We start from the raw sequence: 72,089 nt of genomic DNA on the forward strand, positions 1-72,089 counted from the left end.
CTATGACACCATTAACTTGGCAGGGCGGACTCTGTTGGGATGGACTCCGGACTAGCGCCTGGTGCCGACTCTGAAGAAACTCTTATAAGGACTTGTGTCAACCCACGCATGGCCTGCACTTTCTACAGGATATAGCGACTTGCACCTCGGACCCAAATTAAACAACAACAACAGCAATAACAAACTCGACGACACAACCGGCAAGCCGAAATATTTAGAAGGAGCAACTCTACACCACGCTCAACGCTTCAAGCGGCTGAAAGGAGATTCTACGGTCACCTACTGAAAAAGTAAAAGGGCCCACTGTCCCAACGGTGAAGGCGACTTGAAGTGGAAAAAAGTTAATACCGTAGAATTTAAGAGCCCTGGCGGCCAAGAATCAAAGACATCTTCGAATTAGAGTTCCAAAAAGGGGGTTATGAGAAAATATGGCCAATTCGGAACTAAGTGACACCCCCTATGACGAAAAAGGGTGACGGATTCCCCAACCAAGCCGAAATGGAAGTCTTGCCACCTCATCCGAAATACAAGGGTAGAGGAACAAAAGCTAGTCAAGAAAGAAAATGAAGGCTTCTATCATCGTCGCAAAAAACATTTCCATAGATGTCATAATGGAGACAGGAAAATTGCCGGCCCTTATTGCACACCACCTCCTAAAAGACAGCCGAAGAGGAGCTGAAGAAAAAACACATCGCTAGTGTAGCCCCTAGTTCACAAAACGGAGTGCACTCAAGCCGCCGGATGGGGAACAAGCAATTGACAAAAGGAGGCGAGTTGAAAACGACGAGGACGCAGCGAAAAGAAGGAGATAACCCAGCGGACCAAACACCGTCGAAAAAAGTAGTAAACTCAACAACAACGTTCGACACAAACCAACATAGGAGTGTAACTGCTCACAATCTGATGAGACAGATGGAGCAAGAAAGAAGAGTTGATTTATTGCTTCTCAGCGAGCAGTACCGAGATAAGAGCTCATCATCCTGGTATAGCGATATATCTGGCACTCCTGCTATTTGGGTGGAATATACGGTTACCTTGCAAATGCGTGCCCATGGTCGAAGAGACGGTTTGGGTTGGGTGTGTTGTGTGGAAATGATGTTTTTCAACATTTTTTTTCAGAATAGGCTCATCGCCTTTGAGAACGAGATTAGAAACACGTAATGCAGAATTCTAGTCGGAAGAGACGTTAACCGCAGGACCCTTGAATGGAGCATGCCTCAACCAGATTCTCGAGGCACACAGATTTTTAAGCTGACCGACAGGATATGACTTATTATCTTAAACAGCGATAGAACTCCGGCATTACGACGCCCTGATAACAACAGTACTCTCCCGGACGTAACTCTTTCTATTCTATCCTTAATTTCAACGTCCTACGATGGAAGGTACAGGAAGATTTCACGCCCAGTGATCATCATTACATTTTCTTCGAAGTGGCAAACAGTTTCGCCAAATGTTCTGACGTCCGACAAACACCTATCAGGTGAAGCATCAGAGGAACCGACTTTGAAAAATTTTTCAAAGCTCTCTCAAGAGGGGTAAATTAGTGGTAAGTGGTATCACCGCAGCTTGCTCTGCATCGACCATCTCTCAGGAAACTGCGTCCCAGGAATTACCTGTATACTGGTGGACTGAAACTGCAAACCTGCGAAGGAATTGCCGCAGATTCCGCTGGATTGCTCAGCGAGTAAGAATTCAAAACGAGAATACTCACCAGCACAATATGGTTCTAAAGCAGGGCCATCCACAATTGATGCGTCAAAGAAGGTGGTCCAAGCGGTGAAACCGGCTGAGGCACACAGTCGCCACACAGGTGACCCCAGACGTAAGAAACGCAATTCTGCAAGGTGGTGGCACATGCTCGATGCACTGGAAAATCGTTTTCATACACTAGGCTTCCTATTACAGATATTGAGAGGTTGTTTAAAGAACCGCGTCCTGCTCTGCGAAATCCGGGAAAGACAGAACGAAATGAAGTTCATATTCGCCCCCAATTTTTAGAACCTCTTATACAATAGTCTCCTACGACTCGAGCTGCCTGATGAGTAGCATCTGGTCAGATACGCGGACGATGTTGCGGCACTGGTTACCACACACACGCTTGAGCAAGCTCAGTGCACACTGGGAATGGGGATGCGGCGAGTAAGCAGTTGAATGACTTAACATAGATTCTCCCTACCTCTGGAAAAAATCGAAGTCGTTGTCCTGACCAACGAGAGCCTTCCCACAGTCTTCCCTATTCAGGTTGGTGTAACCATGGTCTAGTCAATGTCGGTGGTGAAATGCCTCGGTATCATGATAGATACAAAGCTGTAAAAAATGGCAGATAGACAGCCAATAAAATTGAAATATATCGAAAGTCTTTATTAATTCGAATTCCAACGCATTCACGAAGGACATATAAAACATTTATTGTTGCCAAGCGTTGAAAAGGAAGGTTACAACATATATCTGACTAAAGGTGTACTATTTTTCGAGACAGGAAAATATTCCTAAGATTATTTCAAGTTGCTTCACTATCAAGTAAAAGCTATTTACAAACGGAATATTCAGAATGACCAAAAATGTGAAAAGGAGCCTCCCAGGACACAACGTCTACATACAGCATATAGAAGAGTGCTATGTATGTCAGCGTAGTCCGTAGGCAATGCAATTGCCGCCCCTCCTTAATGACCAAGCTCTTCGTTTGAGATAGAATCAGACCAGTGCACTCCTGTCGTTCACTTTCTAAATCCAAAGCCATTTGGCCAAAGCGCATGACCCGGTGAGAGGGTTGAGAAAGTAAAAAGATGTCATCAACGTAGTCGAAGTTTTTGAAGAATGATGACACCATCCATTGAAACAAGCCAGCATGAAGAACGTCACGGGTAACAAGGAGAAATAATATCGGTGACAGGATGCAACTCCGGCGGACTCCACTTTGGACCTCAAAATCCTAACAGTCTGCATTACATGTTACGGTGGCTAGCCATTTCATCCACAAGAGGAAGAGTTTCACCGGATATGATACGGTTACGAAACGTGGTGTGGTACTTCTTCAGTTATTCATCATCATGGATGAGAAGTCGACCGTTGACATCTATCGCAGGGCCATCGAAAGATTTGCAACTACATGCGAACTCGCTCGTGCTGCTGCATATAGTTCTGAAATCATTGCGATCTCCGCTTCTCTGATCAGCGCAATAGTATTTTCACTCTTTTCATGGCGTACACTACGCTGAACTTCTCAGGATTTCGCCCGGAGTCGGAGTTCGAGCGCGTCACGCCCGTCATCACTCGCAACGATCAGCAGAGCCTTCAACCCCTTCTATTCATTGATCCGCTTCCACGACTCTGCAGTCAGCCAGATCTTATGACGCCCTTTCGGGACGTGGCCGACGACCCGTGCTGCACCCGAGAAAAGAGCATTTTTGATAACCGCCCAATGCTCATCGATATTCTCAGGTCGGTTACTCAGTATATCTGCCATCTGATCAGCAAGATAGCTCTCCGACTGTCGAGCAAAGACTGTATCATACAAGCGGTCGATGTTGAACTTGCAGTTGGAAGTCTGTCAGAAACTGTCTCCCAGGTCAAGATACCGCGCTTTGCGGTAGCGGTCAGAAGCAACCCGACACTGGATTCGCGTATTCTAGCAGTTGACTTTCCAGAGTACAAAAGCACATTGCCGTTAATGTGGCAATAGAGAGGAGAGTACTCTCTCTCTCTGTCTCTCTACTTCGCTTAGGCTTAGAATATCCAGCTTATGTCGCTAGAATTCCCGGGCAAGTTGGAGAAATCGAGTGTTCTGATAATCCTCGCTACCGTTGTCGAGAAGAAAGCGCGAATTTTCCAAATCCAGGGCCATTCGATGACGAGCTGGTGAAGTGGGGACCTAAACTTCGAGCACTGTTTCAAACTGATCCGAATGACATTAATATGGTCGGCACAGGATTATCCTGAGCGGAATCCAACCTTGTCTCTGTTGATCAGGTATTAAAGGTGTTACTCAATGCATAGTAGATTTTAGGTTGATGTCAGATTTTCAAGATTTACGAATAAGTGGAATTAAAAATTCTACGGAAACTATAGAGACCTCACTTAAAAGTTTTGCATGAAGACCGGCTTTAGTCCGCTTGAAGTGCTCCTCCCATCTTTTCAGCAGCCATCAAAAGAAGCCTCAGCTCCTAACATTTAGCAATCTGCCTCGACGTTTCCGCAGTCAGTCAGGTCTTGTGATGTCTTTTTAAAACATTGCCGGCAATTTCATCCGTAACAGAGGTAAAGAGGATGGCGCCTCAATCCTCGAAAATATTCTCAGGCGGATTGTTTAAAGTTTGCGTCACTTGTGTAGCCAGAAAGTTTTCACACTGCTAGGCGGCTGCCAAATTGAAGAGGCAGCCCATAATAAATTTGGGAGGGCTGACGTTCATTCTCTTTGGAGCAGATGCAATAATGACATGCAAGCGAAGGGAAGCCACTTTGTTACGCGCTTTCAGAAAACAACTCTTAAATTTACTGCTAACCGAAATTTAGCTGATTGGAACAGATGCCAGTTAATCGAAACACAACCCGAATAATGTGCCCCCATAGATGCAACAATGAAAGCTCCAAAGATCGTCAAACTTTGTAACATTGTTATTACGGTAATTAAGACCATTTCTTCTTATCATATCATCCGGTATCCGGTCTAGGCCTGCCCCAATAAGAAACTCCAGACGTCCTGGTTTTGCGCCGAGATTCACCAATTCGATATCCCTAAAAGCTGTCTGGCGTCCTGACCCACGCCATCGCTTCATCTTAGGCAGGGTCTGCCTCGTCTTCTTTTTCTAGCATAGATATTGCTCTTATAGACTTTCCGGGCTGGAACATCCTCATCCATACGGATTAGGTGACCCGCCGGGCGCCGCTGGGCGTTGTTACTCATAGAAAGCATCCTTCTTTCTATAAAGGAAATTTTCGTTGGTTTTTAACCTGGAACGGAATTTTACACATAAGATAGTCGTCTGCAATGGCTTGGCAGATTTGTGTCTACTACCACTAGACTTACCAGAGTATAAAAGCATAGTGCCAGAAGACGGAAAGACATACTTTGCAGGGTCCAGCATTCTAGGTTCCGATTCACATAGTCTGGGTTACTAGCCCAGAAAGCGCTATCCCTTTTAGTCGCCTTTTATCGCAAACGGAGAATACTTTGAGCATCTTTTCAAATATCAGTTCAAAGGGCGCCTACGCAATATGAGGCGGATGTGGAGGCTACAGAAGTTTCAAATAGCCACCGTAGTGATTTCAGTGATTGTATGAGTTTCGGACAACTTACATAAAGCACTAAAGATTCTCGATCTAATAACCAAATTATGCATTGAAATGGCTGAAACCATCGTTTCGGCGTCTGCTATAGTTCAAAGAATCTTCCCCCGAACCAGCTCTATTTTAAAATTATTCTGTTTTCAGTTTCACAGTTTTATCTCTGTAAACAACGCTAGAAATGCATTTGCGGCAAGCAAAGATATAGCAATACACTTCTTTACAATCGCAAAGACTTTGCAGTGAAACGTATTATCTCTGTGGACTATAGATAGACCCTTCTACACCAAAATTTATGAACAATTCCTTCACTGATATAAAAATAGCTAATAACTTCGGACCGCCCTTACTCAAATAATCTTTATAATATCAAATCTTTCAAAGGATACTGTTACAAATTATATTACCATAAAAGGAAACTCCCCTAATTCTGCAGGCACACCATTCACTATTTTCAAGTTTTGAGGGTTCGAAATCCCGAAATTTAGGAGGACAACAAAAATGATAATAGAAATATATCGCAACATGTTAGTACAAATTTCTCCGAGAACTATTGAATTCTGATTTTGCACTGATTAAGTTGAGTAAATCGACCTCTTTAAATATCAAAATAAGTTGATTCTAAGCCGGATAATCACCAACTCTGCCAACAAATTGTATGAAAAAATGGTACTAGGTTGATAAAGGTTACTACAAAACCACTACCTTGTGTGGTTTGATGCATTTAACATCATTTAGACTGAAATTGCATTTCCGGATTCGAAGCGGAAGCCACAAGCAACTTATATTTATGACTTCAGACGAGATTTAATATTTTATGGTAATGTTATCGAGATTCCCTAATAAATTAATTAGTAACTGTCCTTCAGTCAAGGCTCATACGTAGTTGCCGTCAACCACCTGGGCGTCTACCTGCTTTTTTATTTTAATATGCAACCGCGCATACCTGTACGCACTACGAGCTTCGGCTAGCCGTAAACTTGGCTATACGCACTATGCAGTTATAGTACGTGGTCAACAACGGATAGCAATGTGGAGACCACGTGCCTCCTTCCAACGTGCTACTACCTAATCTACTACTAGCACTGAGGAAGGAGGCACGCGGTCTCCGAAACAATTGTATGCGGGAGAAAAATAAAAATATTTACAGTATAAGGAAAAACACCTAGTTCTTTTCTTAACTTATATACCAACTGTAAAAAAACATGGGCATTAATTTCAACTTAGCTAAATTAGTTTTTGAAGATTTATATCTAAATCAGCAAAAAGAAGAAACATTTAATTACATTTTAAACACTTATTTGTACATCCTGAAAGAAGAAGAATTTTTTATTAGTTTCTGGCAAGTTTTTTCAATAACGGGAAATAGCAATTACCTAGATCTGAATTCAATCTAGTGTCTACCGGCTGTTTGCTAATGAATAAGCTTTCGTAGGCGTCCAGCTGGTTAATTTTTCTTACCAGCTTTAATAATTTCAGATCCTCGATTCCACCATGTGGTAGGTATGGTCAAAGGGTAGCGTAGGTCCTGGAAAACGCCTGTTGAACCCACACCAACAGCTTTACTACCAAGCCCCATCTCCACCTCAACATGGCGATCACTGAAAGTTCTTTCTTCATGAAATACTGCAGGCGGAGAAGGATGAAGGCGACTCTCCCACGCCTAAAAACGGAACAAAATGTACCAACTGTCCTCCAAGTCGGGGGTTGGGTAGGGCTGGCAACCCTACACGAAAAACCAAAGTTACACAGCCACGGAAGGAGCCTCGGATAGGATGGATTTCAAAACGACGAACCCGGAAACGACAACGGAATAATGATTTGCCCAATTTTGGGTGGGTTTGATTTCATAGAACGTACGCACCCTGAACAGAGATGGAGCTGCCAAGCAACTAGCCGATACCCTGTCCCAATATAGGGTTGATGTAACAGCGTTACAGGAGATGCGTTGAACAGAGTCCGGTTTCCTGGAAAAGAGTCACTACACCGTATATTATTACGGCCATCCAGTAAACCATGTGCTCGGAGTAGGTTTCTTAGTCAGCCAGAAAATGAAACCTGCTGTTATCGGCTTTTAAAATATAAGCGAAATGCTATGCACTCTGCGTTTACGAGGCAAATTTACAAATATAACCCTCATAAACGTTTACGCCCCTACAGAGGCGACTGCAGAGTTAGAGAAGGATACCGTCTACGAGGCAGTCGAGCGGACCCTCGAAGTCTATTCCAAGTATGATATCAAAATCATATTTGGAGATTTCAACAGTCAAGTAGGGACGGAGCCCGTATTCAGGCGATACGTCGGCCCAATAGCTCACATGAAGGGGTCGAAATAGACTCGAACCACTATCTCGATGGCATAGTGCGCGAGCTCGAAATTACGACGCAATTTACCCCTCTGACAATCAGGTGAGAGCGAATACGGAAGCATTCACAACACAGCCCTCCGTAACACCTATAAAGGGGAAATGGATGCCGCAATAACCGCAGCTAACAAATGTCCTGGAGATGAAGCATGAGCAAATGATCTTCACAACCACCTGAAGAACGTTATCATCGATACGGCCACAAAGTTACTTCGCCCCAGCCGCAATAAAAATCGGAACGACTGGTTTGACGATGAAGATAAGCCAACAACGGAAAAATACCGCATACCCAGTAATGTTGCATTCTCTACGAACGCGGGCACCCGCAGAGACTTATCACGAACCCCGTCGAGCGGAGAGGCGACTTCACGGACGAAAAAAGGAAGCCTGGCAAACCGTGCAAGTTTTACCAACAAGTCAGCAGAATGAAGCCATATACACTTAATCACGCAGTGCTGCTGAGTACCATCTATAAGATACTCTCCTCTATCTTGCTAGGCCGGATAGCCCCATACGCCTAGAACATCACTGGCCCATACCGAAGAGGCTTCACTTCAGGCCTATGACAGCATAGCCAGGTTAAAACTGTACACGACCATGAGAGAATTCAGCTGACTGACTGACCCTGACCAATGTGCGAGGCCAGATGAGAGCAGGAGGATCACTCTAGAGACCATTCAACATCAACAACGGTGTAACGCATATGCGTCCTCTTTAACCTAGACCTGGAGGAAGTGATTCGCGATGCAGATATAAATCCAAGTCCGCCCAACTAATGGCCTACGGTGACGAAATTGACATCATGGGAAGAGCAACTCGAGATGTACAGCCTCCATTCATCTAGATCGATCAGGCGGCGCGAGATCTTGGTCTGTACATTAATAAAGGCAAGGCGAAGTACATGGTGGCAACGTCAGCGCCAAAACCAAAACCGAAAGAACGAACAACATCGAATCGCACTAGTCAAACGAAAACAATGAAAATAGGAGACTACAACTTTGAGACTGTTGAAAATTTCTCCTATCCACGGTCGAAGATCACAACCTATAACAGCTTTGACGATAAAATCCGCGTACAGTTGTTGGCTGCCAACAGAGCCTATTTCAGTTTGCAAAAATTGTTTCGCTCGAAACGTCTCACCATAGGATCAAAGCTCTTACTGTACAAGACAATGATCTTGCCAGTCCTTATGTATTTCTCGGAGACTTAAGTTCTTAGCAAAAAAAATGCGAACTCTTAGCCGCGATCGAGAGAAGAATCCTCTGAAGAATTTTTTGCCCCTTACATGAGGATGCACGATTCCGCAGTCTACATAACGACGAAATCCACAACCGTGGTTAAAATCCGGCTCAATAGGTCGCGGTTGGCGGGTCACTTAATCCGTATGGATGAGGACAATCCAGCCCGGAAAGTCTATAAGGGCAATGTGGATGGTAGAAAAAGAAGACGATGCAGACCCAGCCTGAGATAGAGTGATTGCAAAACCGGGATGTCTGGAGTTCCTTATTAAGGCAGGCCTAGACCGGATGCACCGTTGATGATGATGATGATGATCCTACCATATGTTTAGCCACCATAGATTTTATGGGTTTCCGGGAGCACTTGATAGCCAACTCTTTCACCTTCGTATGGTCCCTAAATCTAGTGTCTTTTCGTTTGTCCGATATACTACTTCTAACAATCTGAGCAAGCGATTTTATAAATACTGTCGGTCCTTCTCTCTAGCCAGCTGAGTTCTAGATACGACTTGATCCTACCAGTTGAATGTCGAACCTTTTTAATCTGCGTTTTATATGTTTGGACAGATTAGAGAAGGTGACGCTTGATCTTTTTAATGTAGAGTTTAATGAGGTTACTACGTTCTATCCTTCGTCCATGTCTCCTGATTATCGTACCTATGGTAGTGCTGATGGCCGTATGCTGCCATTTTATGCTGGTAAATATGGAACGAACTAACCTGGATTGTCCGCTGGGTGCTGGTGGGTTTCCTGTAAATAGAAAAATAAAGTTGTCCGTTGTGACGTTTGATTAATATATCTTAGAAAGGAAATTACTTATTAACTTCAACCTCATGAGTGAAGGTTATTTTTGGGTGTAGCGTGTGAACGTTACCCAATATATTGTTGATACTTGTTGCTGGGATCACTACCAAAATGTCATCCATGTACTTCAACCATATATTTGACAGTAATCCATCCTGCTCCACTTTCTCCTCCAGTGCAATGCCATAAAAATTTCACTTAGGAGTGGGAACAGAGAATTACCCATCGGTACACCTGAGGTTATCTTGAAGTATTTTCCCCTGAATGTGAAATAATTTTTGGCATTCATTAACCAACCACTTCGCAATGTTGTAACTAAGAGAGTTAAAATTGGCAATAATCTCCCTCATCTCATTGCCTGCTTTGTGCATTTTTGGTTGACATCAAAGAGCATTCTTTTATGGCTTTCTCTACTTGTTTTATGGATATTGGTGACGGGTTATTCCTTAATTCAAAATAGTTTCCTCCAGTCAACTTTTCTATAACTAGATTGTCACTGTGTTCATAGTTACAATCGCATTACCTTTGTCTGCTTTTTGGTAGTATACCGGCTTTTTCTGCGACTCTCTTACTATATTTGTTTCCCACCGGTTAGCAGACTTTGGAATCTCAGTTTGGGAAGCAATGGCTTTGGATACTTCGTGCCGGATTTCCGCGTTTGCTTCGTTGCCCATAAATTTTATGACTCCTTGCACATCAATAAGAACGTTTTCAGCTGGTAGGTCTGGCTTTACGGCGTAGTTCCTGCCCTTGTTTATCAGATCCATATCCTCATTGCTGAAAATGGTAGGACTTATGAACAACCTGATTAGGAATAGTGCTTACCGTTGGTTTTTCCTGTCTAGTGAGTGACGAGTTTTTTATCAACAAGTTGATAATCTCACCTGCGCGATTACCAACCATTGCGAATGTGGAAGTATCTGTGAAAAAAAAATTTCTACCACAAGTTTTTCGACGTTAAAGCGCTCGCCAATTCACAATTTCATAAGAATTTTTGTCGACCGATCCCCATGAGTGAGTGTTGGCCGATTATAAAAGACAATGAATAGCGTCTTGCGGTAATGGAGACGAAAATGTTGCGTTGGACTAATGGCGTGACACGCTGCCTGTTGCGGGTCCTGTCACCAAGAGAGATCAGATAGGATTTAACATAGTGGAATAACTCCAACTATACTCTATTTCTCTCTTTTCTTCATCTCAGCATTTTATTTTTGTTTTACTGAGGATAGTACAGAGTACGTTGCGTCAGACCCTCCCCCTTTACCTGGGCTTGGGACCAGCATACTATGCTAATAGCGTGGCGGAGTTTCCAATGTTATTACATTATTTCCATTAAAGGGTTATATACAGTTGGAGTGGGTGATATAAAAAAAAATTTTCTCAATATTTTAGTAAATGGTTATTAAAAACGATTAACAGCATTAACTAACACATATTGTGAGGTACTTGTACAAAAAAAGTTTAAGGAAAAAAAAAATTTCAAAATGACGGATCCGCAGCTACTTTCCAAGAGTGTATCTTGTTTGAAATGGTTTGCTGTGGACACCACAACGATTCAGCCGAATTTAAAATTTGAAAATGTTCGTTAGTGTCGTATTGCCTAGTCCCAAATTTAAGGATTTTAGAAAACGGGAAATTTTTTTGAAATGATCAATATTGAGAAAAGGAATTGAAATTGTGGACAATGGGGAACGTGGGGTTGTGCGAATGGATATATTTGATCTTAGACCGGATATGAATAAATCTAATTTCTAGACATTTTTGAATGAAAAGATTGGCATAACCATTGTCGCGCGGGATCCGCTTTATGATATTATTGTTATCCTGATGAAACTTTTTATTGGACAATAGAATTGCCCCGTCTAGGTCTAGGTTGTAAATAATGTTCTTTTTTAGCTAGAGAGGGTGATTAGAACGAAAACTAAGAATTTTCGTAGTGGAATTATTTTTTCTATGCCAATTGGTTATGATATGATTATTTTCACGGACAAAGAAAACATCCAAAAATATAATAGGTTGGAATTATTATTTTTAAGATTTTGTTTGCAAAACAAAACCTTATTAAAATCGATTCAATGTCTGGCTGACTGTCTGTCCGTCTGTCTGTCTGTCTGTCTTTTTTTTTTTTGAGTAGGTGGAAATCTTCAAAATACACTGGCCTGGACACGCCAGCGTGTGGGATTCTTACCCACTAAAACCACCCCCCAACTCCCTCCATGCCCCGTGGAACCACCGTACGATATTACATCACGGGGCGGAGTCAGCTCGTTTTAGCTTCGTTCCCTTTCGTCTCTACGCGGCGCACGTAACCGCACTTTTCTGATCTCCTCTGCCTTTCGCATTTTGCTCTGGATAGATACGACCATGGAGCTGATCGTATCCCAGTCCTCCTGACATGTTAACATTCTTCGCACCAAATTCTTTGGTACAAGCACCTCTCCTAGAGTCTCCTCTAGGTTCTTCCTTTCCTCCACAAACCTTGGATAGTGGAAGAATACATGCTCTGGGTCCTCTGGGACTCCATCGCAGTTTGGACAGTCGGGTGAGGTATCCAGTTTAAACCTGAACAGGTACTGGCGATATCCTCCATGCCCCGTGAGAAACTGAATAAGATTATAATTAATCTCACCGTGCCGTCTCTCCAACCGGACCTTAATGGCAGGAATGAGCCTGTGTGTCCACCGACCCTTTCCCGAGCGTTCCCAACGCTCTTGCCATCTATTTAGCGATCTCTCCCTTTCGGCGTTCTTCGTCTGCGATAAAGGAGAGATAGACTTCGCATTATATATTCGTCATCTCATCTGCCAAGATGTCAATGGGCATCGTTCCAGAAATGACGAACGCTACATCATCTGAGACAGTCCTGAATGCCGAGCACACCCTTAGGGCTGTTCTTCTGTAGACTGAACTCAGTTTGTTACCCTTAAATATAACCTGCAATGCCTTTCCCCAAACTGGAGCTGCATAGAGCAGGATTGAACTCACTACCCTAGCTATAAGCAACCTGGAAGCATGCCGTGGTCCTCCCACGTTCGGCATCATTCTTGCCAAGGCCACGCTCGCAGCGGATGCTTTGCCATAGACATACTGCACGTGTGCCTTATAGCTAAGCTTCCCATCTATCATCACTCCCAAGTATTTGATCGCAGGCCTAGAAGTGATGATATAATTCCCAATTTGAATATGGGCAAAATTTCTTTTACGGCGCTTGGTGATAAGGACCGCTTCCGTTTTTTCCTCCGCAAGTGTCAGACCGGAACTCTCAAGCCAACCCTTAACAGCACTGATCGCTTCGCATGAGTATAACTCAGCATCTTCGAGATGCTTTGCGACAACAACCAGCGCTATATCATCGGCGTAGCCCACCACCGCGGCTTTCTTCCTGGGGAAGATTAAGAACATCGTTGTACATGATGTTCCACAACAGTGGGCCCAGTACGGAACCCTGTGGAACACGCGCGGAGACAACGTACTCTTGGGGTACGTCATCGGTGTCATACAAAAGCTTCCGTTCTTGTAAGTAACTGTTGACAATAGCTGCAAGATAAGCGGGAACACCAATCTTCGCCAGAGATTCCCGTATTAGGTTCCAATTGGCCGAATTGAATGCATTTCTCACATCCAGGGTCACCACTATGTAATATTTGCTAATACTGCCCCTTCCGTGGATTGCATCTTCGGCCAAGCCAGTAACCATTTTGATGGCATCAATGGTTGATCTGGCTTTACGGAACCCATACTGCCGATCTGAGAGACCTCCCTGGCTCTCAACAACCGGGAGTAATCTATTATAGATTACTCGCTCTAGCATTTTGCCCACAGTGTCCAAAAGACAAATAGGTCTGTATGAGGTTGGCTCTCCTGGGGGTTTGCCAGCCTTAGGCAGTAGCACCAACTTCTGTCGTTCCCATGATGCAGGAAATATCCCCTCGGACATGCACGTTTCGAACAACTCAGCGAACATGTCCGATCTGAATTTCACGGCAAGCTTAAAGGCCGTCTGTCCGTCTGTCTGTCCGTCTGTCACAGACACTTTTCTCAGAAACGGCTATATCGATTGTCACGAAATTTGGTGAGAAGGTGGGACCTGTGGACCCCCAGACATACAGTGAGTGATATCCTCCTACGTTGAGATTTAGGGGGGTCCCCATACATGTAAAAGGGGGGTGTAAAATTTTTTTTTACTAAATATAGTCATGTGAGGTACCTACTAAAAGGTCTCGATTAGTACTTTTCGAAGCCGGTCTTAGTTTTGAGATTTGTTAGAAAAGCGGGGAGTGGGAGGACCCATTCTCAGAAACTACCCAATCGGAAAATCTGAAACAAATCATGAAGCTGCCTCTACATGGTGTCCAGGCCTCAAAATACTCTCCACATCCCTATCTGTTCAAATTAAGTTAATAACAGTATATTACAATATTTTTGAGAAAATTCAGTAAAACCCCCCTTAAGTTTCTCCCAGAGTTATTGAACTTGGTGGTAGTATAAAATGGTAGTGGTAGTATCATAATTAATATAAAGCATATTATCTCCAAGTTTGATCAAAATCGTACTATTAGTAACAAAGTTATAGTACCTCAAAGTTGTGTGTAAACTGTGTAAATTTACAACCCGAAGTACTAAACCTGACATGCTAAATACATATTCTTAACGGGCTATGTACAAATGGGATAGTTCTACTCTCAAATATGCTCACACAAGACGCAAACAAAACCTTCCATACCAGAAGCGCCCAGCTTCCCGACTTGTTTGTTTCAAATATGGCTTTGAGATTTTCATTGTAATTACTAAAAACATTAACAATGGGATTGACAAAATCTTTTTGTATACATAAGATAGTATCATCGACATATCTAAAGTGAAACAGAGGTTCACAAACAAAACATTCCAATTCACAATCTTCCGTTACTATATCAGCAATTCGCACACACTATACAATTTTTTAATTTTTTATAAAATAATGTTGATGAAACGTGTGTCGGGCTTTTGATGGTAGAAATGATGGGTCTATGAGCTTAACTGACATATGGCACGCATTGATTTCGTCATTCTACTACAGGCTCGGTAATCTGTGAGGGTTATTTCTGTGCCTCGGCATAAAGACATCAGAGGGTGCGACCACATTTCTGACAATTTGCTCAGATTTTTTTCTCGCTGTACCTGTTGATGTGGTACTACCGTTAAATATCTCAGCGAACATTTCCGCGGCAAATATCTTGGGACTCCACTGCGTCGTCCCCATGACTTTATGTGTCTCGGATACTCCATTCTCCTGCTCTCCATAAGTATTCACTAACTTGCCAGGTAATGTGCTTCATCAAAGCACTGCTTACGAAGGTACTACCACTGAACTTATCCTCCCTTTACGGAAGGTATAGGTACTTTCGATATCAGCAAAAACAATATCAGACGATTTTTCTTTTGTCGGTGGCCCATAACTCGTTAATTTCTCCTCTGTATGGTTTGCTAATAATCGCCACGTCCACATCGAGCTCTTGGACTGACAGGCTAAAAAATCGTGTGCGATCTCACAATGGTTGAGATTTCTCCAAATAAATCTCATTTACTCTTTGCTTTTGGTTCCTTTCTATACAACAAACACTTTCTACTTCCTGCGGCGTGGCCCTTATCATCAAAACCTGCATCTTGACGCAACACGCATTCGGGGTCTTTCTCACAATTTCGTGCCAGGTGTCCCTTTTTTCCTACACCGCTTGCACCGGTCGACCTATCGTGCTTGCTTTTGTGAGATCTGGCTATGTAACCGTACTGCAGACATTTGAAACACATAGCAGAAGATATTTTCTCCCAAATCCTACAGACAATCCATCCGATCTTGACTTGACTTGACCAGCTCCCAGCAACTTATTTGCACAAAAAGCTGGCGAGTGCTATGGTTGCCTCACCGTAACTTCCTCACCAAAGGATCTACCAATTAAGTTCTGGTAGTTGGGCGTCCTTTCATCCTGCGTCTTCCGGGGCTCCAGGAGGGTTCTTTTGATCCGTGTGACATTGTCTCCCGAACCGCTTAGCATGGTATGTAAGAGAGGTCACCTCTGCTTTCGATAACAATCGATCAAGACGGAACTTCTTTCGTTTAACATGCTTCCTTAGCTTCACATTTGTCCAAACATTTTCTCCCACTTTCTAGGATTTCATTGCTAAAGCCGATGTTAGGTCCAAACATTGCAATAACTCCGTTATTGGTGGTTTGGATCATTGGCTTTTCTTTGGTGTTGGAAGCTTTACGCCAGTATCCTCCATTCTTTCTTCGCTCCTTTTTACGCCCTTTACGACTCTCCACTTTGGACTTATAGGTGATTCTGTCCATGTGGTAGCAGTTGGTAGCTGCCACAAGTCGGGAAACCGAAAGCTGGACGTTTCAGGTACGAGAAGTTTTGTGTATTTCTTTCATAATAACATTTGAGGGTGCATTTTTTCCATTAGTATCTATCACGTAATATATGCATATATTATGTGAAAATATCTACTTTCAAGTAATATTGATATTCAAAGTCTTGAATTTGGGAGAAAGCGACAAATTTCGTAGTACCTGGATAAACTTAAGGGGGGTTTACAACCAAATACTAAAAATGGTGGTAATATACTATTATTAACCTTATTTGAAAAGATGCCGGTATAAACGTTTTTGCGGAGTCTAGGCATATAGTGGTAGCCACTTGATTTTTTTCAGATCTTTCGGTCGGGTAGTTTCCCAGAGTGGGTCCGTTAAAGAAATGATCACTTTCGACCCCCGCACTCCTCCCTTTTTAAACAAATGTCAAAACTAAGACCGCCTTCGGAAATTACTAACCAAAACCTTTCATTTGATACCCCACATAATCATATTTGGTCAACAAAAAATGTATACCCCCTTTGCATGTAAGGGGACCTCTTAAATTCGACGTAGAGAAATGTAGCTCACTGTATGCGTGAGCGCTCACAGTACCGACCTTTTCACCGAATTTGGTGTCAATTGCTATAACCGTCTCCAAGGAAAATGTGTATGGCAGACAGACAGTAAGCCGATTTTAAGAAGGTTTTGTTTTACAAAAAAACCTTAGGAAGTATTTATTATAATGAATTCTAAATAAATGCTTCTGGTTTGAGGGATTTCTTTTTTCCTCTCTAGTCCTTCAAAACCCGCACATAACCAGCGAGCATCGTCCAATATAAAGGTCTGATGATGACAAAACAGGGAGGTAATCTCGAAGGCCGCGCCTCATAATACATCTGAGGCAGGGGAAACATCGATCGAGGATACGATCCGTCGTAGATCATCCCTTTCGATCGTTGAACTCGAGTCCGAAGTTTCACGATTGCACGTGCGCTGTCGAGACGATATAAACATGACGCTCCGATTTTTCACATCAGCAAAGGAGATTTTTATAAACCTCAATAAGAAGCAAACGAAGTTGGTTAACGAATTAATGAAGTCAAGGCGAAAATTATGACACAAACGATAAAAGTGACGACCAATATACAAAATATAACCATTAATGAAGGGAACCTATTAAATGTAGACGACTTTGTATATATATATAGGTAATAAACTTAACGAAATAAAAAGACGAATTTAGCTGGCAAATAGAGCGTTCTACTCGGTGCTACCGATTTTAAAAGCCAGCTGCATACACAGAAAAGCCAAGCTCCAAATATACAACACGATAATAAGACCTGTGCTATGCTACACATGTAAAGGATAAACTCTAATACAAACTTCCGGAAAACTGATCGATGCCCTCGAGAGTAGGATCCTGAGAAGAATAACAGGAGCTAAATGAGAGGACGACCAAAGGCGAATCAGATACAACAATGAGTTTTACCAAATATTTGACAACCCTGAAGTTTACAAATTAATAAAACTTCGGAGATTATAATGAGCTGGCCACGTTCCGCGTATGGACAACATTCGGATACTTAAAGAACGAAGATCGGAAAGCAAATCCCGAAAGCGCTGAGTAGAATCTCTTGACGAATACAACGCATCACTGTTAGGATTTCAAAATTAGAGGACTCGATCGATGGACCAAGATGGTTGAAGAAAGAACATCCTGAAGGGAAAGGTTCGAAATGGGCTATAGTCCCTCGACGACGACTACAGTACAATTAGAACACAGTCAAATTTATTAGTGATTTTTTCAACCAATTTAAACTGGTACCGATTTACTAAATGGCGACATCATGTAAAAACTTTACCTGCCTGAATACCATGGTACGTTTGGTCCCAAAAATATTGGGGAAACCGTGAAAGTTAGGTCTCACGAACCCCATAAGCGAAAGAAGTATTGGTATATAATGACTTTCTTAGTATGAAAAAAAAAATTATTTTAAGTAAACCAAATTTGGAAGTAAATTTATTTGCAAAACACTTCTAAAACAACTTAATTTTATAAATGATTTTGTATTCAAATTACTTCAATTTACAGGTCCAATTTTCGATTGGATCCAGTCAACATATGGTGAAACTTTCGTGAGAATACCCATATGGGGTTCTCTTCCGCAAGGCTTGGGACTCCACGAAACAACGCCAACTTGAACATTGCCAAACAACAAAGGGCCACCGGAATCACCACTGCATTGCCCTGTGCCACCTGTGCGAGAGCCGGCGCAAACCTGTCCTTGTTTCACATCAATATTGCGTGAATTGAAACACTCATTGTCGGAGAAAATAGTCACGGTTGCTTTCTTCAGCTTTTTCTGTATAAATCCATCGTCCTGAAAATTTAATTCATGCATGGTGTATCTATTCCATTTCTCACTTATAAAAATGCACTTTGAATATCCATTTGTGAAAATGAAAGTTTTTTCAAAGCACAAGAAGAATATCGAAGTTATCAGATAATTGTGGACTACATACCTCTGTAAAACCCCATCCAATAAGGGTAGCAGATGCACCAAATGAGACCTCTTCATTCGAGCGTGGAAGTCTAACAGACCGCACTAAAGGTCCGAAGAAAACTGTAGCCATCAATTGAACCAAGGCGATGTCATTCACATATGGGGGGTTAGGATCAAAATCCTCGTGAACAACAAATCGTCTTATTTTAATGATATTTCCACTCGGTGGAGTAATTTGCACTACTCCAAATTGCACTTCTACTATTTCGTCGGGATCAGTCACAGTTGAACAATGAGCAGCAGTTAGTAACCATCCTTCATTAAGGAACGTACATCCGCAAAAATGACCTCTTTGGACTGTCCTCAAAGAAGCCTTCGAGAAGGAAGAGAATATAGTCCATTTAGAATAAATATATAAATAGGAATATCGGTTGTAAGTGATATTAAAACTAAATTCAAAACTTGAAAAATACTCTCAGCTAAAGTAAAAACGGGCATTTTTAAATTATGGGTTGAATGTAAACTTCTAGATTTCCATTCTAAATTTCTTAGCTCGTTCGACAAAAAAATACTCTTAGAAATAAAATTCACATTGATATCAAGTCGAATAACGACAACAATCACCGGCTCTACCGGATTATTCCCTATCAATTTCAAGTAGTTGCTGAAAAACAACGTGTTTCCCTTTGTCTTGATTTTCCTCTATTCTTTCGTCTTTTCAGTGAAAAAAATTCAGAGTAGGAGGAATCGGCGCGCATATCGGAAGGAATGCACTGCAACGTTTCTAAACTTGTTTATATTTTTATACGATTTCTTTCAAGAATATTGCGTGAAAATTTGAAGTTAATCGGGGAGAACCTAAGGAAGATGCAGCGGTTTAAGCAACCACGTCTCATATATGGCTCAGTACGGACTGGTGGTTCGAATTGAGTGAAACCTCTGTCATCGTTGAGTTGCAGCTTATGTAGCAGTCTGTGTCTTCAGTGAAGTTTCTTTGCTTTACTAATCTTCATGCAGCATAGACGTGAGCTGAAAAACAGACTAAAGAAGGCAGAATTCGTCGTAGACAGGAGCAAAAGTGCTTTAGACATCATACATGATAACAACATCCTTTATGACACTAGCATGGATGATGCAGTATGAGCCAGGCCAATAAAACTCGCTTATGAACTTTTTATTCCCAATTTTTTAGTATTCAAAACTTCAAAGCGTTTTTCCCACAACTCACGCATTCAAACCCGGTGCCCCTCGTAACTCCAAAATTACTGCACCGATTTGCCCTTTGTTTGTGTCTTACTTGCCCCCAAAACCCCAGTGCGCTTTCAAGTTCAAAGAATTAACCAACCTTATAGAGTGCGAACTTTGAGGAAGTAAGTCTACTATGGTGTTCTGCGCACTGTGCTAACACCCTTAACGAAATGGCGCACCGACTAGTCAGTATACCATCTACTGCTACGGACTTGCTAGCCTTCGTCAAGAATACTATGATGGAGAAGTAGAATAGTGACTTCCAGGAAAACTTGTGGATAAAGGGTAGATTATTTGCCAGCTTATTTCCCACCCAACCATAGCTAGTTGTTGAACTTTCTTATCACCCCTTAGGATCAGAGGAGAAAATCTTAAACTGTCTTAGGTGTGGTCATGTATATAGTAATCATTTCTTATTACTTATGAAAATAATAGAGTCAGATCTCTTTGAGGGGTGGGTTACTGAATCCAGTAAGCGTTTAATCTTTCGCTGTCGTAAATACGCCAACGTCTTTTCCTCCCTCCCAATGCTCTCAAAAAACGAAAACCAACAACAGCTCAACGAGTTGATCAATTTTCTTACAGAAGCCAAGATAAACCTCTAGCACTTGCGATGCTTTTTGCTTTCGGCTTCAACATTTTGAAGCCTTTAATTATTCTCGCATTCCAACATGAAACTGAACATTTCATAATACTTTCCTCAACGTCGCGTATATCTTAAACACTCGTGATTGTCACACACACTGTCCAACACGTCCGTAAAATAAACCTTCAGGTTAAACATAACTGTAAAATGTCAAGATGTCGTGCACTTGGGTTTATTTCAGACGTGGGTATCCAACTTGCAACGAACACATCCTATATTATTCAATACAACGAATCGTCCCCCAATATCGGCTCAGTTCTAGCTATCAGTCCCCTTGCTTACTCTTATATATTGAAGGAGCCCTGATTCACATCCCCTTAATGATGAGGAAAGGAGGAGTGAATGAGGAAAAACTATCGTCGAAGTTATTAGCCCACAGTCGCCTCTTTTTGGACAGAGAACCCATTTCCTACGAAAATATTGACTGGCAGTTTCATTCAGCATAAAGTCAAGACATAAGACGCTCGGTCATCACAGTTGACCTCGGTGTAACCGGACTAATCAAAGAACTAAATCTGTACCACGTGCAGGGCCTAACAAGAAGCCAGTAATCGCGAGAAGCTGAAGAACTGAAGCTATTGATTAAATAACCAACACCTTGCGGCAAATAAGAGGAGTGTATACAAAAGGCTAGATGAATAGAACCTCCAGCTAGTGCATCTGTGAAATTCACCGGCAAGGAAACATAAACATGTTGGAGAAGTCATTGATAACTATCATTTCCATCATGTGCGAATTGCAGAAATCATGTACAGTGGTGAGGGTGACTCGAACCGACGATATACTTGTCGAACTTGAGTGAAGACCGATAAGAAGAGTACGCTACCCGAGACAGAACAGAGCGATTGGTGGTTTCCAGCCGAGATTGTCTCACTAATACGGAAGAGGTGGAGGAAGCGATTAAAAGGAATTACGCAGATTTAAGCTACCTTAAGAACGGAGTTACATCTGTCAACTATGGAGGAAAAGACAGCGAGCCAACTTCTCTATTGCGGGAAAACAAAGATCGGGTAGATCATTTGCAGAATAAGGCGAAGGCCAGTTCTAACCCGCTGTTTCAAGTTTTGGGCACAGGGACATTTAGCATAACCTTGGGAGGGGCAGGACAGCAGCCCTCTGTGTTACAAGTGCAGCGAATCCCGACATGAAACGAAGACTTGTGAGTCGGCAAGGTGCTATGTCCTTTGCAAGGATGTCGGTCTGCGGAAAGAATATGTGGATCATGTTCCCGGTTCTAGGTGGTTCCAAGTCTTCAAAGAAGAATTATAGAAAGCGAAAAGTGAAGCACCATGACGCACATCCTGCAAGCAAACGTGCATTGGAGTCCAACTGCTCACAATTAAATGGGGCAGATGGTACAAGAAAGTAAAGCAGATTAGATGCTTTTCAGAAAAGACTTAAATGCCAGAGTTCCGAATGGTCATACCTTAATTAGATTCTCGAGGCACCAAGATTTTAGAGACGCCGCCAAGGCAGGACTTATTGCCCTAAATGACGGTAGCACTCTGACATTCCGACGCCCTAGTTTCGAGGGTACTACCCCTGACCTAACTTTTACTACGGTGTCCTTCGATGGAAGGCACTGGAAGATTTCATACCCCGTTATCATCAGCACATTTCTTTCGAAGTGATAAATGGCTCCTCCTAATATTCTGCCGTCTGGTAAAGACCTGCCGTCGAAGCTCTTTAAAGGGAAGTAAACCAGCGACAAGACTTAAAAGCAGACAGAAGAACATAGAATATAAGAAAAGGGAAAAGGAACTCCGCCTCGAAATCAACAGTCAGAAGGCAGTGAGAAGGTGGTCCATAGCGTGAAACTGGCTGAGGCACATAGTTGCCACTGTCGGCAAGTGGTGTTTCTTGTGATCCTTCAATTACGTGAGGTGGTACCACGTGCTTGAAGGAGGGGAAAATCGTTTGCATACTCCAAGCTTCCTATTGCGTTTATTGAGGGGCTATTTAAAGGACCGTGGAGTGCTCTAGAAAACCCGGGAAGGGCAGCGCAGAATGAAGGTCACATAAGTGGCTGCTTAGGGATATATTCTTGGCACGAACGTTTGGAACGCCTAGTACGCTTTCAACTACTGGAGATGCCTTATGAATCACATTTCGTTGGATACGCGGATTATGTTCCATGACTAGTTACTGCACCCACGATTAAGCAAGCTCAGCGCACACTGTGAACGGTGATGCGGTGACTAAACAGATGGGTGGCTGGACATGGAACATGGAACCGAAGTCGTTCTTCTGACCAAAGAGAGGGTTCCCACTGCCCTCCCTATTCAGATTGATGAAAAGTTTGTCTCGTCGAAGCCGGCCGCTCAGTAAGGAGAAGTACTATAAGCACCTGGTGCATGTACAAAGACAAACAAGCAGTAACAACGGCAGCAGGAGTTATTCCAATCGCTGTCCACACTGCTTAGCGGAGTTTTAAATTTATATCTCAGAAAAAGTGAGGGTATAAAGGAAGCCATCGCTTGTGACGTGAGTGCCCTTACTCTCTACGCATCGTAGCAACCTTGGGAGGGATCGAGAGGTTGATGAGAGATCACCATGAACGTATGGCCGTGGTTCAGTTGAAAGCACGGTGAGGTTGACTATTACCTAACGCGGCTGCTCAGCAGAATTGGGTATTTTCAATTCAATCACGGTCGCCCGACTGCATTTACTGCAACGATGTGGTGCATGATGTCTGCCAGACCTTCGCTCAGTGCTCATCAATATTCTCGAGTGGATTGTTTAAACTACTAGACGGTTACCAAATCGCGGAGATGACCCATTTTGAAATTGGATGGTAGACGTTTTCTTCTCTCTGGAGCAGATGTACAACTCTTAAATTGTTTGGTGACTGCCGTATATAGTTGGATTGACCAACTAAATGTACATACGATGCCGATCAATGTTGTCGAGCATTCCAGAAACCTATCGGTAGCGATAGAATTTCGAAATTTGTTGGTTGGTAGCCCAGGAATTGCTACCATCTTCATATATTGCCGATCGAAATTAGGCGGATATGGAGGCTGCAGAAGTTCCAAGCAGCCCTAGTAGTGATTTCACGCGGCTTACATAAATCACTAAAGATACTCGATGTAAGAACCAAATTACGCGTCAAGATCCCAACAACCATGCTTTCGGCGTGTTTTATAGTCCAAACAATCCCGCCTACTGGCAATCTGGATCTATTTTCAAGCTATGATATTTTCAATTTCACAGTTTTATCTCTGTAGTTAGGAATCTCTGCTACCCTGCTGAGGTATTTGCTTCTGTACGGTCGTAATGCGGGACTTTGGATCTTGCCTGTAGCACATCCTAGGGTTGGCCGCCCCTCAGTCCGATTGGAAAGAATTTCGGGAAACGTTTCTACTCCAAAATTTGTGACAAATTTTCTTCCAATGATAAAAAAAAATAGCTTAATAAGTTAAGCCTACTCTTAATCAAATAATATTTATAATATAATATATTTCGAAGGATATTGTAATAAATTAGGTTACCATGAACGGAAACTCCCCTAATTGCGCAGGCACACCGTTCACGACTTCCAACTTTCGTGAAATCGAAACCCCGAAATTTACGAAAATAACAAAACTGACAATACAAATATATCGCAACATGTTGGAATATTTTTTTTCTAAACAGTTAGTTTTCCCTTGAACTCTAATTTTCCACTGATAAAGTTGGAAAAATCGAACCCTTTAAATATCAGAATAACTCCATTCTAAGCCAGATAATCATCAACTGCACCATTAAATTGCATAACGAATTTTAAACTGTGGTGAGGATTAGGTAATCAAATCTATAAACTTTATAGAAACATCAAAACTATACTAACTCAATAAAGGTTACTACAAAACCACTAGTTGATGTGTTTATCTAATGGATCATTTCCACAGAAGTTGCATTTTCGAATAAGGAGACAAATCCACAAGCAACTCATATTTATTAATTCAGAAGTAAACTTAGTATTCTAGTTAAAAACGCAGATAACGTTATCAGGTTTCTTTAATAAATCAATTAATAACTGAATGGTTTGATTAGCACTTGCGCCAAATTCCTTCAGTCTGCAACTGAGACTTTATAGCCGGTGTCACTTCAGTTAATGCTTTTGATTAAGAGGGTTTAAAAAGTTGTGTCAACATTCACAGTTAATTTGTTTTTTTCATATGCCAGTGAAATACTATTGATATATAACATGGATTTGTCTGTTAAAGTCAGAAATATTGTAGGCATTCTCGTAAATTTTAAATTCAATTCGAAATTGACATATATGGGAATTCACCGTAAAAAAGAAAGAAAGAATTCGAAGCAATTTCTGTTGACTCCTATATACATCCTGCAGTTGCTGTCAACCTCTATTTCAATTCCCGTCTGAATCTACGTCTGTTCTTGAATTGGGACACTTTCACTGCTACTTCTTCCTTAGAATTAACCTCCTCTGTATTAATATCCTAATTTACCGCTGAATTTCGTGACAATTATTACTTTCGTCATATTTTGTCTTTTTGAATGGATAAGGTATGATACATTTACGCACAGAGCTAGCAGACTACCAAATAAACACCTCTCCATCGTCAGAGATACAGCCTAGAACCGTTTGTCACATTACTTCGGGTTAGCCCCCGAGCTCTCCCGCCTTGTGGTGCCTTCATATCAGAGAAGTCCTTTCAGTGGAAGGGACAATAAGAAGGAACCTCCTAAGATCCGGCCCCTCTACCGGTCGAACTCTATCTTCTTTGAACGAGAAGACCCCAAAGGTAATTCGGAACATGACTCCACCTGTCAACGCTCCTCAGAATCTCCTCCACAATGTTGTTTCGAAAGAGACCCCCTGTGTTGAAAGAGAGCTGCTAACCAATCCCATGCCACGGAAGAAATGTGTGATGGCTGTCGTCCACAACTCCATTGCAAAACACGACTTCCCAATCTTGTACAGATAAGACTGAAGGAAGATAAAGGGTCAGTCTCACCATGCTTCCGATTCAGCCACATACCTAAGTTGAAAGACACACCCACAAAGCTCCCCATTTCTATATTGCGCGAGCTGCTTACGACGTATCACCTTGCCAATAGCGTCACCCAACACCTCTGCGCCGTAGAGCAGGATAGACTGTGTTGAACTCATCAGGAGAGATCGCCTGCTACACGTAGGGCAATATTTGCCATTAGCTGGCTTAAGGCCGAAACTCCAGCTGCAGTCTTGTCGCTGTTGCTTTGATTCGCTTGAAAAAGCTCATCTTTGAGCCAAAAGTCAGTCCAAGATACTTTACCGTTGGTTTTCACTCGATTATGGACACGTCGATCGATACGGGACCCAAGGTCGGAATTCTCTTTTTAGTCACGATGTCTACTTTGGTTCATCCCAGTGCAATGTTGCACCCATGACAGTCATTCATCCTTACCCATCCCCAGCCCCCCCATTCAGCTTACCCGTCCACTTTGCGCCTGTTCTACAGTGCGTCCAACATCAGCTGCGTACTGCCCTGCTCTAAAGCCGAACTCTCGTGGAATAAGTCTCCGGTGGCACTCATCGCTTGAGCAAAGTATACCTCTGATGAACTTGTCAGTGTCAAGCATACCGAGCGGTCGGTATGAAGACGGCAACTCAGGGTCCCCATTCTCTTTGCTGATCAGCGCAAGCCTTGCCACCTACCAACAAGAAGGGAAAATGTCCTCTTTCAGGCAAGCATTAAATGCGCCGAGTACTACGTGTGGATGATGTTAGAGCACCAATTTATATACCTCTGGGATGCCATGGGGTCCTAGCACTTTCTTGTTTCTCATAGAAGGGACTGCTTCTTCCAACACTTTTGTAGAGAAAAGTGAGCAGTCCTCAGCGCTCTGCGCGCTGCCGTCATCATCCTATACGGGATGTGCAGGAAATAGTGTTCGTTCCAACTACTCATTCTTAAGTGGACAGGGTCTCCGCAGAGCCCCGATTTTTCGGGTTAAGAGTTTGTAACCGTGTCCGCATGGGTCCCCATTCACCTTGTTGATCTGTACTCTGCCATTAGGATACATGCCTGCTCACGGTCCTTTAAACATTGTATCAAGCGGCGAAGTTTGTGACACTTCTTCCGGAACCCTTCAATTTCCGTCGTCCACCTATATATAGAAGGTTTGCCACGTCTCGATGCCCTCCTGGGCATGCAAGCTCCGCAGGCCGTCGTTAACAGGTTCACTATTGAATTTACGACAGTATTAGCTGCAACGCCACCACCCCAGAAGTGCTCTCCAGCGCGGCCCTACCTGATCCATGAGTTTCGACAAGCTTCCCAATGTTCACCTTCACGTCGTTCCACACACAAAAAGAGCGCCGAGGTAGCGCATACCAAGAGTTTGTGTCAACCACTTCGAAGGCAATGCATTGATGGTTGCTTGTCGAGAAGTCTTTCAGAGCTCACCACCCGTCCATCATCGGCACCAATGATTCCGCCGAGAAGGTAACGCCAGAACATTGGGGTCACTGATGAACACTAGATCACCTTTGGCCTCCACAGCGAACTGTGGTAGCAACTTGTGAGTAGTACAACTACCGATACATATTTATCTGTAGGATGCGGATCATGTTGATCGCGCTGAGCACAAGGCTGTTGTACTGTAATCCTGTAGTGTACACTTACGGTCTTGAATGAAGTGCACTGCAGGCACTGCAGCATTATTTTAGTTATTATCTTTGCGACGGCAGCGAGCACGCAGATACTCCTCCATTGCCGCACTAAAAACGGGTGCCCTTTTTTGGAATCTTAACGATCATTCTCTTCTTCCACTCCCTAGGAAAGGTCTCGGATATTCAAAATTTCCGTATGATTAGAAGTAGCAGAGGTATAGTAGCAAATAACTCTGCGAGGAGACCGTTGAGCCCAGCGGCTTTACTCCATTTGAGTGCATTAATAGTCAACATTATTTCTCTTCTGCTTGGAGGAACAGCCCGTATCCGTAAGTTTCGGTCCTCATCCTCACCGGATGTAACACCATTAAAAACTATGGTGAAGTGTTCTTTCCCCTGTTCAGTTGTTCATCTTCGTGGAAGATGACCGTTGACGTCCTTTTCAAGACCTTCAAAAAATTTGCTACCACACGCAAGTTCTTTCGTGAGGCGGTATATAGTTCTGAAATTATTGCGATTTGCATCATCTTCTGCTTCCCTGACCAACGCAGTAGCAAATTCTCTCTCGTTAAGGCGTACACTACCCCGACTCAGGGTTTCGCTCGGTTCGAACATGTCATTCCCACCGTTACTCGTAGCGATCAGTAGAGCCTACAACAACTTCAGTAGAGCCTACAACAACTTCCGTTCATCGATCCGCTCCCACGAATCCGAAATCAGCCAGTTCTTATGACGCCCCTTCGACAACCTGTTCAGAACCTGAGATAAAACCATTTTTGATAGCGACCCTATGCTTATCGATACTTCCAGGCACGTTACTCAATAAATTTACACTCGATCATCAAGAAAGCTCTCCTACTGCCGAGCGACAGTTGGGTCGTATAAGCCGTCGATGTTTAACTTAAAGGGTCGCAGTTACCCAACCCTGCGAGAAGTGGCGGACACAACACGTAAGCGAACGTCAGCTACCATCAGATGGTGATCCTTTTCGGGGCCGATGGCAGCGCCTCTCTTCTTATGCACATCCAGAAGACAGCATCCTAAATCTGCAGCTGATCATAAAGTGGTCGATCTGATTGCTCGTCCGGCGTCAGTCAGTTGAAACCCAACTGACCGTATTGTGTTCGAACAATGTGCCACAAATGACGAGACCATGCAAGCTGCAGAAATCTACGAACCTCTCGCTACTACCACTACGGTTGAAAGTACCGTGCTTCCCAATCATATATATATATGATATATCCTATATAATCATATATCCTCAATCAAGATCATAATATCATTTTTAGGAAGCCTCCCCTGAACTACATTTAATTGATCGCAGAAAACATCCTCCTCCACCACATTCGAAGTCTCATTGTACAGCTGTGATACTCCTTCAGCTGGACTGAAATTTTGCAGTTAGAACTCCAGGCCAAGAGAACGCGCCTTGCGGTAGCCGTCAGAAGCAACCCGACATCGGATTCGCGTCTGCCATCACTTGGCTTTCCAGTAAAAAGTACAAAGTCGCATTAACATTAGTGCGGCAACAGTGCGAGGAGTACTCTACAGGGTCCCACCATCTTACTTCGCTTAGACCCAGAATATCCAGTTTATATCGCTCGAATTTCCGCTCAAGTTGGAGAAAGCGAGCATTTTGAGGACCCTCGCTACCGTTGTCGACCAGGGTGTACACGTTCCAGAAACCAATCATGGTCATTTTCGATAACCAAAGGTCCAACCAAAATCCTTATCCGGGGCGTTATTGACGTTTCGTTACGATAAGTTACGTTACGCCCGTTACGATAAGTAGCGAAGACATATTATTAAGCCCCAACTCATAAGGCTTAAACATTAAGAGCTAGGTATAAATAGGACAAATGCCCATCCAAATATGTTAATATAACCAAAACAAAAACCTTTCATAGCTTAAGGGTTAAGCTCCCAGTTTCCCCAACTTGTTTTTTTTTCGTGACAGGTTGATGAAAGTACGTTTAGGTGTCACTTGGGTCACCTGCAATACTGTTGGAGCAGCAGGTTTCCGCTTGCCTTTGGAATTTCGTCCTTTCTCCAGCTACCCCTAACAGTTCTGACCAATTTTTTTTGGCTTCGTGTACGTTATGCTTGTCCTTGATAAGCTTCGAAAACTCAACCCTTTTTGCTCCAAGCTCGGTATGAAGGATAATTCCTGCATAACAGTTCTCCATCAGTACCGTCTGAATTACCCCTTTTGTCAGGGTTGACGAGTTTCTCCTGAATAGGTCTTCTTTTTGCTCCTAGAGTCCCTCATGCTGTTGCTCTTCCTGAACAAATATAATGTGTGTTGCTAAAGTTTTTGCTCTCAACTCACCTTGCCCTGATTTTGTTACTGCTATTCTCGGCGAAGTGGTACTTTGCCTGAAAAGTTCTTGGAAACTGGCATTTAAATAGGTATAAATGAGGCAAATGTTCATTCAAATATTCTTACATAGGAAATACACAAAACCTTTCATACCGGAGATTCCGGTTTCGATTTGTATAAATAATACCATTGGGGTTTCATTTGGATTTAATCATCATCACATCAGAACTCAGGCTCTCGGCTTTGAGGATCTCTCATCGAAGAAGACCCCAGCCTCTTTCACTGATTCAATACCGCAGATTTTATTAAATCGATTCTATGGTTCTTGTACTAGAAATATACAAGGGTACTCCTGGAACTTGGCCAGCCTTGCTGCCCGTAGAAAGAAAGGAAACCCCACCTTCCACTTACTTACGTCCGATTTCTCTAGATATTGCCCACCTCATGGTGCAGCAACACTCATTCCTTCCTGAACCTTCCCATAGTGATGTTAGACCCGTTACGTTCACATCACAAGCTTTGTGTTATTCCGCTTTTCCCGATAGAGGCCTCTCTGTGCGTAGTGTGGAAGAATTAGGGAACAGTACCACCGAGAGACCAGTCGCAGTCATGTTTCCAGTTCCGCTCATAATAGAAGTTCTCTACTCTCCTTTCTGGCTGGCCGCACCTTTCATTGAGTACAGGCTTTCCACTGAAGTGGAAAGCAGTCTTCTATAAATTTCTCCATGAATATGAATCTGGTAACGCCTGTAAAATCCATGGCTCAGTGGCGACTTGATTGCTCAAAATCGCGATTCAAAGTCTATGACTCCTTACTACTTGGAGTGTTGAATCCCCATCTTCGTATGTTTTAGATACTCTTAATGTAGTAGTGAATTAGTACAGGCTAAAAAGTGACTGACGGTTTCGTCCAGGGTAGAGGCAACTCATTAGGCATTGCTTCATCTCTGGCTTAGAAGCAGTGTAACCGAAAGTGGCAACAGGTGGTAATCTCTCCATTTATATACAATCGCAAACGCGACATTAATACATATAATTCGCATAAGTAAGTTGCTTCCCAATTGGTCCGGTTCGTCATCAAGTCGAGGCTTACCACATCACCTACAAGTGGTGGAATTTTAGCGGATGTTGTAGGTTCACTAAAGCTACCATGTTATTGTTTGGGACTACACAGCGTGCTGTTATCTCTATTTTGCTCCTCCTTCTCATTGCAATGACCAATACCACTATCAACGGTTTAATTTAAGTCAGTGTCTTATTCCCGCCTTCTTCCCAGCTATTTCCACTTAAGTAGGAATAGTCTTGGCATTTCTTAGTAGATACTAGATGACTACATCCCACCCCATACTGCCTTCTTCGCACGCACATGATTACAATTATTGCTACTATAATCATGGGTGCTTCCATTGATCCCTTTCTGTCAGTAACATCATAAACATTTCCACTCCGGTAATGGTTTGTACCGAGGAGGAAGATTGGGCAATAATCCGGCTTCTTTGGTCAGTTGGGTAAAGGAAGTTAAAATTTACCGTAAAATTCTAGCGCCGCGTCATGTTAAAGTCCTTTTTAGGAGAACAAATTTAAAAATTCCCGAAAAAGTACGACGTATAAACACGGACCGACAGTCCACATCTATCGCTTCAAAAAACACTCAACAACAGCTACAGACGGTTCTAACGAATTTGTGAATTATTTCCAACATTATTTTCTTTGAATAGCAGTTGTAATTTTCCGTATCAAGTCATCCCCCATGAACGCAGTTTCTACTTATTTGACTATTTCAATAGGCAATTGATTTTAGACCAGGAAAACCACTGCTGCAGAAACGTAGATTTACTACCACCTGAGTATGGAATGAAACAGCCCACATAACCAAAGACAAAAGAATCAAAACCTTGCTATCTGTGGAAAAGATTATGTTTACCACTTTAGAAAGTAATGACCCATTATTTGAACACGAACAAGAGAATAACCATTATCAATTTTACAAAGAAAGTGTTGCAAATGCAAATCAACACTCCTTCGGAAACAGTCTGACAAATGCTTGAAACCATCAACACGGTCCCCACGGCAAATCTTGATCCCTTCCACTTTCTTTGCTTAGGCCACATAAGGCCAGTTATATGAGTAACCCGAAACGCAGGAGTGCAGAAAATGTGTAGAAAGTGTCCACGATGGTATCTGGCCTAGTCCTGCCATAGTAATGAAGTCAATATATCATAGTAATGAATTTCGTCATCGCTCCATCTAAAGCAGACTAACTTTGCCACCATGTACTTACCTGCCTTACCTACATTGATATGCAGGCCAAGATCTTGCACTAATCGCCGCCTACTCGGTGTGGATGAAAGTACAATATACTAAATACTCGAATTCCATAAAGCCGATATCGTCAACATGGGTTAACTTAGAGATGATGGTATCTCTTGCATTTACGTCAGCATCATGAACCATTTTTCCCAGAGCCCGGTTAAAATGGAGCCATGATAGGGGCATCCCCTCTTCTTAGACCCTTGCTGATGGTGAAAGGTCTTGAAAGAAATCCATGAGCCATGATCAGCGAATTTTCTCATGGCAGAGTACAGTTTTACTTTGCGCGATACTTTATAATTACAGCACTGAGTGATATCTCCTTTTCAATATATGGATAGATAATGCCTCGTTGCCAGCCACCAGATAATAATGTGCTGTCCCAAACCTTGAGCGGCAAGAAAGGTATTGTCCTAGGGCGAAACATGGATTGGTATCCACGATGAAGCATAAGACCTGGGAACGTTTATCTCAACCTCCACGTGGAGATTCCTAGAAGTTCTTTCTTAAGCAAAATTGCAGACGGAGAAGGATGAAAGCGAGTCTCTCACGCCTAAAAATGGCGCAAATTGTTCTAACTGGTCCTACAGGTTGGGGTTTGGCAGGGCTGACAACCCTACATAGAAAACCGAAGCTACGGAGCTACGAACGAATGAATGCCGCATACATGGCAATGCTGCACCCTCAAAGAACTCAGGCCCGTGGAGAGACATATCGTGAACTTCGTCAAGCAGAGAAACAACTTCACAAACCGAAAAGGAAGTTTGGGAGAACCAATAGGTCTGTGAACTCGAAAAGTACAGGGAGGAAACGCACTAGCCACGGAAGTTTTACCAATAAGTCAGTGGGATGAAGCCTCATACACCTCGATGATCATCCTGCCGAGACAAAGAGGGGAATCTGATTTCTGAGATAATGGGCATATTGAAGCGATGTGTTGATTATTTTGATGAACTGTTCAACAACGAAAATATCTCTGAGTTGGAGGTCCCGCCAACTGAAAACGACAGACAAACGCTGACATAACCACCATCGGCTTAGGAATCATAAGTCGTGAGGAGCTGATCGAATTACAGCCAAGCTGGTTAAATATGAAGGGAGGCGCCCAATTACACCAAGAGGTTCATAAACTTACCTATACTTAAGGTATAGAACAGCCAATCAATGCCTGACGACTGGCAACGAGGTATTATCTCTCTCATACATAGAAATGGTGATATCACGCAGTGCCGCAAATATAGAGGTATCACAATGCTGAGTACCACCTACAGGATATTCTCCGCTATCTTGTTAGGTGGGATAGCCCCATTCACCCAGAACACCAACGGTTCACTCCGGCAAAAGTGACAAGCGCCTGAAAAAGGGGCAAACTATACACGGCCATGAGAGAATTCGATTTCCCAACGAAATTGATAAGACTAACTGGGTCAGCCCAGACCAATGTGCGAGGCAATATCACTCTCGAGACCATTTGACAGAAACAACGGTCTAAGACAGGGAGATGCCTCACCGTGCCCTATAAAAGTGAGGCACCATCCTCTTTAAATCCGCCCAGCTACTCGTCTATGCTGACGATATCAACAGACGTTAGGACCTTGAGATGTACATCAATGGCGGCAAGGTGAAATGTGTGATGGCAACATCAGCATCAAAAACCAAAAACCAACCAACCAAAGAAGCAACGACATCATATGGCACTTGTCAAATAAAAAAAATAAATATAGGATTGAGACCGTTGATAATTACTCCTATGTAGGGTCGAAAATCACAACCGATAACAGTTACGATGAGGAAATCCGGGGACAGTTGTTGGCAGCTAACAGAGCTTATACCAGCTTACAAAAACTGTCTCGCCACAGGGTCAAGGCTCTTACTGAATAAATCAATAATCTTGCCAGTCCTGGTGTATTACTCGAAGACTTGGGTTCTTAGCTAGAAAGATTGCGAACTCTTAGTCGCGCTTGAGAGAAGAATCATCCGAAGAATTTTTGGGCTCTTACAAAAGGATGAACGATTGCATACCCTATATAACGGCGAAATTTATGAGGAATGATTTGAAATTTACGTCTGCTTCTGGAGAAAATAAACTAAACTAAACAGGAGAAGCACTATATCCACACCCATAATCAAAGAAAGAAACCCACACCAATGAATTTCACGCTAATTCAGCACCGCCAGCGATAAAATTTTGGGAAGAAAAATGTGCTTAACTAATTAGAGAGAAAGAAAGAATCCTGCAAATCCAGCTAACTTCGTATGAATCTCACATGGTCATTCATACCTCCAATATCGCTGAATTTCGACCTTAAAAAAAAAAGTTTTGACCAAAGACATTCTTTACAATATTCTTCACTACAAAAAATCTGTACAACTTACCCGCGCCTCCTTTATGTCATGCTCCTTCCCAATCATATGCTGGAATTCCCCAGTTCATATATTCTTTGACAAGAGGCTGAACTCCAGTGTCCAATTCAATGACCTTACTCCAAGTACGAGATAAAAACCCAAACATACCAAGAAATTATCAAAACCAAATCTGCTATAAATTTGATTGCAACAACATCGCAATTCTTTCTGACGTACTATGTGTAAATGATCGATTTGTGTTGTACATTATCATTTCACTAGACGTCAATCTTAATTAAGTCTAATCGAATAAGGAACCCTTCAAAGACTAAATTCGTAGGATTAACTTGGAAATATATCATGGTCTTATCTTGCCTATACTGAACACTATAAAAGAGAATTTTTCCCAAAGCAGAATCAGTGATTTCTTGTGGGTCTTTCAACAAGAGCATGTTTCGGCTAACTTTACTTTGCGCTTTAATCGCTTCGGCCCTCTGCTACCCTCAAGAAAGGGTTGTCGGAGGCCACGATGCTGACCAGTCTGAATATCCGTTTATTGTAAGCACCTAAAATCGCTAATAAGGAACCGTATGTGAAGACATCACACACTTTCTCTTTTTAAAACAGGTTTCATTGCGCTCTGCAACGGGCTCTCATAGTTGTGGTTCATCCATTTTGAGTGAATATTGGATCCTTACTGCCGCCCACTGTGTAAGCTCCGCTAAACCTTCTTCAATCAGCATCCAATATGGCGTTACCACAATCGCCTCTAAAGGACCAAATGTAGCATCGGTTGCCGAAATCATTGTCCATGAGGGATACAACCCATCCAACTCATACATCAATGATATTGCACTTGTTCGTCTGGCTAGCCCGTTGCCAATTGGATCAGAAGTAAACGCTGTCAAATTGCCTCCATCGTATACTGAAGTTTCTGGACGAACTTTCGCCACCCTTATTGGGTGGGGTTTGGACAAGGTAACACCTGATTATAAGATTTCCTATATAGTTTAGTTCCTCTGAGTTTTGTTATATACTTTTTGGATACTATCCCCCAAACAAAATATGACCCTATTGTTCATTTTTCTAGACCGGCGGATCCATCCAGACACATTTGCAACAAGTTGACTTGGTCACTTTTGATAATCCCGAATGCTCTTCGTTGCATTACAATAAAATCCATGCTTCCAACATTTGCGCTGGAGTTCCTGAAGGCGGTAAGGGGCAATGCAGCGGTGATTCTGGCGGCCCACTCCTAATCAACGGTTACCAACATGGCATTGTTTCATGGAGCGTTAAGCCTTGCACTGTTGCACCATATCCAGGTGTTTACACCAAGGTTTCACATTACGTCGATTGGCTCCGTACTAAGACTGGACTCAATTTGTAAAATGTATATTGATACATTGATACATATGTACACAAATATAACGATCAAACAGCATTAATATATGACTAACACCATTTTTATTTGTAAATACCGGATAATATTAATAATCCCGAATCGGAGGATTGTAGTAACATTCGAGGCGCTGAACAGAGGAATCATAAGGGTTATAATAATCCGTTGTCACCAAATACCTTAAATAAATACTGAACCCCTATTAAACCAACCAATTCCCTTAGATATAAAAAAACTCTACCCCTAAAGCAAGATAAGAGTTTATAACCGGGAAAGCCTTCAATGGTACATGAGCAAGTAACAAGTTTCAGACAACTCGAACAGCAGCGTATGAAGTAATGAAATTGTCCCCTTCCTAAATCTGTAACCTATCGAGAGTACCTCATTGGGGCCCCGCAGACAAGAGAAAGCTTTGTGCTCCCAAGTTGCCAGTATACTGTAATCTTGAAAATCTTAAAGTGGCTATGGTTTCTGAAAACATGATCGAATAGTATCGGGGACGGAATATACCTTGAAGCATTACTCTTAAAATTACTTGAAATTTTTTTGAGATTTCAGTCACATGCTTGCTTCACCTTTTGGTTCCCTGCAAAAAACCTAATGGTCTGGTGCCAAAAGCGAAAGTGAACGCGAACGCGGTAAAAATGGCTATAAACTTCTCTATTGGTGTTGACATTGCCATCTCAGAGGGTTCCGTGATGCCATTAAAGAAGTGGAACGATTTGATGACCGGTTGATGAAGCTCACCATTATATAAGCTGATCGCCCTATTCACTTCTTCACCACATGCCGAGAAAAATGCCTTCTGGCAACTTCTCGATGCAAAAACTTGTCACGTGCCTGCTAATGACTATTTATTATCATTGCCGACTACCATAATGGTCATATGGGTGAAAACGCAGATAGTAACAGGTGCCATGGGGGAAAGGGGTTTGAAGCGCGAAATGAGAGGGCGACCGTATAATCGACTTGTGGACATCCATGACCTTGTACTTATGAATATATGGTTCATCAAACGATTGTCTCATCTTCCTACATTCTATAGTGCGAACAGTAAAACGCAAATCGACTATATTCTCATAAGACGCCGACATTTTACCACCGTCACTGATTGCAAAGCCGTTCCCTATGAGACCATCGCACCTCAGCATCGGCCACTTACGCGATTACCAAACATTGCGAACGTGAACAATCGTGAAACCAAATGAAAGACACGATGCACAAAGCGGCCTCTGCAACCCTCGGGTTCACCAAGCCAAGTAAGGTGTACCTCAACCGTAATGCTTGGCTTTGGAATGAAGATGTTGAAATGAAGGTCCTTGAAAAGAAACGCCTCTACCACAAGTTTCTCGACTATCGCTGTCACCGGGGCGTCCTATTACAAAAATCTTTACAATAAACTGGACACTCAGGATGGTGAGAGAGATTACGGCGGAGATCGGAGCACCATGTCAACGAGATAGTGATCTGAGTCCACCCCGCCCCTCCCTCTATATTCTGACATTTAGCAAGGCTAAGGGCTGACGACGTTCAATTTGCACGTGGTCAATTTGGTTGGAAGTGCTCCTGTCTTTAGAGGTCCACGTATGTTTGTGGACCGCTTGCCACCCAAATCAGGTACATCCAACAACCATTTCGTGCGATACTCCTAGCTGAATAATCCGTTCAGGCTTATATTTCTAAATTTGCCTCGCAAACGCAGAGTGCATAGCCTTTCGCTTATACTTTTAAAGCCGATTACAGCGAATTTCATTTTTTGGCTGACCAAAAAACCTACATCGAGCTCTTGCTTTACTGGATGGCCGCTACAATATATGGTGTAGTGGCTCTTCTCCAGGAAACCGGTCCAACTCATCTCCTGCAACGATGTTACATCAGCCTTATATTGGGACAGAGTTACGGCTAGTTGCTCACCAGCACTCGGTCTGTACAGGGAGCGCTCGTTCCATGAGAAAATATGCAAATCATTATTCCGTTGTTGTTGCCGGATTCGTTGTTTTAAAGTCCATCCTGTCCGAGGCTCCTTCTGTGGCTTCGTAACATCGGTTTTCCGTGTAGGGTTGTCTGCCAACCCGAACCTGGAGGTTGGTGCAATTTTTCCCCTTTTTAGGCGTGGGAGACTCGCCTTTATCCTTCTCCATCTCCATCATTAAGGAAGAACTCCCAGCGATCATCACGTCGAGATGGAGATAGGGTTTACCTGTTGGTGTTGGTTCAGCAGGCATTTCCCTGATTTTATGCTCCATCGTCGGTACCATTCTAGTTTCACCCTGGGAGCTATGCTACCTCTTGACTGCCGGAAAGTTGATATACTGTCAAAAGCTTTGCCACTAAGCGATGGGTTTCAAATTGTTGGCTCGTGTGTCGTACCTGTTTTCCATGACTTTTAGATGCTTTTATATGCTTACTAATATCCGCTAAACGATTCATGTAGTATGCTTACTGTGATATCGTAGAGTCTCCCTTCGCTATATGCTTTACACCTCCCAAGGCCATGTTTTAGAAAGCTACCTTGACCTGCCATTAGTTAATTAATTGTTCTAAAACAAAGAATGCAAAGTAAGCGGCTTTATCGTATTAACTACGAAGTGGCACTTCCGCCCCTACTGCGTTATCAACATTTTATCCATTTATTTTCACCGATTTACAAGCATTTTGAATTATTGTGTCAAGTAGCAAAACTTAACTTGCAGTTCTTATCTGAAGTGTCGTTTTTCCAACAGAACGCAATGCTTCTTATAAAAGCGAATGAAAATAAACAATAGTTTCCAGTGGTGACAGACATGTGGAGATTCATAGTAGTTGCATTTATACTAATTAATTATAAGTTAGTTCGAGCAAATAGTTCAGAAGCGGATGTGGGGACTCGCGTAGTAAATGGAACCGATGCTGAAGATGGGGAATTCCCTTTTATCGTAAGACACAATTCAACTTTATTCAGATATTTTTTAGCTAATTTTAACGCTTTCAGCTGATTTTGTGATTAATGAAACTGGCAAAACCTTTTCCTGCAAAAATTTATTTGACTACGTACCTAAAATTGGACACATTCAATAAACAAACTAAAAGTAGATAAACCGCTACTGCTACTCTTACTCTTATCTATATCTAATCAGTAACTTCTGTCAGAATTCCCCATTTTAAGTTGAAATAACAACATACGTATACGTAACTTATGTACGGGCATATATGTAGATCAATATGTATTTATGAGCTTAAGACGGCCTATGTTCGATAAGTATACCACTCTCACGTATAAACTTGTTAAACAACTGTTAATTGCAGGCTTCCCTTCGCAAGGTTGTAAATGTCACAGGAGGATCGCATTCTTGCGGAAGTTCGATAATTAGCAAGCGATGGCTTCTTACGGCAGCCCATTGTGTAGCAGGAAGGGAATCGTCCTCAATTAACATTCAATATGGTGTGACGGAAATAACATCTACTGGACCGAATGTCGCGTCTGTGGAAGAGATTATTGTTCATGAAGGATATAATCCCTCAGATAACTATATAAACGATATTGCACTACTCCATCTTTCTGCTCCTTTGAGATTGAATGACTTCATAAACACGATCAAATTGCCTAAGCAAGGACAGGTTACCCGAGCTGGAAGCGATGCTGTATTGGTTGGATGGGGCCTTAATGCGGTACGTTGAGTAATATGTTTTCCTTAGAAACTAGAGGAGTCGTTGATTGGAAAATAATTAGTGATTTGTGTGGTAATCGATGAGTTTGCTACTGTTTGTATATGCCTAGCATTAAACAACGAAACTGTTTGAGGCAATAGGCCCAACATGTCTCTGATGTTTCTAGGGAGGAGGAAAGCTTTCAGTCTATCCAACTATTTTGAATCGCAAGTACTCATTACGATCTACAAACTAAAATATATAATATAGCATGATTTCTGTTTCACCAACAGTCAAGTGGCATTGTTCAAACTCATCTTCAAAAAGTCGATATCAAAATATTTTCGGATGATGATTGCCAAGAACTTCACAACAATGGAACACACTTCACAAATATTTGCGCCGGTGTACCTGGAGGAGGGAAAGGTCAATGTAATGGTGATTCTGGAGGTCCCCTTTTAGTTAATGGAGAACAAGTGGGAATTGTATCTTGGAGTGTTAAACCTTGCACAATAGCTCCATATCCAGGAGTGTTTACGAAAGTGGCGGAGTATGTTAATTGGATTAAGAGCAAAGCTGAATTATCTGATGATTATGGAGAGTGAAATGATATTTCAAAAAAATGCTAAGGGCTATAATATAGATTTCGTACTTACCCTCTGAAAAGCGACAAGTTCAACATACATCCTTACATTTATCTATTATATCCCATAACTTTTTAATTATGATAAGACATAAAATACTGATTCCCTAAACCGCACTCTAAACGATAAAGGCAAATGATTGTTCCATTGTTGCTACGAACAATAAATTCTATCTGAGTGAAATTACGCGGTGTTTCTAGCGATTAAATTATTTAAAATAATAAAAACTTTTCTATTCGCCAGTGATATTTCGGAACCACTTGTTCCCTGGTTGTCAAACTTGTTAGCACTGATGAAGAAAAGGTTCCCAAAATATCGGTATTTGCAAGACCAATAAATTAACACTAGCGAATAGGAAAAACAAGTTTTTATTATTTCAAAAAAATTCTAGTTTTATTGAACGACAAATATGATCTAATAACATACATTGGGGGTATCTCTCACATATTGTACAAAAACAAATGTGCGAATTCCTTTTATGAAGTAATTACTAAAATTAACAAGAATAAGCACACACTCTGTGGTTCAGGAAACCTAACTCCTCTACGTTCCTGTGTTGCCAAATCTCCCATCAGAAGTGTGCCTTCGTGCTGATAAGGGGGTACGTTATGGGCATACACATACACGCATCAGGAGATGTGCGTGGATGGGCATGCTTGTGCATAGACCGGGTAGATAGGAAGCAAACGCCCATCCGTGGATAAAACTTAGCTATGGGAAGGAGAAAAAGAAAGCGAGGTAGACCCTGCCTGTGATGGAACGATGGCGTAGGCCAGGACGCCAGGTAGCTTTCAGGGATATCGAATTGGTGGGCCTCGCGCAAAACCGGGATGTATGGAGTTCCTTATTATGGCAGACCTAGACCGGATACCGGTTGTTGCGCCGTTGATGATGATAATGGGAAGGGCACCCAAAAATTAAACCAAATATGGAGGACGAGAAAGCAAGTTTTTTTACCCCGCAAGGCTTTGAAGATCCAGTACCGGGCTATCGGTATCCAGCGACCGCAGTGCATCAGTTGTGGGGAACTTGGCTATTTTGGCATCTAATGCTACTAAAGACCTTAGTGGAGTGGAAATCGGATCTACACCGGATCTTTTTCGTAAAAGCTCAAAACTTGGGAATTCACCGCACCGGCGGAATATCCACCAAAATATCAGCGCTCTGATACGGCATTAGGTTGTCCTATATTAAAGCGGTGGAGGAGAAAAATTCCCAAGCGTCATGTAGCAAACTCACGCGAGAGGCGCAGGTGACGCTTCCTCAGCATAAGGTAGCTTATAACGTTGGCAAACGGAGTAGGGACGAAATTAATAAACCCCTTGGTGCCTAGCAAGCGCCCAAGAAAAATAAACGCCTCTTCACAGAAGAAACCTGCACCGAAGAAAGTTCCGGGTAGTTCTTCGACTACGACTAACTTTCAAAATATTCGCAATGTTTTTTCCCCAACAGGAAGAGAGCCAACCTCAACCAACGGTGCAAAAGAACGTCTTAAAAATCCCCGGGATGACCAAAGGGGAATTACCAGGGATTTGTGGACGAACTGGGGATACCATGGACACTATGGAAAAGATGTTGGAGCGGGTGATATACAACAGGCTGCTTTCCTTCGTCGAACTATACGGTGGCCTATCGGAGCGGAGTTTGGTAGAGCATGGTCCACTGTCGATGCAATAGCAATAGTAGTAGACCTGCCTCAGGAGGCATTGGCCGCCGATGGGTGCTGCGTGGTGGTGACGGAATGCGTCTAACTTAGCAAACAAGGGTTGGATTAAGGCACCCTGGCTAAACTGGGTGTCCCTGGTTACTAAGCTCGGAAAATCGGGATTTACCCCTCGGAGAAATTTCTTTGGTACGAGACGGACGAAAGGCCGAAGGAATATGCTGTGACAGCAAGTGTTCCCCAAAGCTTCGTACTGGAGCCCCTGCTGTGGGGCATAATGTATGACGGAGTGCTCAGCCTTTGCGTGCGGCAATATTGATTGATTCTGTCAGTGTTAGTAGTTGCGAAACACCTCGAAGACGTGGAACTCTATAAAATTGAAACCATTCATGCCATCAAATGGTGAAACTGGACCTGGCGGAAGATAAGGGGGCGGTCCTTATTACAATGGCAGGAAAAACAATACTGTCAAAATCCGGATAGGTAATCATGGGGTCGTTTCAAAATCGATCATTAGATACCGGAGCGTAATGATCGATGCCAAGTTGAGCTTCAAAAGGCACCTAGATTATACGCGTGAAAAGGCAGCAAAGGCCAGCTCATCTCTAGCAAGGATGATACCTAATATTGGAGGGCCAAAATCTAGTCGCGGCTGCTTATCGCGCGGGTGTTGAAATCAATCCTGCTATATGCGGCTCCTGTCTGGGCGTGCGCACTGGATAACACCGTAAACCAGGGAAAGGTAAGTTGGGCATACTGGCCAATCACGCTGATGGTGTGCAGTGCATTTAGGACAGTATCCGATGAGGCAGTGTGCGTCATCGCGGGAATGATTCCCTTGGATGTTTTTTATGAATGAGGCACACTGTATTTACCGGAGTGACTGCGAGCTTCCCGAAAGCCACTAGGAAGAAGCTGTACAGGAGATGGCAGCAATGGTGGTATAATTCCGCGAAAGGTCGTTCGACCCATACGCTGATTCCGTTTATTGAGAGATGGGTCGAGTGGAAGCATGGACGGTTAAATTACCACCTAACGCTGTTCCTTACAGGACACGGTGGATACAAGAAGTACTTATATCGTTTCCTGTCCTGATACTGTCCCGAATGCGGCGGTACACCCGAAGCATGTTATGTTCCATTATCCGAGATTCACGAGTGAAGGAGGAAGGTTAAATGAAGCCCTCAACGTGGTTATTGGACTTCACAATTTCGTGAAACAGTAACCGCGATACAAGAAAAGCTGCGGACACTGGATCGAGCCCAGATTTAGTTGTGCTAGTGGAAACCACAGCCCTCCTCACAAAGTAATATTTCACGATGGTCCCGCGGAGATATAGGCGGAGAAGTGGGGGTGGTTAGCGTCTTTTTGTGATCTCCACCCACAAAACTTTCCCTACATTTCTTCTACCCATCTCCATCGCTCTGCAGCATGGGCCCAATTGTAGTGTCCGCAGGGACGCCGATGATAGGGATGACGCGTCGATAGGTGATGGGGATGGCGCTTCCACCTTCTTTAGAAGAAACAGGTGTGACGGCCATCATCCACCTCATCGTTACAGTAAAAGTAGTCGAACGACCGTTATTTCCCGATTATGTGCAGACTGAGGACGATGGTATGAATTTTATAGCCTGACCGCATTTCCGTGTTAGAAATTGGTACTTGCCTTCTAATATATTTCCTGGTTGTGCTTCCAATTATAAATATTAAATCACTAAAACATGTTACCGTTTCAACCCCAATAGATTTGCCGCATGTTCCGTGTTAAAACAATTCTATGAGCCCTGATTTAGAAGTGTCATATGAAGTCGTTGTTGGGATTACATAGTTCAGTCATTGTCATTGCCAAAAATATAACCCACATATGTTTCCGATTAACCAATATGGATTGTTGCGATTCAACACACTTCTGTATTTGTTTCAGACATTTGTCGCTACCTAGGTGGTCAACGGGTAGTATAGGTCCCAGGGCGAAACGAAGATTGGTACCCACGATGGAGCATAAAACCTTGGAAATTCCTGCTGCACCAACACCAACAGCTCTACTACCAAACCCTATCTCCACCTCCACGTGGTGACCGCTGGGAGCTCTTTCGTAACGAAAAGCTGCAGACGGAGAAGGATGAAGGCGAGTCTCCCGCGCCTAAATACGGGACAAACTGTACCCACTGGTCCTCCAAGTTGGGAGTTGGGTAGGGCTGACAACCCTACACGGAAAACCGACGTTCCGGAACCACGAAAGGAGCCTCGTACAGTGTGGACTTTACAACGACGAACCCGGCAACGACAACGGATTAACGATTTGCGCATTTTCTCATGGAACGTGCGCTCCCTGTACAGAGATGAAGCTGATGGGCAGCTAGCCGATACCCTGTCCCAATATTGGGCTGATATAACAGCGTTACAAAAGATGCGATGGACAGGGACCGGTTTCCTGGAGAAGAGCCGCTACACCATATATTATAGCGGTCATCCAGTAAACCATGTGCTCGGAGTAGGTTTCTTAGTCAGCCAAAAAATGAAACTAATGATATTAAAATCATACTTGGGGATTTTAACAGCCAAGTAGGGAAGGAGCCCGTATTCAGGCGATACGCTGGCTCCCATAGCTTACACGAAAAAACAAATGATAACGGACTGCGGATTATTCAATTAGCAGGGTCACACGAAATGGTTGTTGGAAGTACCTGGTTTGCGCGGAAAGCGGTCCACAAACATACGTGGGCCTCTCCAGACGGGACCACTTTCAACCATATTGACCACGTGTTGATCGAACGCCGCCACTTCTCAACCTTGATGAATGTCAGAACATATAGCGGGGCCAATATAGACTCGGATCACTATCTCATTGGCATGGTGCTTCGAGCACGAATAACAATCATCATCATCATCATCAACGGCGCAACAACCGGTATCCGGTCTAGGCCTGCCTTAATAAGGAACTCCAGACATCCCGGTTTTGCGCCCAGGTCCACCAATTCGATATCCCTAAAAGCTGTCTGGCGTCCTGGCCCACGCCATCGCTCCATCTTAGGCAGGGTCTGCCTCGTCTTCTTTTCCTATCATAGATATTGCCCTTATAGACTTTCCGGGTGGGATCATCTTCATCCATACGGATTAAGTGACCCGCCCACCGTAACCTATTGAGCCGGATTTTATCCACAACCGGACGGTCATGGTATCGCTCATAGATTTCGTCATTGTGTAGGCTACGGAATCGTCCATCCTCATGTAGGGGGCCAAAAATTCTTCGGAGGATTCTTCTCTCGAACGCGGCCAAGAGTTCGCAATTTTTCTTGCTAAGAACCCAAGTTTCCGAGGAATACATGAGGACTGGCAAGATCATAGTCTTGTACAGTAAGAGCTTTGACCCTATGGTGAGACGTTTCGAGCGGAAGAGTCTTTGTAAGCTGAAGTAGGCTCGGTTGGCTGACAACAACCGTGCGCGGATTTCATCATCGTAGTTGTTATCGGTTGTGATTTTCGACCCTAGATAGGAGAAATTGTCAACGGTCTCAAAGTTGTATTCCCCTATCCTTATTCTTGTTCGTGTTTGTGTTTGACCAGTGCGGTTTGATGTTGTTGGTTAATTCGTCTTCGGTGCTGACGTTGCCACCATGTATTTTGTCTTGCCTTCATTGATGTGCAGCCCAAGATCTCGCGCCGCCTGCTCGATCTGGATGAAGACAGTTTGAACGTCTCGGGTGGTTCTTCCCATGATGTCGATATCGTCAGCATAGGCCAGTAGTTGGGTGAACTTGAAGAGGATCGTACCTCTTGCATTCACCTCAGCATCACGGATCACTTTCTCGAGGGCCAGGTTAAAGAGGACGCATGATAGCGCATCCCCTTGTCGTAGACCGTTGTTGATGTCGAATGGTCTTGAGAGTGATCCTGCTGCTTTTATCTGGCCTCGCACATTGGTCAGGGTCAGCCTAGTTAGTCTTATTAATTTCGTCGGGATACCGAATTCTCTCATGGCCGTGTACAGTTTTACCCTGGTTATGCTATCATAGGCGGCTTTAAAGTCGATGAACAGATGGTGCAACTGTTGTCCATATTCCAACAGTTTTTCCATCGCCTGCCGCAGAGAGAAAATCTGATCTGTTGTTGATTTGCCTGGAGTGAAGCCTCTTTGGTATGGGCCAATGATGTTCTGGGCGTATGGAGCTATCCGGCCTAGCAAGATAGTGGAGAATATCTTATAGATGGTACTCAGGAACGTGATACCTCTATAATTGCTGCACTGTGTGATATCTCCCTTTTTATGTATGAGACAGATTATGCCTCGCTGCCAATCGTCAGGCATTGATTCGCTATCCCATACCTTGAGCACAAGTTGATGAACCACTTGGTGTAACTGGTCGCCTCCATATTTAACCAATTTGGCTGTAATTCCATCGGCTCCTGGCGACTTATGATTTTTTAACCAATGAATTGCACGGACTGTTTCTCCTAAACTTGGTGGTGGCAGTATTTGTCCGTCGTCTTCAGTTGGCGGAACCTCCAACTCGCCGATGTTCTGGTTGTTCAGTAGCTCATCAAAGTACTCAACCCATCGCTCTAATATGCCCATTCTGTCGGAAATCAGATTTCCCTCTTTGTCTCGGCAGGATGAGCATCGAGGTGTATAAGGCTTCATCCTGCTTACTTGTTGGTAAAACTTCCGCGCCTGGTGCGGTTGCTCCCTGTACTTTTCTAGTTCACAGACTTGTTGGTTCTCCCAGGCTTCCTTTTTCCGTCTGTGAAGTCGCTTCTCCGCTCGACGGAGTTCGTGATAAGTCTCTGCGCGTGCCCGCGTTCTTTAAGAATGCAACATTACTCGGTATGCGGCATTCTTCCGTTCCGTTGCTAGCTTACATTCATCGTCAAACCAGCCGTTCCGACTCCTTTTGCGGCTGGGGCCAAGTATATTTGTGGCCGTATCCATGATAACGTTCTTCAGGTGGTTGTGAAGATCATTAGTTGATGCTTCATCTCCAGGTCCTCTATTGACTGCGGTGATTGCGGCATCCATTTCCCTCTTATAGGTGTCGCGGAGGGTTGTGTTGTGGATGGCTTCAGTGTTCACTCTCACCTGATTGTCAGAGGGGATTCTAGGTGGTATTGTTATTCGAGCTCGGAGCACCATGCCAACGAGATAGTGATCCGAGTCTATATTGGCCCCCCTATATGTTCTGACATTCATCAAGGCTGAGAGGTGGCGGCGTTCGATCAACACGTGGTCAATTTCGTTGAAAGTGGTCCCGTCTGGAGAGGCCCACGTATGTTTGTGGACCGCTTTCCGCGCAAACCAGGTACTTCCAACAACCATTTCGTGTGACCCTGCTAATTGAATAGTCCGCAGTCCGTTATCATTTGTTTTTTCGTGTAAGCTATGGGAGCCAACGTATCGCCTGAATACGGGCTCCTTCCCTACTTGGCTGTTAAAATCCCCAAGTATGATTTTGATATCATATCTGGGACAGGCTTCGAGGGCTCTTTCTACTGCCTCGTAGAAGGTATCCTTCTCCGACTCTGCAGTCTCCTCTGTAGGGGCGTGAATGTTTATGAGGCTTATATTTCTAAACTTGCCTCGCAAGCGCAGAGTGCATAGCCGTTCGCTTATACTTTCAAAGCCGATAACAGCAGGTTTCATTTTTTGGCTGACTAAGAAACCTACTCCGAGCACATGGTTTACTGGATGGCCGCTATAATATATGGTGTAGTGGCTCTTCTCCAGGAAACCGGACATTGGTCAGGGTCAGCCTAGTTAGTCTTATTAATTTCGTCGGGATACCGAATTCTCTCATGGCCGTGTACAGTTTTACCCTGGTTATGCTATCATAGGCGGCTTTAAAGTCGATGAACAGATGGTGCAACTGTTGTCCATATTCCAACAGTTTTTCCATCGCCTGCCGCAGAGAGAAAATCTGATCTGTTGTTGATTTGCCTGGAGTGAAGCCTCTTTGGTATGGGCCAATGATGTTCTGGGCGTATGGAGCTATCCGGCCTAGCAAGATAGTGGAGAATATCTTATAGATGGTACTCAGGAACGTGATACCTCTATAATTGCTGCACTGTGTGATATCTCCCTTTTTATGTATGAGACAGATTATGCCTCGCTGCCAATCGTCAGGCATTGATTCGCTATCCCATACCTTGAGCACAAGTTGATGAACCACTTGGTGTAACTGGTCGCCTCCATATTTAACCAATTTGGCTGTAATTCCATCGGCTCCTGGCGACTTATGATTTTTTAACCAATGAATTGCACGGACTGTTTCTCCTAAACTTGGTGGTGGCAGTATTTGTCCGTCGTCTTCAGTTGGCGGAACCTCCAACTCGCCGATGTTCTGGTTGTTCAGTAGCTCATCAAAGTACTCAACCCATCGCTCTAATATGCCCATTCTGTCGGAAATCAGATTTCCCTCTTTGTCTCGGCAGGATGAGCATCGAGGTGTATAAGGCTTCATCCTGCTTACTTGTTGGTAAAACTTCCGCGCCTGGTGCGGTTGCTCCCTGTACTTTTCTAGTTCACAGACTTGTTGGTTCTCCCAGGCTTCCTTTTTCCGTCTGTGAAGTCGCTTCTCCGCTCGACGGAGTTCGTGATAAGTCTCTGCGCGTGCCCGCGTTCTTTGAGAATGCAACATTACTCGGTATGCGGCATTCTTCCGTTCCGTTGCTAGCTTACATTCATCGTCAAACCAGCCGTTCCGACTCCTTTTGCGGCTGGGGCCAAGTATATTTGTGGCCGTATCCATGATAACGTTCTTCAGGTGGTTGTGAAGATCATTAGTTGATGCTTCATCTCCAGGTCCTCTATTGACTGCGGTGATTGCGGCATCCATTTCCCTCTTATAGGTGTCGCGGAGGGTTGTGTTGTGGATGGCTTCAGTGTTCACTCTCACCTGATTGTCAGAGGGGATTCTAGGTGGTATTGTTATTCGAGCTCGGAGCACCATGCCAACGAGATAGTGATCCGAGTCTATATTGGCCCCCCTATATGTTCTGACATTCATCAAGGCTGAGAGGTGGCGGCGTTCGATCAACACGTGGTCAATTTCGTTGAAAGTGGTCCCGTCTGGAGAGGCCCACGTATGTTTGTGGACCGCTTTCCGCGCAAACCAGGTACTTCCAACAACCATTTCGTGTGACCCTGCTAATTGAATAGTCCGCAGTCCGTTATCATTTGTTTTTTCGTGTAAGCTATGGGAGCCAACGTATCGCCTGAATACGGGCTCCTTCCCTACTTGGCTGTTAAAATCCCCAAGTATGATTTTGATATCATATCTGGGACAGGCTTCGAGGGCTCTTTCTACTGCCTCGTAGAAGGTATCCTTCTCCGACTCTGCAGTCTCCTCTGTAGGGGCGTGAATGTTTATGAGGCTTATATTTCTAAACTTGCCTCGCAAGCGCAGAGTGCATAGCCGTTCGCTTATACTTTCAAAGCCGATAACAGCAGGTTTCATTTTTTGGCTGACTAAGAAACCTACTCCGAGCACATGGTTTACTGGATGGCCGCTATAATATATGGTGTAGTGGCTCTTCTCCAGGAAACCGGTCCCTGTCCATCGCATCTCTTGCAACGCTGTTACATCAGCCCTATATTGGGACAGGGTATCGGCTAGCTGCTTATCAGCTTCATCTCTGTACAGTGAGCGCACGTTCCATGAGAAAATGCGAAAATCGTTGTTCCTTTGTCGTTGCCGGGTCCGTCGTTTTAACATCCGTCCTATCCGAGGCTCCTGTTGTGGCTTCGTAACAGGTTGTTTTCCGTGTAGGGTTGTCAGCCCTACCCAACCCCCAACCTGGAGGACCAGTTGGTACAATTTGTCCCGTTTTTAGGCGCGGGAGACTCGCCTTCATCCTTCTCCGTCTGCAGCTTTTCGTCAAGAAAGAGCTCCCAGCGGTCACCACGTGGAGGTGGAGATAGGGTTTGGTAGTAGAGCTGTTGGTGTTGGTTCAGCAGGCATTTCCCAGGTTCTATGCCCCATCGTGGGTACCAATCCACGTTTCGCCCCGGGACCTATACTACCGAATAACAATACCACCTAGAATCCCCTCTAAAAATCAGGTGAGAGTGCACACTGAAGCCACCCACAGCACAGCCCTCCGCGACACCTATAAGAGGGAAATGTATGCCACAATAACTGCAGTCAACAGAAGACCTGGAGATGAAGCATCAACAAATGATCTTCACAATCCCCTGAAGAACGTTATCATGGATACGGCCACAAACATACTGGCCCCAGCCGCAAAACGAGTCGGAACGGCTGGTTCAGATCAGATTTTCTTTCTGCGGCAAGCGATAGAAAAACTGTTGGAATATGGACAACAGTTGCACCATCTGTATAGCATAGCCAGGGTAAAACTGTACACGGCCATGAGAGAATTCGGTATCCCGACGAAAGGCCAGATAAAAGCAGCAGGATCACTCTCAAGACCATTCGACATCAACAACGGTCTACGATAAGAGGATACCCTATCATGCGTCCTCTTTAACCTGGCCCTCGAGAAAATGATCCGTAATGCTGAGGTAAATGCAAGAGGTACGATCCTCTTCAAGTCCACTACTGGCCTATGCTGACGATATCGACATCATGGCAAGAACCAACCGAGACGTACAAACTGCCTTCATCCAGATCGAGCAGGCGGCACTCGGCGCGAGATCTTGGGCTGCACATCAATGAAGGCAAGACAAAATATATGGTGGCAACGTCAGCACCGAAGACGAATCAACCAACAACAGCAAACCGCACTGGTCAAACACGAAGAAGAATAAGGATAGGAGAATTCTACTTTGAGACCGTTGATAATTTCTCCTATCTAGGGTCGAAAATCACAACCGATAACAGCTACGATGATGAAATCCGCGCAGAGTTGTTGTCAGCCAACAGAGCTTATTTCAGCTTACAAAGAATATTCCGCTCGAAACGTCTCACCATAGGGTCAAAGCTCTTACTGTACAAGACTATGATCTTGCCAGTCCTCATGTATTCCTCGGAAACTTGGGTTCTTAGCAAGAAAAATTGCGAACTCTTGGCCGCGTTCGAGAGAAGAATTCTCCGAAGAATTTTTGGCCCCCTACATGAGGATGGACCATTCCGTAACCGAATGGTGAAATCTATGAGCGATACCATGACCGTCCGGTTGTGGATAAAATCCAGCTCAATAGGTTACGGTGGGCGGGTCACTTAATCCGTATGGATGAGGATGATCCCACCCGGAAAGTCTATAAGGGCAATATCTATGATAGGGAAAGAAGACGAGTCAGACCCTGCCTAAGATGGAGCGATGGCGTAGGGCAGGACGCCAGACAGCTTTTAGGAATATCGAATTGGTGGACCTCGGCGCAAAACCGAGATGTCTGGAGTTCCTTATTATGGCAGGCCTGCCTTAATAAGGAACTCCACTTATTAAGGCAAGCCTAGACCGAATACCGGTTTTTGCGCCGTTGATGATGATTTGTCGCTACCTGCGACATGCTAGTCATCCTTTTTCGTATCCTTTGCACAATACGTACCGTTGCTTTACTGCGCAGCCCTGAATGATGTGCATTTCTTCTCATCTTTTACATAAACATATTTTAAGCACTGATTCTGCTTTTAAACTAAAAATAATGATGCTACTAATTCCAGTTGGAACATATCAGTACCAAAAATATAATGTCTGATGCATCCATAGGCGGAGCATTCACATAGAAAATGTTCCATGGATCCCTCTTCTTCATTACAGTATGGACCAATATGATATTGAATAATTCCTATTCTGAACATATGCCCAGCTAGTGAATTATGATCGGAAATGCCCACAATACTTCTGCAAGTAAAGCAAGAAAGACGGCTAACGCTTTCGTCCAAGCAGCATGACCGAAAGTGGCAACAAATGAAAATCGCTCCTTTTTGAACCATTGCAAACACAACATGAATTATAGCCAACTTTAAACCCAAGTCAGGTTAAAGCTAAATTTGTTGTTTACAGTATGATGCTCTGGATGAAATCGTTAGTTGTTTTCATTGCTGAATCGGTTTCTGCATTCCTGAACAACTCAATTTAGTTGGACTATCGCACAGTTGCCCAGATGCGCCAGACCTTAAATCACTCATGAATCACCTAGGTTACCTAAATCTTTAAAAGCACACACACTTCAGCCTAAAAGACCGCTGCATATTGTGCCAAGGAAAAAACTCACTTCTCGTTTTTATTTGAGAGGTAGAGCCCTACTCCAGAACCCTGTTCTGTTTTTGAACCATCCGTGTTGAAGACGCCAGCATATCCTTCCCCTCATCTCCGGAAGGCAAGGACCATTTAGTTTTTTTCCGTTTTGTAAATAATACCATTATGGTTTTATTTAGATTTACAGAAAGTCCATGTATGAGGTACCAACCGAAAATGATATCAACGGCGCGTCGTGTGTTTCTACACACCATTGCGAGATCTCGACCAAAAACTAGTACATCCACGTCATCCGCAGAGGGTTGAGCGTATATTGACAAACTTTGCAGTTCCCATAATAGTGAGTTTGTCAATATACTCCACATTAACCGTGATAGCATGCTTCCTTGGGGCTGCCTTCAGTCGCTTCCATTATTAGGTCACGATCAATACTTACTTCAAAACACAGCAGTCTCTGCGTTACAGAAGAACAGACTCACAGGTAGGCGCGTAGCCCAGAGCAAGATTTCTTCGAAAAATGTTTCCTTGATGTGGCTCTTACTGCTCCATACCCACTTTCACCATCCCTGGATAGATGCCATCTACGCCAGGTGCTTTGAAGTGCTCAAAGGATAGTAGAGCAGCTCTCGCCTTTTCATTGGCAACAACCGCTCTCGCAGTGTCCCAACTCCCTTGCAACACTTTTGTGTTAAAATGTTTGCAGAAGCCGTTACTCATGCCCTTGGTGATACCGCAATACATACTAAAACTGTACTATTCTTCGAATCTAATAAAATTATAATTGCACAAGGTGAACCCCTCGAGACCCTTATATTCTTTAATTATTTCTAACTTTAACTTGCTCACCCTATCCCCTGACTAATTTATGGTAAAGGCCTGCGCATTGCCCTTTCGCCGAACTTAGCTACTTCGAGCACCCGTCTTTTGCGATTAATATTCTCAATGTAGAATATATCCCTTCTTTTTGCAAGTAATTTTCGGACAGTTTTTACTTTTGGACCTTTTCTTTTTATGCTCACCATGATCCAAGGTTGACCGCTTGACTGAATTATTTATCCACTGTACAAAATAAAATATAGTATGGGCTTTCACAGGTAGTCTCCCTTTACATTGGCGAAGAGACTCCTTTTCCCTTGATAGTTTGTAAGCACACCAAGAATTCCTCTGCACCGTTCCAACTTCTTTAGCATCCTTCTACCCTTTCCTGCCTTGAAGAGAGCATCAAGGTAAGTGCATCTGTAATAGCCTACTCAAAAAGGCCATTTTAAAAAACTAATAAACTATTGCTTAGACGACATATGGCAAGGTAAAATTCATTATTTATTTAATTATTTAAAATTATTCTGTAATCGATACTATTTGGCAGGGTGGGAAGGGGGAGGTATATCTGAGATGCTCTACGCAGGAAGGGCATTCCGCTGTCTTGTCCAGAGACCATAGAGGAGTTTAATTGACCATGACATCTTTCCACAAACACCACGACTACCCTGATAGCAGGTGCTTACTCTCTCACCGGGTCATGGAACTGGCCAAGTGGCTATGGATTCGAAAAAAGAGGCAGGTAGAGTCGGACTGAAAAGCATCAACAAAACCATGCATCTACTGATAGATAGCACATCGAAGGCGTTCATCAGTTTATATATCTAGGAAGTCACGTTTCTGCCGAACTTGATGTCACTCAACCCGTTAACAACGCTAGATCTACTTTCGCTACCTTGTCTAAAATTTGAAAGATAATTATTCCAGCACCAAGATCACGTTGAATCTGTTCTCCTTTAATGTTCTTTCTGTGTTGCTATACGAGAGTAGCACATAGAAAGTGACCATCAATGTTGCTTAGAAACTGCACACCTTCATGAACCGACGTTGTTTAACGTTGTTTTAATCTTGAATGTTTTCACCTTTTTCATGGTCACCAAATATGAAACGGAATCTGTACGCTTCAAGTATGAAAAGTTTCATGTTTTCCTTAAGAGAAGTTTCCAGTAGGCAGCTGTCCATTTGTATATGGCTAAAAATTTCACTGTGCATTGTTTTTCAAGACCCACTTATAATAGAGTGACATTCTGTACTGTGTTACTGCACCGAAATTCAAAAATTGGAATGATATAAATAGGCAATTAATTTTTAATTCTAATATGCACCTTTATCTATTTTCTAGTAACTTAAACTGGCTTACGAATAACTAGAAAAGCTAAATAAATTTAAAGCTAAACAAGTCGGGAAACCAGAAGCTGGGCGCTTCAGGTGTGAACGGTTTTGTGTATTTCCTTTGCGAAGACATTTGTCCTGTTAATACGTAGTGCATAATAGATGCATATATTATATGAGAATATTTACTTTCAGGTGATATTGACATTCAAAGTCTCAAATTTGCACAGAAGCGACAACTTTGACCTACCATAACTTTGTTAGTAATAGTGGGATTTCCAGGATTATGCTCTATGTTACAGCCTACATCTTTGCAAAATGTCGTGGTACTAAAATGAACTTAAGGGGTTTTTGCCGCCAGTCAAAATTATAGTCTTTTTCTTTTTCTTCAGCCTTTGCCCCGTTCACAAGTGGGGTCGGCTCGTCGTGATCGTTTTCGCCATTTGGCTCTATCAAATGCCTGATTTGAATGCAATCGCGAGGCTTTTAAATCCCCATCCATCGTATCAAGCCACCGTTGTTTCGGCCGGCCCTTTGGTCGTTTACCATCGGCTTCGATGTTCAGACCAATCCTAGCAAGTGAATTCTCATTAGCGCGATTTCCCACGATCGGTGCAGCCCCATAACGATCGCGGGTATCCTCATTTCGGATGTGATCAAAACATGTCACGCCACTAGTCCAACGCAACATCTTCGTCTCCATTCTCGCAAGACGCTGTTCATTGACTTTTATAATCGGCCAAGACTCAAAACCATAGAGAGCGACAGGACGGACGACATTGCGGTAAATTTTAGATTTGAGACGTTCGTTGATACGTCGCACACTAGGGCCTTTACATGGCGCTGGTGCTCAAAAATTCAAAACCATTTTTTTCGTGTTAGAATCTTATTGTAAATAATAAATAATGGGAAAAAAGCATGGATAAACTATAAAAGGACGTAATTTCGCATAATATATTTGTATTTAATATAAAACGCAACATTTAACATATTTTCAAAACTTGGTTCAGTTGTTAAGTACAGTAAGTGAAGTAAAATATTAGGATGAGGATTATTTAAATAAAAAATGATTAGAATAAAAGCAAAAATTGAAACGTATATGCACTGATTCATTTTAGAGCCAGTAATAAATTTTGACATGAGAATCCGTGATTGTCTTGTAATGACGTTCTAGCTGAATTATCCAAGTCCACCGTTAACACATCACAAACCTCTCTATTGAATGATTTTCTCTTTAGAGTTGGTAGTCTTCCCAGGTTAGTAATGAAGGGATCAGAAGAAATGAAGAGTCTTTTGAAAGTGTCTGTAATGTTGTGAAGCATTGAAGTCTTTCGGCAAAATTGTTCCCTGCAGGCCTTAAAATCTTTGCTTCTTGCTTAGCTGTCCGATTGGGAACAATGCGTCCGAAATAATTTCTGGCCGTGAATTAAAATGTTATGCCCAGTCCGGCTCATGTAGTTGCATGGATATAATTGTATGTCTTATTTGGCCGTCTCTAAACAATAAATTTTTAATTTTTCTTTATTTATATCGAAGCCACTCGAAATTTTTGTAGAATCGTCTAATATGTTCTTTATCAACTCCAGAAATAGTTGTGGACTCTTAAAAATTTTGAAAAATTTCCTGGCTACATTCCCATCGTATCCAGGTTTTGGTTGATCCAGGTTTTCGTTGATCGATTATTAGCGCCCTTTTTTTCCTAAATTTTTCTTGAAGAATCTTTTTGTTGTCAATAATAGCTTTGGTTTCTTTTATGATTCGTCAAGATTTTATTGGTAATCTATATGCTAGTTGTAGTAAAAATTCAAATGATTTTATCCATGAGCATAACACTCATCATCGACACATCTGGATAACATTTCGTCAATAACGAAAAGACGATGGCCGAGGAGTATTCCAGACTACAATATTTTTGTTAATTGCCGATTCTAGTCGCAATGGGACAAGAGATGTTATGAACACGAACTCATCATCGTCAAGTTCTAATACGAATTTTTGTTTGAACTGCATGTGACTGGAACTACCATCGAAACCCCATCTGTATAGAATCGGATGGATCTAAACTTCTAATGACATTTTTTTGAGCTGAGAGGCAGTATAGTCCAAAATTGTTTATAATGGAAAATATTTTAATTTTTCTTTTTGGGCCAGTCTGTAAAACGGAAATATTTGCTTCGCATAACTTCTGATTACGTTATATTATTTGTTGGATAATTCAGCTTCAATTACCATAGACAGGACATCACAAATCTGTTGACTTTTGGACATATTTAGCTTCTACATATTTTTTTAGGAAATCCTGGTATTTCGGTTACTTTCTTCACCACATCTGCTTCAAATTTTCTACAACTCGCGCTCAATTGCATTTGCGTAGCATAAGCTAAAACATCCGGGTGATTTCCGCCACGCAAAACTGGTGTTTTCTAACGTTTCGTCTGCTCGCGACTTGCTTGGAAATCTAATAGCGGCCGACTGCAACCACCTCTTAAATGTCGGTTGGTTTGAAATGCGCAGAACCCTTCTAGCTATCTCTTTTTGTTAGAAAAAATCTGTCTTTATGTCTATTACAACTTATCCACTTTTAAAATTTTTTAAAGTTATGTTGCACGGATTAAGGCAATCAACTTTTGACGGTATTTTTTGACGAATGAACTTCATCTTCAAACTTTCTATCAAATGATGTTCGTTTAGTTTGGAAAAATATTTCGCACATTTTTTTCCTTCTGATGGAAATTTGAGTTCAAGAATCTTCTAATATAGAGCGAAAACGCTGCTCACACTTTCCACACTAAATTTATTTTCTTCAATTTTTAAATTTTGTGCAAGGGGATTTCACTTTTTCCTTTACATTTAATTTATTTGGGCCTTCTATTGTATCACTACATTGGCGGATTTGAAATCCCCTTGGGCGAAATTGAAATATTCACATTCAAAATAAAATTGACTGGTCAGATTTGAATGCAAATTTCTCCTTAATTCCGACATTAAAATTTGTTATTTATATTTTAATGTATTACATACCATTGCTAGAACTCGCCATAGTAATTTAAAGCAGAACTTGCGAAAGATAAGAAACTGACAAATATTTGCTTTTGCCACTTCGAATGTACGTAATAATTTAGTATAATACCAACGGGAAATAGCAAGGACTAAAAACGGTGAAAGTAAACAATTGGGACTAAACCTGTTTATTTAATGATGTGCCCGAATGTTTACATTTTTTCAGTCATATAATAAATTCAAAATAACATGAAATTAAAATTAAGGTTTTGAGCGCTTTATCCGAAGAACAGGCCTCAGTGTGCGTCGATCTAAAAGAACACCATGAAGATAGAACGCCACTTCATCCAGGTTGCGTTAATCATCATCATCAACAGCACAACAACCGGTATCCGGTTTAGGGCTGCCTTAATAAGGAACTCCAAGCATCCCGGTTTTGGGCCGAGGTCCAAAAATTCGATATCACTAAAAGCAGTTTGGCGTCCTGACCTATAATACATCATCGCTCCATCTCAGGCAGGGTCTGCCCCGTCTTCTCTTTCTACCATACATATTGCCCTGATAGACTTTCCATGCTAGATCATCCTCATCTATACGGATTAAGTGACCCACCGCAACCTGTTGGGCCGGATTTTATCCACAACCAGATGGTCGTGGTATCGCTCATAGATTTCGTCGTTATATAGGCTGCGGAATCGCCATCCTCATGTAGGGGGCCAAAAATTCTTCGGAGGATTCTTCTTTCAAACGCGGCTAAGAGTTCGTAGTTTTTTTTCTAAAAACCCAAGTCTCCGAGGAATACATAAGTACCGAGAAGATCATAGAGAGAGCTTTGATCTTATGGTGAGACGTTTCGAGCGAAACAGTTTTTGTAAGCTGAAATTAGCTTGGTTACTTGGTTGCGTTAATGCCTGAAGCAATTTCATAACATAGTTCTCCATTGGCTGATAGCGTTGACCCGAGGTATTTAAATCGCTCAGTTCTGTGCAGATCACTGCCGCTGACAGTGAGTGTGCCTGTTTAATTGAGAAGAAAGTTTTTCAACCTGGAAAGTACTAATTAAGTCCCTTGATTCAATATCCTATATGACCATATTCTGCAAAACATAAAACCAAAGTGGAATTGAAAAGCCTCCTTGAGATTGATTCTTCGCAATAGGTTTGGCTGTTTTCGGATAAACTGTGAGAGACAAACAGATAGGAGACAGATATGTATCCATTCTACTAATTTTAATAAGGCTTTGTTTTACACTAAACCCTAACAATCCGGCTTTACATGAAAAACTGAAACCTGTTCTTAATTTGCCTCACTCTTTGCAATTTACCCTAAACAATCTGAAATCCATTGCATACAATATGGACTGGAAATAAGAAAACCATAAAATCTTCAGGCAATTACCGAAATCCTTTCCTTCATCAATTTGTTGTCTTAGCTGAGATGGTACCATTTAAATTACTTCGTTTGCATTCCGGTCAAGGCGCTATTTCCATTGATGCTTTTGGAATGTTCTGCCATTCATTCGCATCCTTATAATGCTATACACGTTCGAAAGCGAAAATCAAAAATTCGAAAACATTAATCACAAAGCGAGCACAACTTTTCGCACGCCAAAGTGTCTTAGGATCATGGAATATTCATGTGCAATTGGTCCTGACTTGAGAAGCCTTCAATCTTAAAGTGGGAGCTTTAATCCTTGTATTTATGATCCCATAAAATCTTAGCTGTTAGAATGGTCTAAGCAGATATAGTACCCAATGTACTCTATAATAGTGCCATTGAAATTTACTTTGAGGACTGTGTACGTGGCAATGGAATGAATTTACCCCCGAAGGAAGTACGCATGAGTAATGAGAGTTTACCAATTTCTCTGAAAAATCTCCATACAATTCGCACTGACATCTTTTAGCGCAGTTCATAGTCCGGAAATATTTCACAACCGAAAACCAAATAAGATTTCAGATATTCCTAAGTATAAAAGCTCTTGTGAAAGCATGTGTCTCTTGATGGTTGAAATATTGAATTAAGCTCAAACGATTATAGAAATCTACCTAACTGTGAAAGTTTAACGAAGTTTACCCAACAAAGTAACATTTTTCAGGGAAAAAGGATAATAGTGTGAAATCTTTAATAAAGCCGTAATCAATACGAGTTACCAAAAATTTGAAACTAAACAAGGTAATGCTCGTATTACTACTTCCTAATGACAAGAATTATTATTAGCATGGCCATGAAGAGAAAATCCGGGGTCAGGGTGAAAATTATGCGGGCCCCTCTATGATCTCTTTTGCGTTAGTTACTTCGTTATGTGTCTCTATTTCGAATCTGAGATTAATGACCTTCTTTCCTCCCTCTTTCATTAGACCTGGGAAATCTACTTGAAAGCATACTGCACACTGTTGGTGGATATTTGGTAGTCCGTATGCTGCTAGAGGTGTTAGGATAAAGTCCGTCAACCACATCTACGCGCCATCGCTTGCGGTTACCCAAAATGCCCTTCAGCTCCATCCACGAATTCCTGCGACGTCTACATTACTCCCTATTGTTTCTCGGACCTAAGGACAACTCTCCTGTCGACCATCTTGGGAGAGTTTATGCCACCGCATGGCGTAGCCAGCAATGCGACTATATCCTCTCCTTAATATGTGACCTATCCACTGCCACTCCCGCCTTCTAATTACAGTGCATACAAGTGCAAGGCCTGTGGTACGCCAACTTCTTCTGATGATACGATGCAGACAGATGTTGACGAAGGTTTGGAGCTTTTGAGTAACAGTAAGATTTACTTCGCATGTGCAATACCAACACAGAAAACACCAGAACATAATAGTCTCAACTTGATCTTGGTGTTGAAATAACTGCATTTCCAGATTTGAGATAAAGCGGCGAAAGCGGATCTAGCGCAGTTAATATATCGGGCAGCATCCGATTTGGTGCTGCCGATGGCAGAAACCACTCTTCCTAGATGTGCAAATTGATTGACGCGTTCGATTCTGTACCAATTAATGCAGATATGGAGACTGCATGGCGCGTCAGACTCAGAACCTTGGTTTTGTTGGTGTTTATCTGCAGACCAACTCTGTGTGTGTGCCTGTGTGCGTTAGAGGTGGGGGAGAGGCAAAACACTCAGACTCGAATGGTCCATTCCACTCGATTCCCCCGTCTAATGGAATATACCGGATTCATTTATGCATCCTAGCATTTCCATTAGTGGATGTGATGCTTCGTAGCTCATCAACAAATCTGATATCTGATGCGTCAATAGGCAGGGCACTCACATAGAAAATATTCCGTGGATTCCGCTGTCTCATTACAGGAAGGGCGCATATCATCTTAGAGAATTACTATTCTGAACATATGTCTATCTAGTGAATTATGGCCTATCAGAATACCTGCAATGCTTCTGAAAGGACAGGATAAACTTTATCATATGTTGGTTTGAATCAGACAGGAAAAGTACGGCGTGTTTAGCAGCATTAAGGCAGATTATGGGGAGCTTGTTCCCAGTTTTTGATAGCAGCATTAGCCAATGCTACAGTCAGCCCAATTGCTGATTCAGGTCCTTCCCTTGAACCCTCTTTTGCTAAAGCATCCGAGATTTCATTTTCCGCTACAACACAAAGACCGGGTAGTTAAAGTGATTCCGTATTGAATCTAGAAACAGAGTTCAATCAATTTCTATATTCTTGAACGATTTTTAAAGTAATCAAAGGGCTGCTCAATGCAGTTTGACTATCGCTGCAGATTGCGATGCACCTGCCCTTCAACCGCTCATCAATCATCCAGTTTACCGCCCTCAGGATCGCATATACATGAACCTGAAAGACTATTGTACATTGTCCCAAGGGACAATGAACCCACTTCTTCTTCCGAGCCATCGGCGTAGAAAGCGTCAGTATATCTTGACACGTATTCTTCTGGTTCGTCTTAGTTTTCTCTTCGTTTCAAGATAACTTCATATCTTCTACCTAACAGATTTATGGGGACCCGAGAATCATTGCAAAAATTGGATTCAGTTCTCCCAATAACTCTTCCAATGCTCTGTGCCCAACACGCCCATTGTTTCCCCATTGATCTCATTGAATTAGTCTATGAACTGTTCTCATTGCAGTTCTCTGAGTAAAGAAGTCCATCCAAGAAATCAAATCATGGCACCGGTAGTACCCAGTCACACAGTCCTTTGCAGTGTGGCCAGTTTGCAGCGAAAACTCTTTTGTTTCACCTTAGCCAACCACACTGCGGATGCATAAACGAACATCGGCCTAATGATGGCGACATATGTATATCCACATTACTACGTGTGGCCTAAATCCCCATGTTGAAGCAAAGGCCCGCTTACACAGCCCATAAGCTGTGAGAGCTCGTTTCATCTTGTTTGTTCCAAAGAAACTTCTTGCTAGAATAACTCCCAGATATTTACTTCTTCGGAGAGTTGAAGGGTTGTATCTTTCACTTCTGGAAAGGAAAGACCATTCAGCTTCCTCCTTTTTATAAATAATACTATTGTGGTTTTATTTGGATTTACTGAAAGTCCATGTCTGAAAGTCCAACTGTCAATCAAATTAACGACGCGTTGTGTATATCTACACACCGTTCCGAGATCTCGACCAACGACAAGCATTGGTTTTCATTTAGTGAATGTGACGCTCAACTTATCTCTCCAGATATTTCAGCGAAAATGATATTAAGCCGATTTGTCTGAAATTCTTTGGAGGTGAATAGTCATCTTTCCCAGGATTAGGTATGAAGACTATCTTCACCTTCTGCCAAGAGGAAGGCACGTAGCCTAAAGCAAGACTTCCTCGAAAAATATTTGTTAGAAGTTGCTCTGAGTGCTTGATACCCTCCTTTAGTATAGCTTGGTCGAAGGAATCCATGCTTGAAGTGTTCAAATGAATGTATAGCAACTCTCGCCTTATCATTAGTAACAACCGCTCTCGCAGTGTTCCAATTCCCCTGGCCATATCTTCGTGTTGGAAGGTTTACAGAAACCGCCAATTCTCTTCTTCCCGCCAAGTATTTCCAAGAGAGTCTATGTAGACTTAACTCTGGAGTCCGTGAGAGAACCATCCGATTTTCTAAGAGAGTCCAAATTGACCGACTCATCCTTATTAGGGACTTTGACCAGCTTGAAAGTCTCCCTTTCACCTTCCAGTTCCTCATGGTATGTTCTAAAGGAGTTCTAAAGGAAGAGATTTCACGAACTTATTATATTCACGCTGCAAGTTCCGGAAGTTTAACGAGTCTTACCGCTTTTGTAAAGCCAATTTAAAAGTCGTCTGGTTGATTTGCTGAGTCTTTGCAGTTCTCGGTTCCACCATGGAACTGTTTTACCGCGTTAGCCTCGGGGAATAGGACTTCTTCTTCAAAGCATGTGCGATTCAGAGTTCCCCATTCATCTTCTATCGCCAAAGGAGTCCTTAGTCATTGAAGTTTGACCAATCCATTTTCCTGGGATTCCATCTTTGTATTACAGATTCCCCTTTAGCATTGCATTTTCTACTGCCCCAACGAATATGTTGATCACTCGCATCACAACCTATTACGAGAGTTTAAGGCCACGTAGTTCTTGCGTCGGCGGAGAACACAAAGAGTCATAGGGTAAGTAAGCAGAAACAACTATAGGGCATCTTCTTTTACCATTAATTTGGAATTGTAAATTGACCGCAACCAAGTCCTTGGAGCAGCATTGTCTGAGCATGGTTGCCTCCACTATGTCGAAAGTCTCCCTTTATATACAGATGAGGTGCTTCTTAACCTAGACCGAAATTTTGCAGACAGTCTGTCAGAAGTCGGCTAATAGGTGAAAAGAGCGCACCTCGCGGCAGCCGGAGTGACTGGAAAAAACCGGTTTTCGTCAAATCACCGAAGTTAAGCTTTGTTGCTTGTGGTTATGTCTTCGACGGGGGCCAAAAAGAAGCACAACATTGGTTGATTTCTCGCGATCATACAGCAAATGCTTTTTGAAACTGCAGTAAGTGTCAATCACCACTGCCAGGTATTTCACGACTGGTTTGGAAATGATGAAAAGATTCTCAAATCGAATGTGAGCGTAATTTATCTTATCGCGATAGTTTGCAATCTCAACCAACGCTTTATAATCTGCGTAACCGACTACCACGACCTCCCCCGGAATGTTAAGTACATAATTTTAGTTATGTAATGTTCTGGAATAATTGGACCAGCACTAAACCCTGAGGAAGAACCACAAAGCGACACCTTAAGTTCAGTTCCAACATCATTTAGCCAAATTAAATGCATTCCGAACATTAACACTATTATGAAATGTTCGTTGGCGCTTCTTTTTCAGCGAATTACATTTTTGGTCAAGGCAGTAGCGACATTAATGGTGTTGAAACTTGGTGAGTTTTTTTTTAATGGAGGCGTCTACTAAGAAACAACGGGCGCAAGGGTCATATCTTTGGGAGAGTTAATGGAGAACTGAACCCAGTTTCTGCAATGTTGTCCGAGTCTTGGGTCTCGATGCATTTGTTTGGTACAAAACATAAAGTTATCCTGAAACGTAAAGCAAGCCAGGACTGATGGGAAGAATTTCACCCATTCTGCCTGAGGTCGTCTACACTGAAGGCTCAAAAAAGAAGAGGGTTTTGGAGCAGGAGTTTATTTCTAGAATAAACATTTTTTGTTTAGGGATGAAGGAGTTTTAAGTTAACTGCGGTAACCTGGTTGATTGATGAGCGGGTGAAGAATGCGCTTTTTCTTCACAGCTAAGTTGCATGTTGAAACAGATCGAATTATATTTCTAGATTCAATAAAGCTGAACTGCTCTGCGTACCTGTTTACTGTGGTCTAGACGAAAATGAAATTTTTGATGCTTTAGAAAAAGAGGGTTCAATCTCCCCCATGCCAGGACCAGAACCAACAATTGGGGTGTTAGTAACAGTGGCTAAGGCTATTATCGCGAAACTAATAACACTCTGTCCGCGAAACAAAGAGACGGGTGAATCAAGTCAAGGGGTTGCAAGGACAACTAATTATCTACTATGTAGTAGTGGGACAAGCAACTTGAGGGCAAAACCCCTTTAGCTAATATACCGATTATTCCAAGGCTTTCAACAGCCTCCCGAACATCTGGCCAATCGATGTGCTACATTTGTATCGCATTGACCCCAAACTTATAAAGTTTTTGGCGACAGTCTTGAAAGGGTGGCATACCACCTTATCACTACATTCATCTGTGGATACCAACACTTCAGAACCTATTCATCTCCCAAGGGAATTTGTTGAGTCATGTTTTGTTTTGTATGGCACTGAACTCCCTTTCATGGCTAATGAATAATGTTAGAGGGTGCTAAGTGTGACACACTTGACGTACTTAGATAACATCAAGCTGCATGATGGTACCGACGACCACCTTAGAAGTATGGTGCGAATAATAGATATTCATATGAAATTTGAATTAGACAAGCCATCCGCAGGGTAATCATGGGCCGCATGCGGAACATAGCATTTGTGACCTCCACATCCATCCAAACTATGACCGACACAAACTTCTTGAAATACCTAGGAATTCTGTAAAGACTCCATGCTAGAGTTCGTGATCTAAAGGATGCTCTGCTGTCCGAATTCTTGCGACCTGTGAAGCTCGTATCTCCCGGGGAAGAATTAAATAAGCGCACTGAATGTATCTGCTGTGCCTTCACTGAATTATGCATTCAGAATATTGCCGTGGACGACAACTGATCTTGTAAACATCCAGCGTCGGATACTGGCTACTATGTCCAAACTCCGAATGCATCATCCAAACTGCAGTGGAGTGGATGAACATCGGAGGTAGGGGCGTGGTTGACATGTTACGTGAAGATACAACATCACCGCCAAGAGGACTCACTATGTGCATATTTCTATAGCAAAGAAGAGGCAAGTCCCTTGAATGCGGCCGTTTGTAAGGCAGACTGTGGGCTGACACTACTTAACTTGAAGAGTCGATCGATGAATAGAAATCAAAGGCAAATACGTGAATTGCCTTTGGCAGCCATTTGTCGAGTTGCATTTGTCAAACAGTGTGCTGGGAAGCTCATTGCTGAGACGGAGGGGGTTATGTGTGCAATTAGGAGAGCGTGGTCGCCACCCGAGCTTATAAGAAGCTGATAACGAAAGAGTGGGTGGAGAATGACCAGTACAGAATATGTTATTTGACGTTAGAGTCGTTGGATCATCACATTTATGGCTGCACTGTTATGACACCAGGACAGCGCTATATGTAAAGTGATGCATCAAAAGCTTGTATACAAACATGGGCTGATCACGGAGACATGTTTGCTTTACCAATGTGAGCCGTAAGCAGTACTTGTTCTGCTTCCAACATGTATTGGCACCAGCACGTTCTAACTAATCCCCACACACAGTACCAGCACAAACTTCCGCTCAATAATCCAATCTTCAAACCACTCAGTACTTATCTAGAATATTTCATTATTTTGGTTATTATTCGTCATATTTCAAACTTACTCGCAAATTTTATTATACGACCTCAAGTAAACAAGATGATATTTGACCTGTCGCAGAGGTTTACCATGCAATCAGTGCATTGTTCATTCAATTACAAACTCTGTAACTGCCAACCACGAAAATAGTTCTGTGGATGACATGCACTTATATGTATGTATATGTGCATATTATTACATATTACAAGGGAGGATCTCAACAACCAACCATTTACGCTCAAACCGCATATATCACGTAACGCTAAATACGAATTAACTGCAAATAAGACGTAACACTGAACCTTATTGCACGAAATTCCAAGGAGCACCGCTGAGCAACCGCCACTTTAAACAATATATTGCATTTACCAATCGCTTGTGAGCTTGAGCTTTCAACAGTTTATTGTATTTGCGTATAGTCCTGTCAGGATTTACAATATCTTCGTAAATAGAAACCACCCACGACAACAATTAGAACATATAGACCTGCAAATTAAAATTGGGGATAAAAAGAATTAAGAGCTTTCGTTTGGTTGTCCTTTGAGCTTACTCGAGGCGATATTCACGGAGTAACAACGACAATAGGTTGTTTCCTTCTCCTGTTTCCTATACCCTTTGACCGAAAACTTTGTTTTGTTGTTTGTATTTTTGATGAGATTTTCTCTTGTTACATTCGGGGTCTCCTTTTTCGTGTCCTAAATGTGTTATTCGGACGCTATGTGTACAGGATAGACTAAAGAAAGAAATACGATGGATACTGTATACAGAATAAATTCTAAGAAGGTGGATATATTAAGGAGGATTTAGAGCCTGTGAAGGTAATGCCCGAAGGCTATGTCAAGGAAATACTTTGACTTCTCCGTTTCCATTCATCTCGTTCACGGTAGAAGGCAGTTAATTATGAACCAAGTTAATTAGAAGTTTTTGGAATTGGTTGAATAGCATGACCCAATTTTGGTATTAGAAATTGGGTGAATTTCTTTTTCAATCATGAATCGATTGGCTCCTGAAGTTGGCATAAATATAATCCAAAAACCAGTATCTATCGCGAGTACATATTAAATATACTTCTGTCCAGAAACGAATAAGTTTTAAGTATTTTCGAAAGGTTTTTGCATAATTAAAATTTCTAGGTTAACGGAGATCTACATGATTCGAATCTAACTTTGTAGTAGATACATAGTTCAGCGCCTGTGATATGACTATTCATCCTTTATAACTCCGAACCCACAATACGTAGATATTCAGAAATCTTTTATTCAGTGTAAAAGTGAAAAATAATGCTCCGAAACATACCTCCGACTATGAGCTATGGATACTACCAATCAAAAAGTGGCAGAAACCAAAATCAACCTTTGGAGAAGGAGTTAAAAGCGCACAAAATCTACAGTAATAACGAATAATTTATCGCTAATCGTTACCCATATTGCGAGATCCTTGATGTCATATAATAACGACTATTCAGCATCATCATCAACGGCGCAAAAACCGGTACCCGGTCTAGGCCTGCCTTAATAAGAAACTCCAGACATCCCGGTTTTGCGCCGAGGTCCACCAAGCTGTCTGGCGTCCTGACTCAAGCCTTCGCTCCATCTCAGGCAGGGTCTGCCGCAGTCAACAGAGGGCCTGCAGGTGAAGCATCAACAAATAATCTTCACAATCACCTGACGAACGTTATCATGGATACAGCCAGAAACATGCTTGGCCCCAGCCGCAGAAGGAGTCGGAACGGCTGGTTTGACGATGAATGTAAGCTAGCAACGGAACGGAAGAATGCCACATACCGACTAATGTTGCATTCTCAAAAAACGCGGGCACGCGCAGAGACTTATCACGAACTCCGTCGAGCGGAGAAGTGACTTCACAGACGGAAAAAGGAAGCCTGGGAGAACCAACAAGTCTGTGAACTAGAAAACTACAGAGAGCAACCGCACCAGGCGCGCAAGTTTTACCAACAAGTCAGCAGGATGAAGCCTTATACACCTCGATGCTCGCCCTGCCGAGACAAAGAGGGAAATCTGATTTCCGACAGAATGGGCATATTAGAGCGATGGGTTGAGTACTTTGATGAGCTTCCGAACAACCAGAACATCGGCGAGTTGGAGGTTCCGCTAACTGAAGACGACGGACAAATACTGCACTGTGTGATATCTCCCTTTTTATGTATGAGACAGATCATGCCTCTTTGCCAGTCTTCAGGCGTTCATTCGCTGTCCCACACGATTGTTGTTGCATAATTAATTCAATTAGATTCAATGTGAATATAAATATATGTGTAATGAGATGCAACCAATGCGAATACATATACCATTAAATACCATCAAATCAAGAAATCAAAAAGGCAGTAATTACTTTAGTACATCAGTGGGTGCATAAGCATACCCACATTCAAAGTCAAAGTCGAAGATTAGTCGAATTCATTACAGCGACTGTAACATCAGGAGATGGCCAAAATGACCATGGTAAATTCCGACGGTCGAACTTTCCCAAAATATAGGGGAAATTGAGGAAACTGAACTGAAGTGTCTCGTCGATACGCGCTTGTTTGCCTCCGCATGGCTAATGCTGAGATAAGTAATCGCAAGTCGGAGAGCACTTCAGCTGAGCTATACTGTGCTAGCGGGCTTGCTTAGCCAATTGTCACCGCTATTTAGATTTAACCTGGCCCTCGAGAAAGTGGACCGTGATGCTGAGGTAAATGCAAGAGGTACGATCCTCTTCAAGTCCACCCAACTACTGGCCTATGCTGACGATATCGACATCATGGCAAGAACCACCCAAGATGTACAAACTGCCTTCATCCAGATTGAGCAGGCGGGGCGAGATCTTGGGCTGCACATCAATGAAGGCAAGACAAAATATATGCTGGCAACGTCAGCACCGAAGACGAATCAACCAACAACATCAAACAATACAACTTTGAGACCATTGACAATTTCTCCTATCTAGGGTCGAAAATCACAACCGATAACAGCTACGATGATGAAATCCGCGCACAGTTGTTGTCAGCCAACAGAGCTTATTTCAGCTTACAAAGAATATTTCGCTCGAAACGTCTCACCATAGGGTCAAAGCTCTTACTGTACAAGACTATGATCTTGCCAGTCCTTATGTATTCCTCGGAAACTTGGGTTCTTAGCAAGAAAAACTCTTGGCCGCGTTCGAGAGAAGAATCCTCCGAAGAATTTTTGGCCCCCTACATGAGGATGGACGATTCCGTAGCCTACATAACAACGAAATTTATGAGCGATACCATGTGGATAAAATCCGGCTCAATAGGTTACGGTGGGCGGGTCAGTTAATCCGTATGGATGAGGATGATCCCACCCGAAAAGTCTATAAGGGCAATATCTATGGTAGGAAAAGAAGACGAGGCAGACCCTGCCTAAGACGGAGCGATGGCATAGGTCAGGACGCGAGACAGCTTTTAGGGATATCGAATTTTTGGACCTCGGCGCAAAACCGGGATGTCTGGAGTTCCTTATTAAGGCAGGCCTAGACCGGATACCGGTTGTTGCGCCGTTGATGATGATGATGATTCAGATTTTTAGAGTAGCTCCGCTCTCCTTATTGGCGGATGGTCACTTTGGCGCATGCCAACACACTGCTTCATTACAATCTTTTCAAAATCACTTTTGATCACTTTCTAGCTCCCACCCTCCCCCCTTTGATGGCTGGCAACTAAACTTATACTAACTTCGGAAATTACTAATAGAGACCTTTCATTTGATATCCATGCAATCAGTGGAAAAAAAACCCCGGGGCACCCCTTTGTATATACCGCCCACTCGCTTAAACTGGATATAAAACTATTTCACTCACTACATACTGGGACGTTCACAATGCCAAGTGCGAACGTCAGCAACTGAAGCGAAACCTAAGGGGAACGAAAATGGTGGATGTACCAAGGTCGTTAATAAACAAGCGAAGACAAACGCAAAAGTGCGAATTTGCCCAGAGACAATTATTATCTCCAGCGACGCCAAGATGTCTTTCGCGGACACATTGAAAACGGTTAAAGCTGACCTATAAGATCTAGGTGGAAATGTCAGAAACCAGAAAGAAATTTTATGTGCTGAAAAATCAAGCTTGGCCAAAACTGACAGCTATCGTAACTAAATTAAGAAGGTCACAGCACAGACCCAAAAACACAAGTTCTATATAGAGTGCAAGGATATCGAGAGGGTAGATTTCTTGAAGGCGTGCAACAACGGCATTGATGGGTCCAATCGATACAGAATATGTAGAGAGAAAGGCCATATTGTCGTCAAGGAATGGGTCACAGATTTGACCGGTGGTGCGGCGATATGAACGTGCGGTCGGCAATCTACACAATGTACCATGAGTCAGTCGGCCAATGGCTTTGTGTAGACAAACGTAAACACATTGTCTTAGTTTGGAAAGATATTAGATAGCCTTTTTCACGACGCAAGGGGACAAAATCCAAAGATGACCGCTAGTGATTTTAATGCGTGCGCCCTCGAATGGGGAAGCCTAAAGAATACTGTAAAGAACCAAGATCTATTAGAACCTTTTATGCAGTTGTATATATATAATCTTGGTCAGTGAACACCTCTCGAAGTGGGGAGTTTGCCTCAAATATAGACCTGACCTTTTTCCGCACTGCGCTGGTGCGTCGAATATCCTGGGCGTTAGCGAGAACTATATGGCAGGAGAACAGCATACTCAAAGCCATGAAGGACATTAGGCTAGTCTACAAACAAGTCGGAATACCGGAAGCTCGCGCTTCAGGCATAAAGGTTTTGTGTTCATCTTAAGAAATTTCATTTCACATTTTTCTATTCGTATATAGCTACAAATCCAACATAACCCTTCATATTTTTCCAAACTACAAGACATACGTACATATGACAGTGCTAGATATCACTCTCACCCTAAACAAACAAACTGCCTATTTCCGAATACCGTACACATATACACGTATATAAATTGATCGTACCCATATTTCCGATTTACTTCTTATATCTATTTGAATTAGGCACTACCCGCAAAGTTCATTAGCACGCATATATTATATACCTACATACACACATGTCTGGTTGACAAATAACTAAAAAACTAAAACAAAATAATTCGCTGTGACCCCATTCGTAAGAACTAATTTCGTTGTGGTATTGAAGAATTGATATGTGATGATGACGTCATGCAGGTTGTAGAGTGCACGAAATTCACAAAAAATTGTAAAGTTTCACCCCCTATAACTTTGTTAATAATGGTTGGATTTTCTTCAAACATGACCAATCTGTGCATTATGTTCTTCATTATACGCGTGCCAAATTTTGTACTTCTGGGATGAACATAACGGGGGCGCCGAGTAAATTTCTAAAATGTGGAAATATACTATTATTAACTTTATTTATGCAGATATTGGAACCGGATATATTTTGAGGCCTAAATTTAGTAGAGATGCACCACTGTGATTTTTTTCAGGTTTTTCGGTTTGGTAGGTTCTGAGAACGAGACCTGTTACACTTTTTGGGGGTCGTATTTGGAGTCCTCACTCCCCTATGTTTTACCCAATATCAGATATTGAACCAGTTTCGAAAAGTACTAATTGAGACCTTTCATCTGATACCCCACATGGCTACATTCTGTGAAAAAAAAATTTGCACCCTCCATTCACATGTATGGGGAGCCCCCCCCCCTTAAACGTAACACAAGATGGTGCCACTTACTGTATGTAAAGGGAACACCAGATTACATACTCCCACCAATTTTCGTGACAATCGGTCTAGCCGTTTCCGAATAAATCGGGTGTGACAGACAGACAGACAGACAGACAGACAGATAGACGGACAGTCGTACAGACAGACACCGTCTCGATTCTAATAAGGTTTTGTTTCACACAAAACCTTAAAAAAGAAGGAGGCATCTCACACAATGTATCGCTAAAGCATGTGACGTATCCATGCCTCAATGAACGATAGGTAGGATCAATCAAATGCAAAAAGAGCATGTATATAAGGTAGTCGGTAAAAATTCCAAGCTGACCAAGAAAGAATATTTTAAGGATCTCTGTTCAGAAGTAGATCTTTAACCCGTGGGGGAGTGTCTAAAGAGATTTCTGAATAGGATAATAAATCCCACACTAACCGAGGACAACAAAGCTACGCACCTGAACGGAATACCAAAAGCTCGCGTGAAATCCAGATCTGAGATGTTTGCTTAGTTGCGCGTGCATATCCGAAGGATATGTTACTTAAGGCTGAAAACCTTTAGCCGAACCATCCTTTTATAGTCCCATATGCTTTCCAAATCCTGTGAAATAAACGTTAGAGTGGGTAATCTAAGAAAAATTACTGCCCGCTGTTGAAAGCGAAATAGATAGGCTGTATGGGTTTCGTAAAGTCAAAATGATCATAGATGCCATCAAATTGGTTCCTGGCTTGGCCAAAAAAAAGATTTACGAAAATGGCAGTACCAGCAGCTGTTCGGTGGTGATGATGATGGACGCAAAGGATTCGATCAATCATAGCCTAATACAGAAGTCTGTATGTGATTTATCCAACTCATATAAACCGAGCGCGTTCCACAGAAGAACAACCCTAAAGGAATATTCTGGCTTCAGGATGTGGAATTCGTCATTTTTTACCACGATGCAGAATGTGGCGCGAAACTGCGTATGTCACTCTGCTGTTCCAAAATGATACGTAGCGGGAATCAGCCTGCTCTATCTGGATTAAGCTTTCGAAATGCTCTTCAACGCGTTTCAAAATTATTTTAACTATAATATTATCTCTGCAACGGCAGGAAACACGCTGATATCCCTCCAATTGTCACATTGAAAATATATACCCTTTTTTGAAAGCTTATCGATCATCCCCTTCTTCCACTCTTTCTGAAGGTCTCGGATTCCCAACATTTCCGTACGAGTGGAAGTAGCAGATCTGCAGTAACTGCAGGCGTAGCGATAAATAATTCTGCGGAGAGACCATCAAGCCCATCAGCACATTGCCATTTTGTAACAAGA

The 72,089-nt window shown here is 42.6% G+C and overlaps 4 protein-coding genes across 4 annotated transcripts in view; 2 read left to right on the forward strand and 2 right to left on the reverse strand.

Moving 5' to 3' along the window:
• Window positions 1–5,917, reverse strand: part of LOC119649770 (chymotrypsin-1-like) — a 7,437-nt gene extending 1,520 nt beyond the window's left edge. The window contains exon 1 of the mRNA XM_038052070.1: window positions 5,694–5,917. Coding sequence (XP_037907998.1) covers window positions 5,694–5,813 — 120 coding nt within the window. The 5' untranslated portion in view covers window positions 5,814–5,917. The remainder of the gene's footprint in view (window positions 1–5,693) is intronic.
• A 12,161-nt stretch (window positions 5,918–18,078) lies between these two features.
• On the reverse strand, window positions 18,079–24,110 carry LOC119648929 (plasma kallikrein-like). The gene is made up of 3 exons (XM_038050841.1): window positions 23,921–24,110; window positions 18,555–18,908; window positions 18,079–18,412 (listed from the first exon to the last, which is right to left on the reverse strand). Exons 1-3 carry the CDS (start codon window positions 24,038–24,040, stop codon window positions 18,113–18,115), a joined length of 774 nt encoding a protein of 257 aa, XP_037906769.1. The 5' UTR covers window positions 24,041–24,110; the 3' UTR covers window positions 18,079–18,112.
• Window positions 24,111–34,406: 10,296 nt separating this feature from the next.
• Window positions 34,407–35,464, forward strand: LOC119649774 (trypsin-like). Its single transcript, XM_038052075.1, has 3 exons — window positions 34,407–34,567; window positions 34,637–34,987; window positions 35,100–35,464. Exons 1-3 carry the CDS (start codon window positions 34,460–34,462, stop codon window positions 35,397–35,399), a joined length of 759 nt encoding a protein of 252 aa, XP_037908003.1. The 5' UTR covers window positions 34,407–34,459; the 3' UTR covers window positions 35,400–35,464.
• Window positions 35,465–38,161: 2,697 nt separating this feature from the next.
• On the forward strand, window positions 38,162–39,973 carry LOC119648325 (trypsin Blo t 3-like). Its single transcript, XM_038050018.1, has 3 exons — window positions 38,162–38,326; window positions 38,697–39,059; window positions 39,332–39,973. Exons 1-3 carry the CDS (start codon window positions 38,195–38,197, stop codon window positions 39,641–39,643), a joined length of 807 nt encoding a protein of 268 aa, XP_037905946.1. The 5' UTR covers window positions 38,162–38,194; the 3' UTR covers window positions 39,644–39,973.
• Window positions 39,974–72,089: the final 32,116 nt, after the last annotated feature.

The sequence above is a fragment of the Hermetia illucens genome, chromosome 2, assembly GCF_905115235.1.
Source record: "Hermetia illucens chromosome 2, iHerIll2.2.curated.20191125, whole genome shotgun sequence".
NCBI lineage: Eukaryota > Metazoa > Arthropoda > Insecta > Diptera > Stratiomyidae > Hermetia > Hermetia illucens.

Bases quoted from the DNA above. Each gene is read 5' to 3' on its own strand.
- LOC119649774 (XM_038052075.1), top strand. From the start codon at position 34,460: ATGTTTCGGCTAACTTTACTTTGCGCTTTAATCGCTTCGGCCCTCTGC. The intron at 34,568-34,636 runs GTAAGCACCTAA...TTTTTAAAACAG, and splicing joins AGTCTGAATATCCGTTTATT to GTTTCATTGCGCTCTGCAAC. The intron at 34,988-35,099 runs GTAACACCTGAT...TCATTTTTCTAG, and splicing joins TTGGGTGGGGTTTGGACAAG to ACCGGCGGATCCATCCAGAC.
- LOC119648325 (XM_038050018.1), top strand. From the start codon at position 38,195: ATGTGGAGATTCATAGTAGTTGCATTTATACTAATTAATTATAAGTTA. The intron at 38,327-38,696 runs GTAAGACACAAT...TGTTAATTGCAG, and splicing joins ATGGGGAATTCCCTTTTATC to GCTTCCCTTCGCAAGGTTGT. The intron at 39,060-39,331 runs GTACGTTGAGTA...TTTCACCAACAG, and splicing joins TTGGATGGGGCCTTAATGCG to TCAAGTGGCATTGTTCAAAC.
- LOC119648929 (XM_038050841.1), bottom strand. From the start codon at position 24,040: ATGTTGCGATATATTTGTATTGTCAGTTTTGTTATTTTCGTAAATTTC. The intron at 18,909-23,920 runs GTAACCTAATTT...TCCTTCTCGAAG, and splicing joins TAGGGGAGTTTCCGTTCATG to GCTTCTTTGAGGACAGTCCA. The intron at 18,413-18,554 runs GTATGTAGTCCA...TTAAATTTTCAG, and splicing joins TTGGATGGGGTTTTACAGAG to GACGATGGATTTATACAGAA.